Here is a 72,089-nt window from a genome sequence, read left to right as displayed (position 1 = left end):
CTAAGTTGTGTCTGACTCTTTCACAATCGCATAGACTGTAGTCTTCCAAGCTCCTCTATCCATGGGATTTTCCAGGCAAGAATACTGAGGTGTTGCCATTTCCTTCTCCAGGGGATCTTGCCAACTCAGGAATCAAACCTGCGTTTCCTGCTTGGCAGGCAGATTCTTTACCACTGAGCCACTTGGGCCTCCCTAATAAATGCTCATGACCAGGCCAATTTTCAGGAAGTATGAGAGCCAGTCTTGTCCTTGGAGATCAGGTGGCCTGAAGTGGATTTGCTCATGGCCTTCCTTGCCCTTTCATATTTCTGCTTTCCTCCCCTTGTTCAAGGGTCTCTCCACCTGCCCACCCTACAATGTTCAAATCATAGTGTTGGATTGTAAGTTTCCTGAGAGGCAGTTTGATTTCTTTTCTTCCTACAGGCAAGGAAACCTGAGGTCCAGAGACATGAAGAGAGATGTCCAAGATGCATAGCAAGGCAAGGACTAAAACCCACATCCTGGGCCTCTAGTTTAGTGCCAAAGGGAGAGAAGGAGAAAGGGATTCAAAGTCACTTAGATCTTCTTTGTGCTCAGCACGGTTCTCTAGTCACTAAGACACTGGCTATTTCATTTGATTTTATTCTGTGGGGTAGGTATCACCACCTCACTTCACAGATAAGGGAATTAAAACTTTGGGGAGGTAGATTAATTGGTGCTGACAAATTGTGAACTTCATCAGACAATTTCTAAACCAAGCCTTTTGGGCCTTCACACTCATGTCCTTTATATCTAACAATATAAATGTCAAGTATCACCATTGTTCATGAATCAAACCAACATTAGGCCTTTCTCTGAATCCTCTCTTGTCAAATCATAGCTGATCTACACCCCATTCTTTTGCCATTCTCAGAATGGGAGGTGTCATGATTTTTAACCAAACTATGTGGTTTACATCCTGAATGTGAAGTAAAGTGGGCCTTTAGGAAGCATCACTATGAACAAAGCTAGTGGAGGTGATGGAATTCCAGTTGAGCTATTTCAAATCCTAAAAGATGATTCTGTGAAAGTGTTACACTCAATATGCCAGCAAATTTGAAAAACTCAGCAGTGGCCACAGAACTGGAAAAGGTCAGTTTTCATTCCAATCCCAAAGAAAGGCAATGCCAAAGAATGTTCAAACTACTGCACAATTGCACTCATCTCACACACTAGCAAAGTAATGCTCAAAATTCTCCAAGCCATACTTCAACAGTATGTGAACAATGAACTTCCAGATATTCAAGCTGGATTCAGAAAAGACAGAGGAACCAGAGATCAAATTGCCAACATCCACTGGATCATTGAAAAAGCAAGAGAGTTTCAGAAAAACATCTACTTCTGCTTTATTGACTATGCCAAAGCCTTTGACTGGGTGGATCACAATAAACTGCAGAAAATTCTTCAAGAGATGGGAATACCAGACCACGTGACCTGCCTCCTGAGAAATCTGTATGCAGGTCAAGAACCAACAGTTAGAACTGGACATGAAACAACAGACTGGTTCCAAATTGGGAAAGGAGTATGTCAAGGCTATATACTGTCACCCTGCTTATTTAACTTATATGCAGAGTACATCATGCAAAATGCTGGGCTGGATGAAGCACAAGCTGGAATCAAGATTGCTGGGAGAGATATCAATAACCTCAGATATGCAGATGACACTACCCTTATGGCAGAAAGTGAAGAAAAACTAAAGAGCTTCTTGATGAAAGTGAAAGAGGAGAGTGAAAAAGTTGGCTTGAAACTCAACATTCAGAAAACTAAGATCATGGCATCCAGTCCCATCACTTCATGACAAATAGATGGGGAAACAATGGAAACAGTGAGAAACTTTATTTTCTTGGTCTCCAAAATCACTGCAGATGGTGACTGCAGCCAGGAAATTAAAAGACACTTGCTCCTTGGAAGAAAAGCTATGACCAACCTAGACAGCATATTAAAAAGCAGAGACATTACTTTTCTGACAAAGGTCCATCTAGTCAAAACTATGGTTTTTCCAATAGTCATGTACGGATGTGAGAGTTGGACTGTAACGAAAGCTGAGTGCTGAAGAATTGATGATTTTGAACTGTGGTGTTGGAGAAGACTCTTGAGAGTCCCTTGGACAGCAAGGAGATCCAACCAGTCCATCCTAAAGAAAATCAGTCCTGAATATTCATCGGAAGGACTGATGCTGAAGCTGAAACTCCAATACTTTGGCCACCTGATGTGAAGAACTGACTCATCGGAAAAGACCCTGATGCTGGGAAAGATTGAAGGCAAGAGGAGAAGGGGATGACAGAGGATGAGATGGTTGGATGGCATCACCGGCTCAATGGACATGAGTTTGAATAAGCTCCAGGAGTTGGTGATGGACAGGGAAGCCTGGCGTGCTGCAGTCCAAGGGGTCACATAGAGTCAAACATGATTGAGCAACTGAACTGAACTGAACTGAGGAGATGACTGCACAGTCCATGTAGAAGTCTAGCTCTAAATAGATAAATTCTCATTAGTTTCTTAAAGCTTCATTCTCCTTCTTTGTAAAATGAGCATAATTATAGCATCTACCTTATAGGGATATTGTTTTAATAAGTCATAATATATGTAGCATGCTTATAACAGTGTCTGGCACAATTAATTCAATGGATGTCAACTTCAGTCCTGAATACAGTGTAACTCATTACACCGAAGCATTAGGACCCTTTTGTGAAATGTTCAACTAGATACTGAAACTTTAAAACTCCCCAGGGTCTAATTGTTCACCTAAATTTAGAGTAGAAACAAAGAAAAACATTTTGATACCCTTAAAATATCCATCTGGTATTGGAGAATAAGAATTCTAGTAGAAGTTGAAGAGTTAAAACCAATCGGATCTAAAACAGATACAGCTGTTCACATTTCTCCAGGCTTCAGTGATGTCTCTGGGACTAGGTTGTCTGCCCACCCTTATCATCTGGAATCTGGGATGGACAGTGGGGTTCCTGGGCTAACCCACCGGCACTCACTCCACATTTTATGGCCAGGAGTAGCCAGGAAACCCTGGAATGAGATTCACAAGAGCTTTTTCACCCTTGTAGGGCATTGGGTGGTGTTTATGAATTCCTCAGCTGGGTAACTGGGTTTAGGGCTGGGTGGCTGTGCTTTTAGGAGCCAGGTCATTCTAAAGGAATGTGAGAAGTGCATCTTTGGGGACAGAGATTAAAGAGTGGGAAAGTAGATAAGTGATCTGCTCTCTCTCAACTAATGGCTAAAAGTTAACATTTCACTAACTCCAGCAGAGAGGCTGATGACCAGGCTATGCACACAGTTTTACTTAGGAGAAAAGACAGCGACAACTGGGGAAGAGAATTTATCATCACTGCGCTAGAAGTTCCTCTGTTCACACCAGTTGTTTTTATAAACAGTTCCTTGCCTGTCATTCTTACAACAGGCAGTGTGACATTAGAGGATCAGTGCAACATCTTCTTTGTGAGAATAAGCACTAAAAGTCAGGGTAATGACATTTTTCAGTGTCATTCAGCCTCTTGTATGGCAGAACTGTATAAGCCTAGAGGTGATGCAAAAAAGAACCAGGAGTGACCCCCCTGGCCTTAAGGCACTTACCATATAATAAAGTACCTAGTGGGCTTCCCAGGTGGTAGAGTGGTATAGAATCTGCCTGCCAATGCAGGTGACTCAGGTTCTATCGCTGGGTTGGGAAGATGCCTTAAAGAAGGAAATGGCAACCCACTCCAGTATGCTTGCCTGGGAAATCCCATGGACAGAGGAACCAGACTGGGTGGCAAGTAGTTGAATGTGACTTAGTGACTAAACAACAACAACAAAACACCTAGTAAGAACCAGGAGTGGCTTGCTTCAGCAGCACATACTCTAAAAGAACCAGGAGTGTTTCTGAGAGAGCCATCCTCAGAATCACAGACCTGTTACAAGGAAGGTCCTCAGGATCCAAAGCAGATGGGACCCACCCAAGAATCTGCATTTAAAACAATCCATCCCTAGATAACTCTGATAGGCACTTTAAGTAGCATCAGTCTGGAGTAAAAGTTGGCTCTAAACTGAGGTATAAAGCCTTCCTTTCTGTGTGTGTACAGTCACTTGGAGGGAAGTGTCAAGAGATGCTGAAAGAAGTGTGCAGCCTGGAGGCCTCAAGATGAGAAATGTGTGGCAGGTGTGTTTAAAAAGTGGTGGAATCAGCACTGGGAGGCAAGGGGGAGCGTGACGTTTGTGGCAATCAGAGGAATCAATGAATGTAATCCCAATGTTTATGGAATGCCTGGTTGAGTTACTGATTTACCCATCATCAGGGCTTAGTCCTTATGCTTTTTAGCACTCTGGCAGGTCAGGAGGGAAATCCACAGCTTTGCTTCTCCATAAATTTTATCAATGGATGTTTTGGAAATTAACACATACCCAGAAATAGGTTTTATTTACATAGACTTAATTTACACATGTCCGTCTGTGTGGAGGGTTTAGGTAGATTGATATCTATTGGATAGAATAGGTAGTGACTCCTGGTTGGTTTAGGGGTGCCCTTGGTTGCAATGTTGAAGGCTTACCCCTGGAGGAAGAAGCTGAAAAGGTCTAAAATTTGGAAAGGAGAACTTATAGAAGGAGAACCAGCGGGAAGAAAGAGGGACCAGTGTGTTAGGAGGAGGAGACTATTCAGGGAAGTCCAGCAGTTGTTCTAGTCACCTGTAGTGCTCCTGGGGGAATTTCTGGGATGGAGCTCAGGGTGTGTTGTTCAACCTGGGCTCCAGAGCCTGAGCAGGAGCTGTAAGAGGGTGAAACCTAGAAGAAAGGGCCTTGCTGTCTCTGAGCAGGAAGCACAGAGAATGCTCAGCTTAGATCTGAAGTAGAAGCAGCATTACTCACTGGAAAGGAGTGTGGTCTTCTGGGTGGGGGGGACATAGAGAAGACATGGAGGGAAGCTGGCTAATGCTGGAAGCCTGAGTGCAGTTAACTGAATTGTGGAGGGCAGTGTCTTTTAGCTCAGCTAATGATCTTGACCCTAAGACATTTTTTCACTGCACTAAAAAAGTCATACATGTTTTACATGACAAGTGTTGGGATGAAGGAGAAATAAAATCCCAGAATGGGGGAGGAGTCCATTGCAGGGGAAACCTCTGGACAAACTTTTCCTGGATTCTCTAGGCAGTAATGAGTTAGGGGTTGAGGAATTAACACAAGCTCCTGGTAAGGGGCACCTTGGTTCAGGGCCTGCCTTTGGGGTTCTGCCTTTGGGGTTCCTTAACCCTGAGATGAAGCAAAGAGTCTCTTAGAGGCGCGGTTTATCCCTTGAGCTGACCCTGCTTACCCAGTCCAGGGACAGTTGTAAGTTAAGTGCCACCATGGCTAGAAAACAAAAGAAACCAATTTTGCCACTTTGCTGACTGGACACTTTGGCTCAAGCTGGAACAAGCTGATCTTTTTTTTTGGCACAGGCTTTCCTTTTTGGTTGCTGTGATAACTAATTGAAGATTGAGAAGCATGGCTCTGCCTCACACGGTAACTCTTCATCCACCTTCCACTGGGCACTGGGTGACGGCGTTGCCTCATTGGTTCTGGGTTTCTTTTCAGCACCTGGCATGTGGTGAGGGAATGTGGGCTGCATCGTGTGGGGGTCTCAGCTATGCAGGGTGAGTATATAGGCAGAGGACTTAGAGACCCCGTTTGCAGAGAACATCCCATGAGCTTTTTTGAAGCAGACCTGGGACCCCAGAAAGCTGTACCTTAGCTCCATAGCCACAGGATCTCCTGCAGGAAGCCCTCTGGTCCTTGTAACACCTCAATTTCACTGTCCTGTGAGCTGGCACTCCAAAGGAGTCTCCATTTGGCTAGCAGATAAGGGGCTTCATTTATTTTTTGGTAAGTACAACACTCTAGGACATAGTCATCCAAGTAAATGAGTGCTAGCCTTTTCAAAGTAGCTTCAAATCACACGAAAAGTCCTTTTGCCCCTCTGGCATTTTCTCTGGATATACTCACTTGTGACAAATCGCTCCACTTGGAAGGTAAATTGAGTCTCGTAAATCATTGAAAGTCCTTATGAGTCCAGTTTAGTGAATAAAGTAGGTGATCCAGCAAGGCTCCATTATAATAGCTTGGTATTCTGTTCTTTGTGTAAAATGCCTTAAGACAAATTTGCAACAGGAATTTCAATGTGGTAGCAAGCTATGGCAGACCAGTTAGAAATATTCTCTAAGGTTAATACTTCAGTGACAATGTTGTACTCAATGTATAAGGGCCATTGATTTAAAAAATATAGTCTCAACACTATTAATGTCACATATGAAATTCACATATCTACTATCATTTACCCACTAATACTAAATTTAGAGTTCCTATGAGAATTCCTATTTGCCTAAAACCTTTTGCCCTCTTTTAAAAAGATTGGCTTTGAACAAACAAAATTGTGTTACGATTTGTACCAGCATTAATGATTTTGTCAGCACAAGTTTGATGGACTAACAGCCCTTCCTCCCTACACACAGATATAGTTAGAAGATGTAAAGCAAACAATGTATGTTGGTTGGGACACTAACTGTATTAGTGACAATTCTAGGAGAGAGACTTTATTCGAACAAGCCCTAATGTAACTTGAAAACTTTTCTCTGTGCTTCATGGAACTTTTGGTTGCCTAAGCATCTGAGAGCATTCTAAATTTTTTCTTTGGCATTTGAAAGTGTCAAGCAAAGGCTATCTGTCCTTGCTCAAGTTACACACTCTTCCATTTGGGCGGTTTAGCAAAATCCAAAAGATAAGATTTGAACTAGTCTCTCTGTTCATGTCATCACACAGGGAAGCTAAATCGCTGGGCTGTTTGATGAGAGGAGAGCTCACTTGTCACTAAACTGCAAATGGGTTTGGCAGATGCTTAGCTGGAAACTGCCAAGGTCCTCTTATTTCTGAATACTACATCTTGAACACCGATTAATCGTTTCTTCAATTTACAATGCAGATATGTTTTCAAAAATTTGAAGAGTTTGGAAGTTCCAAGTCCCCCTTTATATCTCTCTTTTTGGAGAAACTGATTTATAGTGTTACAAATATGAATATGAGAGATTAACCTGGACCATAATAACAGAGGGCTATTGGCATACAGGAAAATTGCTCAGTAGGAAAAAGAGAGAGCGGGGAGAGAGACAGACAGACTGGCAGACAGACAGACAAAGTATTAGATTTTGCTTTAGTCAACAATATAAAGGGGAAAATTCTACTCAAAAGCACACAAGTAATTTCAATTTTCTTTATGTTTCCTTGAAGTCTCAGATGGAATTTTATTAAAAGGACAGACAAGCATTACCTCTCTGGTGATACAGGGGAGCCTGGTGGCTGCCGTCTATGGGGTCGCACAGAGTCGGACACGACTGAAGCGACTTAGTAGCAGCAGCAGCAGCAGATACTCTGTGCTACTGCTGCTGTTTAGTCATCAGTTGTGTTCGGCTCCGTGTGACCCTATGGACTGCAGCTCGCCAGGCTCCTCTGTCCATGGGATGCTCCAGGCAAGAATACTGGGTTGCCATCTCCTCTTCCAGGGAATCCTCCCAACCCAGGGATTGAACTCAGGTCTCCTGCATTGCAGGCAGATTCTTTACCACTGAGCCACCAGGGAAGCCCCTCTGGTGATACTCAGTAGTTACTTTAAAATAAGAACAAACAGCATGGCTAAATGTGTTACCTAAAAATTGTGTTATAAAGCCTGTAAACAACCTGTCTGGGTAAGGTTACAGCTCTTGGTCTGCTGTGCTTGCGTCTGTCTCTGATAGAGCAACGGCACATGTTTGCCCCACATTAATTCGGGTCCTTCTAACCACAGCAGTAGCAGAGAAGGCTCATGGAGGAGACAGAAAGAAAATATGAGAGAGGATAGGAACCTTGTGTAGCCAGCAACCAGGTAGTGGGGTCCTTCCACCCTGCTTCTGTGTTGTTCCAAGTATGTTGACCTAACTCATCTGGTTCCCTCGTACCTTGCCATGTGTTTAAATGAATTTAATAAACTGTGCAGTAGGAGCATGTTCATTGGTTTGGGAGTCTTGCTGTTTCATGAGTCTGGGTAGTGCACTTGGAGGTGACCATGTGACCGGATCATAAAGATTTTGTTATTTCATCTTGAAAAGAAAAGAGCGATGACTCCTCTCTGTCCGATCAATGATGAAAGAATCTGTGTGGGCCAGAAGACAGAAGCTGACTGTATAGCAAGCAGGGTCTTAAACCCACAGAGCGTCTACAGGGGTTGAAATACATAGTTGTTGAATGAATGAATGTGTGCCAAGAGTTGGGGCTGGCAAAAAAGATAGGCAGCTTGAAGAGAGGAGAAAGGGGGAGAATTATGAGGGTTTTAATGTGAGTTTAAAGGGGGTAAGTTAACTGAGTGATATGGGGCTGTACCTGCTAGTCATCTTTAGGTCAATTGGGCCAAAGACCCCTGGCTCTATAAGCCAAGAAGAGCTGATCAAATATTGTCCTTCATTAGAAGGAACACAGAGAAAGAAAGAGAAAAGATCTGTGTGTCCCAGAAGCTGGATCTTCAAAAACCAAATGCCTCCTTGAAAGTGTTGCAATTTACTTTAATATACTGCAGAGCAGACAGTTTAACCAAGTGTGTGATTTGCTGGTTTTAATCAAACCCTGGAGTAGATTAAACATTTGAAGTCTGTCCCAGATGGGATTCATATTCCAGGGGTAGTAAGTTTGCATTTGAAAGGTCCTAATGGGGAATTCACACCCCAAGTCTATTACCACAAGCCCACTTCCACTAGACCCATCTAATCTGCTGAGAATGATTTGTCAATTATTGTAAGGAATGTCAGAAATAACTTTTTACTGGAGAGATGATTACCATTTGATTTATGTGCATTGGGTAGAAAGATACATTTGTATGCCCAGAATAGAAGATTCTGATGGGCCCAGAAACGTAATACCTTTCAGAGTGGTATTCTTGGCTTAGACCTGCAATCCAGGCCTGTGTCTGTTTAGTTGATGGGGGCGGGGTTCTGTCACTTGATGCAGGTAGAATATAAGCTGAATCTTGCCAATGGAATGTTGCCACATCAACCTCAGGTAAACCAGGAACTTTTGGATGTGGCCTGAGGGGTAGAGAGGCAGAACCTCACCTCATTAAAAGAAGAGATTATGTGACTTTGGGGTGCTTACTTACTCATAAATGTTTGCCTGTATGCTAAAATGTGGCCTGATTTTTGCTGTCATTATCACATAATGCCAAGAACTGTGAAGGGCCTGAGATGTTACCCTACTTGCAAGCTAACAAGTTAGCTTGCTACAGTTTCACACATGCTGGTGGAAGACACGAGACTCTTGAGTCAGAAGCAAAGGGCAGTTCGTCACTCACAGCAATAGCAGTAGCCACAGTATCAGCAGTTTTGCACCAGTTCCTTGAACTTCAATCCGCAGAGGGTGATAAAAGGACCAGATGTTACCTATGTGTGGAGTGGATCAGGGCACAGGAGGTGACACCTGAGTTTAGGGAAACCAGATCTTTTACTATTGAAGTAACCTCTGGGGAGAGACACTCTCTCTGTCTCCCAAGGCTATTCACTCTACCAACATCCTTGGAAAGGTGTGTGTGTGTTAAGTCACTTCAGTTGTGTCCCACTCTTTGCGACCCTATAGACTATAGCCTGCCAGGCTTTTCTGTCCATGGGATTCTCTAGGTAAGAATACTGGAGTGGGTTGCCATGCCCTCTTCCAGGGATCTTCCCAACCCAGGGATCAAGCCTGTGTCTCTTATGTCTCCTCCACTGGCAGGTCGTCCAGAAAAAAGGGCAGTCAACAACTTGCTAACAGGACCTGCAGAATGTGAGAGAGCCGTGGGAAATTGTCTCCCAGCACATCTACACTTGGAATAAGTGTGGGGAGGAGTCCCGTTGCCTTCACCTCAAGTTACTGGAGGCAACCAATGTTTACCAAAAACAGCATGACGACCGTGGCCAGCCAAACTGACCCAACACCTCTGTGCTCCCCGAGCAAAGTCAATGGAAGTCTCCCAGTAGAAGTGGTGTGACTACTTGGCTGAGAACTCTCGGTTTTTCCCCCTACCCAGTGGAGAAACCCCTCTCCAAAGTCCAGGGCAGCAGTGATTGTGAAGCCACTTGACAGTCAGCTTTTCTCCATCCAAGGAAGCTGCCGGGCCATAGCTGCCTGGAGTTTCGTGGGTTCTATGGGCTCTTAAGGCCAGCCACTAGGAGTAGATGTCTACCTCTGTGTATAGAATTTTCTGGGTTCTGTTTGGTAGGCTCAGAGAAAAAATATACATACGATCGTGTTACTGGCACTGAAAGAGTGTCTTATTGAAAGGGACAAATTGTACAAAAGGGGTCTCAGTAACTGTAGCAGACAGAATGAACAGGGGTGTAAAAAGATGGGTGGTGAAAGGAAGTTGTGGAGAAACTAACAAGCGAAACAAAATCCTTTCTTGTCTAATCTTATGAATTCTCCTGTCCTTAGCAAAGGTGCAGACAGAACTATCAGTACTGCAGAAGATAGCAATCATATTGGTAGAGGGGTGTTACATGTTCTTATTGTTTTAAGCTGGCTTTAGACGTCTACCTCCTTAAGGACTGGATCCTTGGAGAACGCAAGCTGGGCACTGGCTGAAGCTATCAGTTTCTGGGTATTCAATTCCTGGCCTTGAAAGAAGGATGTGGGAGAGGAACATTCCATCACAGCCAGACCGAGATTAAGACATAGAGACCTGATAGAGAAACAGGTCAGTGTTAACATGCCAGTCAAGGGGAAAGAAATGGCTTCTCCACCTGCCCCATTAACCACGAGTCCTCAGGCAGCTGAGGGGCAGGAGACAGAGGGAGGCTCCCTAGAACACCATTAAGCAGCTGCAAATTGAACCATTAATCTCCTGATAGTCTTGGAGGAAAATCAGTTCTCCAGCTGATGGGCTCCATGCTGGGCAAGGCTGGAAGCATGGCCTCCCATGGCGGGGAGCTGCAGAGATTGGTTTGGGGGATGGCAAGTCCCCTGGCTGCATCCAAGCATTTTATTATAATCATAAAAGGAAATGACGGTGCCTGCTTTGCAACACTCCCTGGGAATTTGCCAGTGGTTTCAGCCTCAGCGATTTGATGGGTTTTTCTCGGAGGCACCAGCTGAGGAGAAGGGACCCACTTCCGCCATGAGTGTGCCATGGGTGCAATGGGAATGTGGGATGGATGATGATCTGCCTGGGCTGTGCAAGCAGGGGGTCTTCCCTGTGGCCCTGAGACCACTGAGTGCTCTGTGTGAGAGGCTGCTGAATCCTGGGGTATTGTTGGGAGCTTCATGGCTCTGCCTCTTGGGGTGGAGAGAATTTTCTGGGGTCCCAGGTCTGTTTCAGAACGTGCTTGGTATATAGTAACATCTAGCAATGACCACTCACTCTCTGTGTCCTAGAAACTTGTTCCAAGGGCTTTGGATGTATTCAGTCATTCACATCTTCCAAACCTCTCAGTTTTGTATTGGACATTGAGGCAGAGTGCTTAGGTAACTCATTCAAGGTCACCCAGCTGGTAAAGATTAGAAACGGTCTTTTAAAAATATATATATATAAACTTTTTGTTTTGTTTTGGGATATAGCCGATTAACAACGTTATGGTGATTTCAGGTGGACTGCAAAGGGACTCGGCCACATATATATGTATCCGTTCTCCCTCAAACTCCCCTCCCATCTATACTGCTACATATCATTAAGCCGAGTGCCATGTGCTATGCCATAGGTCCTTGCTGATTATCCATGTTAAACATAGCACTGTGTATATATGTCCGTCCCAAACTCCCTAACTCTCTCTTCTCCCAATTCTACCCCCGGGCAACCATGAGTTCAGAACCAGCTTTTTAGCCAGGCTGTGAGTTCTTCACCCAAGGGCTGGTTACCAACTGACAGGCTGCTGGTGACAGGGACCCTCTTCTCTGTGCAGACGGCCCGGCTGTGGGTGGATTTCTGCCAGTGCCTGCCCCTGACCTCTGGCCGGACACCCGGCTGCTCTGTCCCGCTGCTTTACAGGAGAGTTCTGACCGCCACAGCCTCCATCCTGTTCTGTTTTCAGGCTGGACTCCTCCCAGTGCGGAGGGAGGACAAATTGTGAGCTCCTGAGCTCTGCAGTTGGCACTCCCCTGACATGTTAGTTGTGTCTGCAGCTCAGCTAGGAATCCTGCCTGTGGCTCGCGGAGTATCAGGACCACTGTGGAGGAGAGGGAAGAAGGCTCTGGGACTGCTGAAGGGGATGTGAATCCCTCCTCCACTACAGATCATCTCATAACCTGGAGAGGGTCTCTCATCTTTACACTGGAGCCTACCTTGGGAAGAAAAGATGGACTAACCATTGTGAAAGCACTTAACATAGAACTTAGCACACAGTAGGCTGTCAACTAATCTCTGATCTTTTCCCCTGTGAAATATAGCTACTGAGAATAAAGAAGTGCCTATTTGAGTCACAGCCCCTAGGAATTTCTTGTGTTTGCTTAGTCCCCCAGAGGAGAAACTGTGGGTGTGTGTGGATTAGATGTGTGAGTGGGTAAGACCATGCAGTATATATACCAGACCACTTATAATGACGTGGCTCATATGTTTGAAAGCCAAGGATGTGTTCATACAAGGCCTGAGGATGTTTTTACAGCTCCACAAACCATTCATCCACCTTGGCAGGACTCTTTTAGTGCCAGTTTTAGATTTTTGATGCTTTCTCTCTCCTCCTAAAATAGTGATTTACATTGCAAAGCAGTTTCTAGCTTTGGCAGGCTTTGCTGTTGGTACCTGGACGTCTTTTCTTTAACCATTTATTAAGGATGGAGTATCCAGCTTGGAGAGAGCCTGAATTCTATGAATTTTATTTAAAAATTTGGCTCCAATCACTTTTTGAGCATAAAGATGAAATAACCGGTTAAAAAATATGTACATAAATTTATTTGTTAGGATCCCTGCCGAGACTTGGGCTTACCTGATGACTCAGACAGTAAAGAATCTGCCTGCAATGTGGGAAACCCAGGTTCGATCCCTGGGTTGGGAAGATCCCCTGGAGAAGGCAATGGCACCCCACTCCAGTGTTCTTGCCTGGAGAATCCCAGGGACGAGGGAGCCTGGTGGGCTGCCGTCTATGGGGTCGCACAGAGTTGGACACGACTGAAGCGACTTAGCAGCAGCAGCAGCAGCCGGTATTCTTGCCCGGAGAATCCCATGGACAGAGGAGCCTGGAGGGCTATATAGCCCACAGGGTCGCAAAGAATCGGACACTACTGAGCGACTAATACATGCACACGCTGTGGAGACCTGGTGGGGAGCTTTGGGAATATAGGAACCTGGTGAACCCCAGGAAAACTGGCATGAGGAATTTCTGGGGCTCTTGAGGGAGGTCTGCTCCAGGTGGGAGCTTGGGTCTCGGTTGTCTCGGGGAGTTCCAGAAGTGGAGGCTCTTAATGCTGCCTTTGGCTGCCCAGAGCAAGTTAAATTTCACTCATTTCACAACTAATGTCTATCTGAACATGATGAACACACTGGAAGGAGAAAATTATGGCTTGATTTTTTTTTTTTGAAAAGTTATTAGAATTCCATCCGGTTCTGTCATAATGAAAACTGTTCTCCATAATTGGATCGAGGGTATACTTAACATGCTCATTGCTTGCAGAATCAGGAGCTGCCAAGTTCGAGTCATATCAGCGTGATGTTTGTCATTAATAATACCCCATTTTCCAGATGACAAAATAGAAAGGTATTCTGAATAATACCTTGAGCTATCTGCAAATTCAAGGCTGACCCAGGACTTGAAGCTTTTTGTTTTTACCTCTTGATGGCTTGTTTCTGAGTTTATGTATTTATTTCACTGTTTTCTTCTCTCTGCTTGTTCGGACATGGAAGCCAGTGACTTGCCCACCGATAAGCCAGCAGAGCCAGCTTCCTGGGTGAGTGTGTCACACAGGGCCCTGCGTGCAGAAGGGCCCCACACTTGATTTCTGCTCTGGGTGGCTGTCCTGAAATTCTTAATACCTTAAAAGCAAAAAGTGTGCAGAATGTTTTCATTTTGTACCAAGCTTTGCAAATTGTGTCTCTAGTCCTGATGGCCAGATTTAACTCTATTTATTTGCCTGGCTAGGTAATAGGCCCTTTCTTCATTCCCTCCTTTTCCATCAGGTCACTTTTGTACCCCTCAGATGATGTAGATGGACGATGTAGATACCCGGGAGATTTTGCCAACATGGGAAGAGCCAAGGGCTGTGAGTATACCATCTAGACTTGGCCAAGCGGCAGAGTGTTCTCCAACTCAGACTCCAGGAAAACATGGAACCTCGAGGATGGCCCCTGTGCCTGTTAGAGTGAACGTGGGCAGTGTCGCCCACAGCCACAGGGATTTGTATGGCCACTTAGCAAAGTGTAAGCATTGTCCTGAGATGGGATGGTTAGAGCATCATTTTGAAAGTCAAAAGAAATTGGTCTGGATAGTAAGGCTGAGGAGGACTCAGTGTTGTGGGGAGTAAAGGTCTGTCTTTAAGGGACTTCCCTGGCGGTCCAGTGGTTAAGACTCTGTGCTTCCAATGCATGGGGCATGGGTTCAGTCCCTGGTCTGGGAACTAAGAGCCCATCTGCCATGCAAAGCAGCCAAAAAATTAAAAAAAAAAAAATCTGTCTTTAAGTTGCATGTGCAGAAAGGAGACATGGATGCAGGCATTTGCTCCTTATTTGCCCATGTCAGCATTGTTGTTGTTCAGTTGCTAAGTCATGTCCAACTCTGGTACCCCATGGACTGTAGCAGGATATCCTTTATTTAGTGAAGACTGATATTTCTTCATGCCGAAACTAAGTAAAACTGCTCTGTTTCTTAAGCTATAACTGTCTGGGGTGTTTTCTTTAGGGGCAGGGGTTTTGAGTGGAATGTCAAGGCCAGTTTAGATTCCACAGCACTAGGAATCAAATTCCTGGTCGGTGTGTGAAGGTCAAGGACCCTGATCACGCAAGGTGCAAATGAACACGTAAACAGAACTTGATGTACTGGGAGTCTGGACCACAGAGAAATGGAGCAAACAGTACTGTGTGTATGCTCCATTTGTGGAGTCTGTGGGAAGGGGCAAATGGGGTGGAATTCTGCCAGTACCTGCTGGCCAGCTCTGCCTCAAGCCTGGCCTTTTTCTAAACCACAAAGGTAAGGGATGGGCTGGCTCACAGTCCTCAGACTGATTCTTTACCTTGGGTTCTACCCTAGGATTTCTCTGATTAAAAAAAATTTTTTTTCCCTAATTTTAAAGGTAAAAATTGGTCTTGGTGTAAAATCTTGGAAAATGAGAAAGAATGAGAAAGTTATTTAAAATCCCATAATTCAGTGATGGTCAGGGTCCTTTTTTTTTCCCAAAGTTTTTTTTTTTCTTCTTTGTAAAGGTGTAAGTCCTTTGTAGCATTGAAAAGATGATTTTATGTACACATGTCATATGCTCACTAGTCTGTGTATGTTAACAGTCCTTAAGAGGGAATGTCTTTCTCAGGAATTCCTTGTAAAAACTATTTTGAGTTTCCTCCGACTGGATTTCTTTTTTCTTTTCTTTATTGTGATGGAAGAAGCTGTTTATGTGTTAGGTTTGGTCTCACTGAAACTGAGAACTGACTTAGCTAAAAATCCACCATCTTCTTTTTAGGAGGGAAATTATTATTCAGGTGTTCAAATAAAGTTTTAACTGCATAACCAGAACCTCTTAAGCTTGTAACCTTCCTGTGCTTGTCAAACTTAAAGGTGTCTGGATTGTTGAGAGTTTCCTGTGTTTCTCTCGTGAATGGATAAAGATCTCACAGGCTAGTCTTTGAGTGGCCAGAGGATTGGTGTTAGAAGAAGAAGTGATTTTCATATGGCATGGTTTTGTTTTGTTTTTTTTTTTCAGTTAAAAATCATTAAGACCTTGTGTGTTTGTATGACTTGAAAGACAGGGGGCCCTATAGTTAACTTGAGAGTTAAATTATAACTTATTACCATCTATGTGAAGACTTCTTAAAAAAAAAAAAAGTCAGTGCCAAAACTAAGAGACTGAGATTCTTTCTCATACATCTGCTCTTTCTACTTTCATATGAAATCCCCTTCAAACTGTAATGAAAATGATTTGTTGTATGAACTCGGGTGAAAATGACTATTTGCTTTTTTGTTTTGTTTTAGAGCTTTCAAAAGTTCAACTGAATTTATTCAATTTAATTCAAGCAGCATTTCAGCATGAGAGGCACCTACCTGGTGAGCTTGAGGAGAGGAGAGGAAGGGTAAAAAACCAAGAAGAAGGCACTGGTGTGTACCCTAACTGGCTGGCAAAATGGAATCTTTTTCCTAGACATAAATGATACATTCATTATTTATGATTCCTTCTAATCACAAAACTGCTTTTGCCTTTCTGTGACACAGATGATGATAAAAATAAGGCATGTGACTTCACTAGCTGTTTTCTCCAAAACTGGGCCAGAGATTCCTGGTCATCAGGTTGGGTATAATGTGGCATCACCCCAGATACCCTGGGGCAACATCCTGAGGTCTTCTTACTCACTTTGGGGTTCTGGAAGCCACATCCCAAGGACCTTGGTCAAAATGGGCCCCGGAGCATCTAGATTGGTTTTCTCCACCCCCTACTTCCTCTGGAATTTTCCTAGAACTATCAGAGTACTTGCGGGCCCATGTGTATGGTTGACCCCTCTAGGATTATGCTGGTGTCAATAGACAGCACAGTGGACTGGCAGAGGCCAAATCTGCTGCTGCTCCTTGATGAGCCAGGAGGCCCTGCCCATGGCTCTAGGGTTCTGGTGCTTTTGACTCTTTTGATTTCTTTGTCTGATGAATGAATGACCACGAAATTGTCATGGTACAGAAGGTAGATCTCCTTTGGAAGGGCTGTTTTGTGTTGCTTAACATCCCTTTGTGTGATCATTTTTAATTCTAGCAGACGTGAAATATAGACTAGAGAACTTAGATAAAGTGTAAAGTTCACATGGGTTAGGTACTTTCAGGCCTTTCCAGCTAGAGACTGGCCTCCTTAGACCCTAGATTTACAGTAGCTCTCTCAGGCCATTGGTCTTCCTTAACAAAATCAATGTGTTTCCAAATCAGCACAGGAGAACAGATTTTTGTCGAAACAATTCTATTTTTATAGGCAACAGGGGTGCTTTTCCTTTTTTAATTGAAGTATAGTTGATTGACAATGTTGTGTTCATTTCTGGTATACAGCAAAGTGATTCTGTTATACATATTCTTTTTCATTATAGGTTATTATAAGATACTGAATATAGTTCCTGTGCTATACAGTAGGACCTTGTTTATTTTATATATAGTAGTTTGTATCTGCTAATCCCAAACTCATAATTTATCCCCCTACCCCTTTGCCCCTTTGGTAACCATCTGTTTGTTTTCTATGTCTATGAGTCTGTTTCTGTTTTGTAAGTAGGCTCATTTGTATCCTTTTTCAGATTCTACAGGTAAGTGATATCATATGATATTTGTCTTTCTCTGTCTGACTTAATGCACTTGGTATGATAATCTCTAAGTCCATCCATGTTGCTGTAAATGGCATTATTTCATTCTCTTTTTATGGCTGAGTAGTATTCCACTGTATATGTATATCACATCTTTATCCACTCATCTGTTGATGGATGCTTCAGTTGCTTGACTGTTGTAAATTGTGCTTTGAATGTTGGAGTGCATGTATGTTTTCAAATTAGAGTTTTCTCTGGATGTATGCCCAGGAGCAGGATTGCTGGATCATATAGTAACCCTATTTTTAGTTTTTTAAGGAACTTCCATATTTTCCATAGTGGCTACACCAATTTATATTCCCAAGAGGTGCTTTTTTAAAAAAAAAGACTAGGTTGTACATATTTTCTAAAGAAAGCATAAGTCTCCATTTATTTTATTTAAAATTTAGGCAACAATCATCCATAAAAAAATAACTGGTGCTGCTTAGTTGTTCAGTTGTGTCAAACTCTTTGAGACCCTTTGGAATGTAGCCTGCCAGGCTCCTCTATCCATCGGATTTTTCAGGCAAGAATACTGGAGTGGGTTGCATTTCCTCCTCCAGGGGATCTTCCTGACCCAGGGATTGCACCTGTGTCTACTGGGTCTTCTGCAAGTGGATTCTTCACCCCCCTGAGCCATTGAGGAAGCCATGTATCTGCTAATTATGTGTCTTTCTAAGAATAAACCCAAAGAGTTTGGGGTTTTCTCTAGTTTTGGTGAGCAAGGGCTACTCTCTAGTTGCAGTATGGGGGCTTCTCATTGTGGTGGCTGCTCTTGGTGCAGAGAACAGGCTCTAAGGACCTTGGATTGCAGTAATTGTGACTCCCCGGCTCTAGAGAACTGGCTCAATAATTGTAGCATACAGGCTTAGTTGTCCCTTGGCATGTGGGATCTTCCCGGATCGGGGATCAACCTGTGCCTTCTGCCTGCAGGAGGATTCCTTACCAGTGAGCCTCCAGGGAAGCCCCCAAAGAGTTTTTATATATGCCACATTTGCATCTTAAAAAGAGGATATTATTTACAAGCATTTTTTGGTTGTTGTTTTGGTCCTCTGCTCCTTGGGCAGACTATTTTGCTGTGATTTTTTGTGTGCATTTTCTTCTAATGTTCCATTTTCAAATGGTAATCATTAATCCTTCCTCATGACCTCTCCCAGAATATAGTTCTGCTCCAACAATGGTGGGGAGGGGCTCTAGGGGTAACCAATGACCTAGGGTTATGTCCTGGGTTAAAAAAAGATGAAAGGTTAGACCAGTGGTCAGTCTCTAGGTCCTGGGAAAGGTAGATCTTTCCAGACTGGAAACTGAGACGGGAGAGTATTCCTGTGTAGCCCTGGCTGTGCTCAGACAGACAGGCCTTCCAGGTTCCCAGAAACCCCTTTGATTTGCGGCCCATTCCACATGATGTTTAGTAATAAACAGAGTTCAATGACCAGTCTAGACAAACAAATCACGGCTTCTGGCAAACCCTGATTCTGATGACATGTTATGTCTTAGCAATGCGGGGAGGAAGGAGCCGGCTTTGAAACTCGAACGCAGTGCCTTTGTGAGCTAAGAGAAAATACAGAGGCTGAGATGGGGACCCAGACAAACAGACCCCACTCTAGCCAAGTGAGAAGGCATTCCCTGCTTTGTGGCTTGTGAATTTCCTGCTCTGTCTTCCTCCAGGCGTTAGGAAGCTGCCCTGAACTGGAGTGAAATATGAGACATTTCCATATTAATGTTTCTGAAGCCCTCAGGGTGGTTGCAACCACCTGCTTCTCCATGCCGGCCCCCAGCAGCTGTCCTCAACAGTTTTCACTAGAGAGACACCATTTTTCTCTTTAAACAAAATATTTCATCAAAGTTAGATTTTAATTGAGCCAGGAAGCCTTCCAAGCTATTTCATGCTCACTGGCCAGCTTTATCTGTCATTTGCAGGTGAAGCGAAATCTCATAACTTTCTCATTTACTTTGCTCCTTCCTCCTCAAACCTGTCAATGAAAGTACAACATCAAACCTTGCCAAGTTGTGTGCTATCAGCTCACAGGACACACAGTAAAATCCCACTTCTGTTGGGACAAAAACAGGAAAAATGCGAAGAAAGGATTGGCTCACTGAAATCCCTGTAAAATAATCCCTAGTGAAAATAGCAGCACTTTCTTTGGGGAGGTCGTGCGGGGGGAAACATGTGCTTCTTATAAATACAGTCCAGGATGATAAACTGTGTATACAACAAAGAATGCTTAGAAAATGTGGCTGGTAGACTTCTTCTGTGAATGCATTTGGGCTGTTTTCACTTTGAAATAATTCATTTTCAGCATTTATCAAAGGAAGTTCTTTTACAATTATTTAAATACATTTTTCTTTGACGGAATTGAATTGTTGACTCAGTGTTAATGGTTCCTTGCAAATATTTACTGAATCTCTCTGTAAACTGTCCTCTAAATTAGACCAGAAGGTTCAAAACTCTGACTAACTCCCCTTTGGAATCCCGCCTTTTAAGGTAATCTCTCTCCTGCTATCTGTGCCAATTAACTGAGAGCATTTTAATAACAGGGAATAATAATTGCTGTTTGCTTATCATTGAGAGGAATTTCCCCCCGTGCATTTATTTTTAGGGAGACTAGATTGTTATTTAGCACAGGGTGATGCTGATAAAGACTTTAATTACTGTGTGAGAGATTTTGGTGGATGAGAAACAAGAATTTGCAGTGTTTTGTTCACATTTTGTAGAGAATTGAAAAATTTAAATTCCTTCAGTTTCTGAAAATGTGAGGACTGCTGCAGTAGAAGGTGTTTATATAGATAGACATAAGCCTATAAAAATGCTTATGTGTACAAGATGAACCAACAACCAGGAGGTAAAAACCAAAGACCTGAGCTTTACTTCTTCCTCTTTCTAGGGAAAAGGTTTTGTCGTGGACATAAATGAATTCCTCTACAGACCCATCTGGGAGAAAATGTATTCATTTGCATTATCCTATTTTAGCTGAATGTAATTCCCATATATACATTTTTCTTAAGGAACAAAACATGACCAATTCTATGTACTAATTTTAATCGCAGCATGAAAGCTTTATACCTGCTCTTACTTTAACATTTACCTCAGTTCTAAGTTCAAACTTTCAAATTGTTAAATAACTCAGTGCCTGTGTTAATTAGATTTCAGGGATCAAGAACTGGATTAAATAAGGTCAGTTAACATATAGTGTCTGTATAAATGTACTTGTGATACTAGAATGGCAATTAATAGGAAGAAAACACATTAAAATATTTCTCAGTAGAGCAAAGATTCATCAGCTTAAATTTCATGGGGTCTTGTCATCTTTTGTCTGGGAAATGTGGCTCAGGTAGCTGCAGAATTTCAAAGCCAGAAGGAGACTTGGAGTTCTCCAGTCTCATCACATTGACTCATTCATTTTTATATTCGTTCAATGAATGAGGCCCTACTATAGGCTAGTCTTCTGCTGGGTGCAGGGATCACAATGGTAAGCAAAAGCAGATGAGTTCTCACCCTCATGGGGTGGATGCTGGGGAGCTCTGACCTGGTGAGATTTGCGTTTTGAAATGCTCAGCCTCATTTATTTTAAAGTTTTAATGAAATTATAATGTTTCTCTGTGTGCATGCGTGCTCAGTCATGTCCTACTCTTTGCGATGCCATAGACTGTAGCCCATCAGGCTCCCCTGCCCATGGGGTTTCCCAGGCAAAAATAGTGGAGTGTGTTGTTGTTTCCTTCTCCAGGGGATCTTCCCGACCCAAAGATCAAACCAACTTCTGGAATAGAAACTCTTAATACCAGGAAAATTAAAAAATTGACATGTATTCAGTGATGGGACTGTGGCTTAAATTTCCAAGAAACTTTCTAATACCACAGTAGTTTATATAATGTGTTGTAGAAGTTAAAAAAAAAGAACAATTCCACAGATTCCTCCTGCCCTCTCTTTCTGGATTTATTTATTGCTCTGGTGAAGGCTAAAATTTTTGCTGGTTTAACCAACAGTTACGTATAGGGATATGAATTCACAAGCAGTTGAACTCAATCTCAACCTTGACATCCTAGTCTCCTTGGGAACTGAACACTGAATCTTGCAGATTCAAAGGGAACAGTCCAGCTCTCCAGTTAGGGACCACCCAGTCATCTCCTGCCTTGATCCAGTCATTGTAGGTTTCTGCCCCCTCCCTTCTTCCCCAAGGTGGCATCTAAGTTCAAAGGGAAGGGCTGGCAGCACTTGGAGAATGGTGTGGGGGGATCCTTGGGCCCCTGCCCTGAGAGCTGGCCCTCTATGAGGCGTCCTTGAGCCCTCGAGTCCTCCAGGCTATCAGCCCCAATCCCTCCCAGACTCTGCCGCTGTGTCCCCCGTGGCCTCTCCCCACCAGCCCTCCCACCTTGGCTCCGCACTGTGCACCCTCCACGTTCCAACCAGGAGACCCTTCAGGTCTGCGACTTGGCTCTGCCCTTCCACACCTGGCTGTGGCGGTGGGGCTATGCACAGACACCTCCTTTAGCTTTATCTGTTAGAGCAACTGTGGGTGAAGGGGCTCTAGGAAAACTTGCTTCACTGAGATTTCAAGCACAGACTCTTCCCTCTGGGATGACCTCCGGGAATTTAACTGGGGCAGGGCCTTGGAGCAGAGCCTGGACATGGAGGGATCTGAATGCTCTTCACCTCTTCTCTGATTTCTCACCACTCTACTCTTATCCAGAAGTATTTTTAATCTCTTTTCTTCCTAGTGGAGAGAAAATGTTTTTACCTCCTCAAACCATTGTTTATGGATAAGATTTACATCTGGATTACCATGATGGTGTGATCTCTCACCTAGAGCCAGACATCTTGGAATGCAAACTCAAGTGGACCTTAGGAAGCATCACCATGAACAAAGCTAGTGGGGGTGATGGAATTCCAGTTGAGCTATTTCAAATCCTCAAAGGTGATGCTGTGAAAGTGCTGCACTCAATATGACAGCAAATTTGGAAAACTCAGCAGTGGCCACAGGACTGGAAGAGGTCAGTCTTCATTCCAATCCCAAAGAAAGGCAATGCCACAGAATGCTCAAACTGCCGCACAATTGCACTCATCTCACATGCTACTAAAGTAATGCTCAAAATTCTCCAAGCCAGGCTTCAGCAATACGTGAACTGTGAACTTCCAGATGTTCAAGCTGGTTTTAGAAAAGGCAGAGGAACCAGAGATCAAATTGCCAATATCCGCTGGATCATCGAAAAAGCAAGAGAGTTCCAGAAAAACATCTATTTCTGCTTTATTGACTATGCCAAAGCCTTTGACTCTGTGGATCACAATAAACTGTGGAAAATTCTGAAAGACATGGGAATACCAGACCATCTGACCTGTCTCTTGAGAAACCTGTATGCAGGTCAGGAAGCAACAGTTAGAACTGGACATGGAACAACAGACTGGTTCCAAATAGGAAAAGGAGTGCCTCAAGGCTGTATATTGTCACCCTGCTTATTTAACTTACATGCAGAGTACATCATGAGAAACGCTGGGCTGGAAGAAACACAAGCTGGAATCAAGATTGCCGGGAGAAATATAAATAACCTCAGATATGTGGATGACACCACCCTTATGGCAGAAAGTGAAGAAGAACTAAAGAGCCTCTTGATGAAGGTGAAAGAGGAGAGTGAAAAAGTCAGCTTGAAACTCAACATTCAGAAAACTAAAATCATGGCATCCAGTCCCATCACTTCATGGCAAATAAATGTGGAAACAATGGAAACAGTGAGAGACTTTATTTTCTTAGTCTCCAAAATCACTGCAGATGGTGACTGCAGCCATGAAATTAAAAGATGCTTGCTCCTTGGAAGAAAAGCTATGACAAAACTAGACAGCATATTAAAAAGCAGAGACATTACTTTGCTGACAAAGGTCCGTCTAGTCAAAGCTATGTTTTTCCAGTAGTCATGTATGGATATGAGAATTGGAATATAAAGAAAGCTGAGCGCCGCAGAATTGATGCTTTTGAACTGTGGTGTTGGAGAAGACTCTTGAGAGTCCCTTGGACTGCAAGGAGATCCAACCAGTCAGTCCTACAGGATATCGGTCCTGAATATTCATTGGAAGGACTGATGCTGAAGCTGAAACTTCAATACTTTGGCCGACTGAAGCGAAGAACGGACTCATTGGAAAAGACCCTGATGCTGGGAAAGATTGAAGGTGGAAGGAGAAGGGGACGACAGAGGATGAGATGGTTGATTGGCATCATCAACTCGATGGACATGGGTTTGGGTGGACTCTGGGAGTTGGTGATGGACAGGAAGGCCTGGCGTGCTATGGTTCATGGGGTTGCAAAGAGTTACCCATGACTGAGTGACTGAACTGAACTGAGACCGTAGACTTCAGTCAGGAATTTAGTTTTCACAGAGGAACAATTGGTGTGGGGGGGCAGGTGGGAAGTTTGTATGGAAAGTAAAAGGGGGTAGTGAGGACTTCCTTGGTTGGCCAGCGGTTAAGTATCCGCTTGCCAATGCAGGGGACATGGGTTCGATCCCTGGTCTAGGAAGATGTTACATGCTGTAGGGCAACTAAGCCTATGCGCCACACCTACTGGACCCGTGCTCTACCAGCTGATCCACAAGGGAAACCCAAGAATACTGGAGTAGGTAGCCTATTCCTTCTGCGGCGGATCTTTCTGACCCAGGAATTGAACTGGGATCTCCTGCATTGCAGGCAGATTCTTTACCAACTGAGCTATCAGGGAAGCCCTCTAGGGAGGCTGTGAGCTGCAATTACTGAGCCCACATGCCTGGAGCCCATGCTCTGCAACAAGAGAAGCCATTGAAACTAAAGAAAGCACTATTGCAGCAATAAAGAGTCAGTGCAGCCAAAAATAAATAAATAAAAATAAAATTAAAAAAGAGAAAGGGGTAGTGATTAGAAAAACTTACTAAGAACAAAACCCCCTCACAAGTGTTTCAAAAATGCTATCCCTGACATACTTACAATCTCAGCTTTCTGATAGAAGCTCAGATTTTCTTTATTCAGGGCACACATCCTGTTTGAAGCTCTGTGATGTGCCACTTTGTTTACAACTTTCCCAGCAAGGTCTTTATTGAGGTCAGTTCTATATCAGACCGACATTTATGACCTAATTTGCCCTGAAAACTATTTTTGTTTCTGCTTTCTATGCCTCCACAGTGGTGTTTAAATTTGCCAAGTGTGAAATCTCACCCACAAAGCCTTTTCTTGAAAGTGATTCTAAACATGAAGGAGTGGATGATTTCAGCCACTCAAATAAAGTCATCACACAGAAGGTAGTATGATGTGAGACCTGAACTGCAGATTAGGAAGAGGAGAATGCAACAGCGGGATGTGCTTATAAGAATGAGATTGTGTTGATTCAAACAAAATCACTGTTATCTGATTATCTGCTGCTGCTGCTGTTTAGTTGCTAAGTTGCTTCCGACTATTTGTGATCCATGGACTGTAGCCCACCAGACTCCTCTGTCCATGGGATTCTCTAGGAAAGAAAACTGGAGTGGGTTACCATTTCCTTCTCTAGGGGATCTTCCTGACCCAGGTAATCGAACCTGGTCTCCTGCTTGGCAGGCGGATTCTTTACCATTGAGCCACCAGGGAAGCCTGATTCTGATTATCTAGGGCAGGGGGCTCAAATAACCTGTTCTCTCCCACTGTATTGAAAGCCCCTAGAGGCTCCTCTTGGCTCCCTAATAACTTTATTGTAAAGAAAAGCCGAACAGCAACATTGATCTGGAATATGTGTGGCACATAAGAGGGTGTTCAGAAGTCTGTATTGACTGTCTGGCTTCTCCCGAGCCAGTCAGCAGAGCCTGTGTGATCAGCAGAGTTACTGGATCCTGAAGCCACCTCACTTATCTGGGAAGGATTGGGACACATGTAGACTCTTCAGTGTAAGGAAGGAGGTCAGGCATTGGGTCTTGTTCTGTGACCCCAGGTGTTTGTTGAACCCTGGTGCCTCGACAATTTCTTGGTTGACTATTGGAAAGTCTTACTCACTTCATCATGTGGGACAAAGTTTCTCTGCCATCTCAAAGGACACTATGGGGCCCTTTACCAGTTCCATCAAGCTTGGATGGAGAATGACAGAGTACAAATCCAGCTAAGTGTGGCCCGGCCACCCTTGCTGCCTCTGTTGTGGAGAAACAGTGTAGAGGCATGAAGAGCAATCTCAAGTTCAAATGCTACCCCTGCTGTTTCCTAGCTGTTTGATCCTGGAGAATTAACTTAATCTTTTTGAATTTTAGTAGCTGTGTCTGAAATTGTAAGGATGTTGTGAACATAAGGAAAGATGAACAGATCAAATAGCCTCAAATCAAGTCTATAGCTTGTGTTTTAAATAATAAACACTCCTTTTTAAAACACTTTTCAAAGCTATAGATTATATGATCATGTTGAATATGTTTTTTTTTTTTCAAACTACAAGCACTGCCACCCCCTCTGACATTTGTGAGTTGCCCCCTCCCATTGAGAGTCACTGAATTAGACTTTTTAAATTGACCTTTGTCCTCATCTGGAGTGGTAGCATATACTGCAGAACATAGTAACATAATCAATCTGAATTCATTACCATTCATTACCCTTAAAAGCATTCAGGAGACAGCTACATGCTTGGGGTACTGTTTTGATCGACCCACAGCCTTTGATTTCTGGCACCTCTCAAGCTGGGGTGATTCTGCAATAGTCAGGCATGAAGGCTTAAAAACTAAAAGAAACTGGCCATTTTGGGTGGCAGTTAAGGCATTTTCAAGGCTCAGAAACAAAGGGAAGGAATACTTGGGATTATATGAAATACAGTGAATAATACAGAGGAAGGAGAAGTGGGTGTGGAGAAGGGTAGAAGTTAGTCTGGAAAATCTCTAAAGTGGAGACTGGATTCTAGGAACTACTTCAGAGAAGAGGACACAGAGAGGGTGGGTCCACCTCAGTCAGTTCAGTTCAGTCGCTCATTCATGTCCAACTCTTTGCGACCCCATGAATCGCAGCACGCCAGGTGTCCCTGTCCATCAACAACTCCCAGAGTTTACCCAAACCCATGTCCATCGAGTTGGTGATGCCATCCAACCATCTCATCCTCGCTTGTGCCCTTCTCCTCCTGCCCCCAATCATTCCCAGCATTAGGGTCTTTTCCAATGAGTCAATCCTTCGCATGAGGTGGCCAAAGTATTGGAGTTTCAGCTTCAACATCAGTCCTTCCAATGAACACCCAGGACTGATCTCTTTAGGATGGACTGGTTGGATCTTCTTGCAGTCCAAGGGACTCTCAAGAGTCTTCTCCAACACCACAGTTCAAAAGCATCAATTCTTCGCGCTCAGCTTTCTTCACTGTCCAACTCTCACATCCATACATGACCACTGGAAAAACCATAGCTTTGACTAGATGGACCTTTGTTGGCAAAGTAATGTCTCTGCTTTTAAATACGCTATTTAGGTTGGTCAAAACTTTCCTTCCAAGGAGTAAGTGTCTTTTAATTTCATGGCTGCAATCACCATCAGCAGTGATTTTGGAGCCCCCTAAAATAAAGTCTGACACTGTTTCCACTGTTTCCCCATCTATTTCCCATGAAGTGATGGGACCAGATGCCATGATCTTAGTTTTCTGAATGTTGAGTTTTAAGCCAACATTTTCACTCTCCTCTTTCACTTTCATCAAGTGGCTCTTTAATTCTTCTTCACTTTCTGCCATAAGGGTAGTGTCATCTGCATATCTGAGGTTGTTGATATTTCTCCCGGCAATCTTGATTCCAGCTTGTGCTTCCTCCAGCCCAGCGTTTCTCATGATGTACTCTGCATATAAGTTAAATAAGCAAGGTGACAATATACAGCCTTGAGGCACTCCTTTTCCTATTTGGAACCAGTCTGTTGTTCCATGTCCGGTTCTAACTGTTGCTTCCTGACCTGCATACAGGTTTCTCAAGAGACAGGTCAGATGGTCTGGTATTCCCATGTCTTTCAGAATTTTCCATAGTTTATTGTGATCCACAGAGTCAAAGGCTTTGGCATAGTCAATAAAGCAGAAATAGATGTTTTTTCTGGAACTCTCTTGCTTTTTCGATGATCCAGCGGATGTTGGCAATTTGACCACTGGTTCCTCTGCCTTTTCCAAAACCAGCTTGAACATCTGGAAGTTCACAGTTCACGTATTGCTGAAGCCTGGCTTGGAGAATTTTAAGCATTACTTAACTAGCGTGTGAGATGAGTGCAATTGTGTGGTAGTTTGAGCATTCTGTGGCATTGCCTTTCTTTGGGATTGGAATGAAAACTGACCTTTTCCAGTCCTGTGGCCACTGCTGAATTTTCCATATTTGCTGGCATATCGAGTGCAGCACTTTCACAGCATCACCTTTGAGGATTTGAAATAGCTCAACTGGAATTTCATCACCTCCACTAGCTTTGTTCATAATGATGCTTCCTAAGGCCCACTTGACTTCACATTCCAGGATGTCTGGCTCTAGGTGAATGATCACATCATCTTGATTATCTGGGTCATGAAGATCTTTTTTGTACAGTTCTTCTGTGTATTCTTGCCACCTCTTCTTAATATCTTCTGCTTCTGTTAGGTCCCTACCATTTCTGTCCTTTATTGGGCCAATTTTTGCACGAAATATTCCCTTGGTATCTCTAATTTTCTTGAATAGATCTCTAGTCTTTCCCATTCTGTTGTTTTCCTCTATTTGTTTGCATTGATCACTGAGAAAGGCTTCTTATCTCTCCTTGCTATTCTTTGGAACTCTGCATTCAGATGGGAATATCTTTCCTTTTCTCCTTTACTTTTTGCTTCTCTTCTTTTCACAGGTATTTGTAAGGCCTCCTCAGACAGCCATTTTGCTTTTTTGCATTTCTTTTCCATGGGGATGATCTTAATCCCTGTCTCCTGTACAATGTCATGAACCTCTGTCCATAGTTCATCAGGCACTCTGTCTATCAGATTTAGTCCCTTAAATCTATTTGTCACTTCCACTGTATAATCATAAGGGATTTGATTTAGATCATACCTGAATGGTCTAGTGGTTTTCTCTACTTTCTTCCATTTAAGTCTGAATTTGGCAACAAGGAGCTCATGATCTGAGCCACAGTCTGCTCCTGGTCTTGTTTTTGCTGACTGTGTAGAGCTTCTCCATCTTTGGCTGCAAAGAATATAATCAATCTGATTTCGGTGTTGACCATCTGGTGATGTCCATGTGTAGAGTCTTCTCTTGTGTTGTCAGAAGAGGGTGTTTGCTATGACCAGTGCATTCTCTTGGCAAAACTCTATTAGACTTTGCCCTGCTTCATTCTGTACTCCAAGGCCAAATTTGCCTGTTACGCCAGGTGTTTCCTGACTCCCTACTTTTGCATTCCAGTCCCCTATAATGAAAAGGATATTTTTTTTTGGTTTTAGTTCTAAAAGGTCTTGTAGGTCTTCATAGAACCGTTCAACTTCAGCTTCTTCAGCATTACTGGTCGGGGGATAGACTTGGATTACCGTGATATTGAATGGTTTGCCTTGGAAACGAACAGAGCTCATTCTGTCGTTTTTGAGATTGCATGCAAGTACTACATTTCAGACTCTTTTGTTGACCATGATGGGTACTCCATTTCTTCTAAGGGATTTCTGCCCACAGTAACAGACATAATGGTCCTCTGAGTTAAATTCACCCATTCCAGTCCATCTTAGTTCGCTGATTCCTAGAATATCGACGTTCACTCTTGCCATCTCCTGTTTGACCACTTCCAATTTGCCTTGATTCATGGACCTAACATTCCAGATTTCTATGCAATATTTCTCTTTACAGCATCGGACCTTGCTTCTATCACCAGTCCCATTCACAACTGGGTGTTGTTTTTGCTTTGGTTCCATCCCCTCATTCTTTCTGGAGTTATTTCTCCACTGATCTCCAGCAACATATTGGGCACCTGCTGACCTGGGGAGTTCATCTTTCAGTGTCCTATCTTTTTGCCTTTTCATACTGTTCATGGGTTCTCAAGGCAAGAATACTGAAGTGGTTTGCCATTCCCTTCTCCAGTGGACCACATTCTGTCAGACCTCTCCACCATGACCCATCCGTCTTGAGTGGCCCCACAGCATGGCTTAGTTTCATTGAGTTAGACAAGGCTGTGGTCGGTGTGATCAGGTTGGCTAGTTTTCTGTGATTATGGTTTCAGTGTGTCTGCCCTCTGATGCCCTCTCGCAACACCTACCATCTTACTTGGGTTTCTCTTACCTTGGAAGTGGGGTATCTCTTCACGGCTGCTCCAGCAAAGCGCAGCTGCTGCTCCTTACCTTGGACAAGGGATATCTACTCACGACAGCCCCTCCTGACCTTAAACGCAGAGTAGCCCTCCTGTGTCTGCACAGCCATGTCCACCTAGTTAGGGCTAAATCTGGATAACAGTGGAATGAATCAGACAGATCCTGTGATTTCAAAGATTAAGGGAGGGATGGAGATCTAGATCTTCTGAATGAAAAAGGCTGCAGCTAATGTATCCTGACCCATGGCTACGAAGAGAATAAAACAATTTCTGCTCTCCAGGAGCACTCCCGTTCCATGTCTGATATGTCAGGGTGAGTGCTGTACAGTGTGTTGTAAATAGTCCGGAGGAAGGGACTAGCTGGGTTGGGGATGGCAAGCACGTGGGGGAAACTTTACTGAGGCCTCCCTGATAGCTCAGTCGGTTAAGAATCAGCCTGTGATGCTGGAGACCTGGGTTCAATTCCTGGGTTGGGAAGATCCCTTGGAGAAGGAAATGGCAACCCGCTCCAGTATTGTTGCTTGGAAAATCCCAAGGACAGAGGAGGCTGGCCGGCTACAGTCCATAGGGTCGCAAAAGTCAGACACGACTTAGCACTATCTTTCCTTCTTTCTTTCTTTTCTTACTGAGGAAGTGGCATTCTACAGATGGGGACACCGAGGTCCAGAGAGGAGAAATTAATTGTCTAAGAACACACAACACAGAATAGAGAGCTGAGAATGCAACCCAAGCCCTCTGCCCTGAAGTTATGACTCCTTCAGGCCAGTTTTGCTGATACCTGTTTGTGTACCTGAGGAAAAGGAGGAATCACGTTGGTAAGTGAGCCGGGGAGCAGGAAGGGAGCTGGTCTGGAGTTTCCTGATGGAAAAACCTGGAGACTGTCACTTGGCTGATTATGCAAAAGACCTGTATCCTAGGGATCCCTAAGTTGACCTGTATCCTAGGGATCCCTAAATTGAGACGGGAGCTCATGCAGTGGAGAGTTGAGCGATGTAGTGCTGACGACCTCATTTGACTTCTGAAGACAGTTCTATCCATAAACTTTTGCTCCCTCCAGTTTGAGCTCTGAGTTGCCACCCAAGTATCTTCCCCCACACAGTGAAGCACATGTAGCTGCTTCGACAGTGGCTGTGACAGGTCTTTTCCATGGGCTTACTGAAAAGACATTGTGGGGAGTTAGCAGGACTCCTGCAAGACTGTAGGTGCGGAGATGGGAAAGCATGGTTGGCCAGATGCTGAAAGGGGAGAATTCAATGAAAAACTGGTTGGATGGACTGAAGGATGAATCTCATATCACTGTAAGGCACTCAGTTATACAATTGTGGGTGAGGTGGTATTGTCCAGTGTGACAGGGATGTGAGGAAGCCAGTGTTTGGGGGAACTAAAGAAGGCCTATAATTTCCTGATTAAACTTCCTTTTTTCAACCATGTTTAACATGAGTGGTTCTATCTGGAACCATTGAGTGATGAAAATCTTGGAATGCTCAAGGCAGTGGGGACAAGAGCAGTCACTTGGATGTGGTTTTTGAAGACTTTCTGGCTACCGTAGTCTGAAAGCAGTCTTCTGGCAGAATCCACTTTAGGGAAGTTTGAAAAGAGTATGCCACTGGAGCAGTGGAAAATACCCACCCAGTGGTTTTAGGGTTTGATGTTCAAATTGTATGATAGTGAAAGATTCAGAGAGCGAATTAGCCAGAGTTAGACTGCCCATAAATGCTCTTCCTGTAATTAGATGATGAGAAGAGAATTCTAAAAGCTTCCAACTCAATTTCTTTTATTTAGGATAGTCTCATTTCATTAACCATGACCCCAAGGGAGCAGCCTGAAACAGTGTTGACAGTACGGGAGAACAAAAGGAACAGGAAAGCCGGAGACTGGTGGTAGTTAGCCTAATAAACGTACTGTGCTGCACTTAGACACTCAGTCATGTCCAACTCTTTGCCATCCCATGGACTGTAGCCCACCAGGCTCCTCTGTCCATGGGGATTCTCCAGGCAAGAATACTGGAGTGGGATGCCATGCGCTCCTCTAGGGGATCTTCCCAACCTAAGGATCGAACCCAGGTCTCCCGAACTGCTGAGATTTTTTTTACTGTCTGAGCCACCAAGGAAGCCCAAGAATACTGGAGTGGGTAGCCAATCCCTTCTCCAGGGGAACTCCCCAACCCAGGAATCGAACCGGGGTCTCCTGCATTGGAGGCAGATTCTTTACCAGCTAAGCTACCTGGGAATCCCAATGCACGTACTTTGGGATGCTAATCAAAGAAATTCACAAGTCATTGGGTCACCACACATTTCCTCGATACAGTGACATAATCTGACGTCTTAGTTTCAGAATAGGAAGTCCAGTGAAATACTGGATGCACATATGTTTAGAAAAGCTGGAATAAGGCTGAGTGTTGGAAAGATGAACGTATGTGACCTTTTCATTTTTTAAGCTGGAGGATGGTTGCTTTACAATGCTGTGTTAAGTTCCTGCTATACAACAAAGTGAATCAGCTATATGTATGAATACATCCCCTCCCTCTTGAGCCTCCCCCTCCCCCAACCCCACCCCTCTAGGTCATCATAGAGCACTGGGCTGAGCTCCCCGTGTTAGCCAGTGGCTTCCCACCAGCTACTTTGCACATGGTAGTGTCTATATGTCAGTGCTGCCCTCTCAATTCCTCCCACCCTCTCCTTTCCCCGCTGTGTCCACAAGTCCACTTTTTACTTCTCTAGTGTGACTCTTCGAGCCACAGGTTTGGAAGGAAATAGTTGTAGCAGGTGGCCTCACTGGATGTCCTGGAGGAAAGTTTGCTCTGCTCTTCTCTCTGAAAGACCCATGATGCTTTATTTGTTTAGTATAACAGATGCTCTTGATTAATTTCAGCAGTTTTATTATCTCATTTCCTGGGTGACCTAACAGCAGGGTGTGAGTAAGCAGATCAGGATGCCATTTCTAAGAGCATTATTCATGTTGTTGAGGAGGTGAGCTTTAGGGAGAGGAACGCCTGAAACCACTTTCTTGAGACCTTAATCCCGATCAGTTGGAGAAAAAAGTCATCAAGTCTCAGTCAGGGACTCCTCTTGTTTAGTCTGAGAGAAACTTAATTTCCAATTTGGCCAGTGAACTAACGACATGAGAAGGGGAAGAGTCAGTAATTCCATCGCCAGTGAGTTTCTTCTTTGGATCTGAGTAGGAAATTCCATTATATTGACTAATTTTGGTACAATAGACTCCCAAATAATTATTAACTTGGCACTATCCTCCTCTTCTGTTATGTTGAGGTATATTGAAGAGAAGATGTCAACCTTTTTTTTCTTTAAACTACAGAAATGGCAATTTCAGAGAGTTCAACCTAGTATTTCAGCAAAACCCAGTCATCCTGTGAAGTCCCTGTGTGTTTTATTCTCTGTGAGGCTGTACATTGCATGTTAATTTCACCATCTGTTGCTGAAATAAACCAGTGGAGAAGCTGTGTGTTCCCTCCTGGTTTCACTCAGGCAGCACTCCCAGCCCTTCCAGTGACTGCCCGAGCCCAGGTCAGCCTCCTCTGATGCTCAGATGCCCATGTGGTAGCCAGCCTCGTTCAGAGAGTGTGGGTGTGTAATAGGTCTACTGTTACTGACATGGAGAACTGTCAAGTCATTAGCCCATGTTTTTGAAGTGACCACTGTTTTTATCTTTTTTTTGGTGGGGGGAGGAGAAATTTTCTTTTACAAAGTGTTTGCTCATATTTTGTCTCAGAACCATCAAAAATTACATTTAAAAAAAGGACGTGGGGACTTCTCTGGCAGTCCAGTGGTTAATACTCCGCATTTCCACTACCAGGGATGGGGGTTCAATCCCTGGTTGGAAACCTACAATAACACATGCTGAACAGTGTGGCAAAACAAAACAAAACAGAACCCGCCCCCGCTCCCGCAGATAATGTGGCTGAAACTTTTGCTTTCTAATACTTTCTGGTATGGCTCACACATGTCTTAGATACCCTATCATAGTGACTCACTGTTTACTACTCACCCTGTAGCCTGTTGACTTTGTTTCTGCATGTTAGACTCTGGGATAAACTTTAAGTAGAGGGTCCCCCCCCCATATAAAAAAGTCCTACATATGTATTAAACTTTGTATCTAATAAAGGCAGTATTACAAACCAACATAGACAAATGTCTAACCATGCTGCTGCTGCTGCTGCTAAGTCACTTCAGTCGTGTCTGTCTCTGTGCGACCCCATAGACAGCAGCCCACCAAGCTCTGCCATCCCTGGGATTCTCCAGGCAAGAATACTGGAGTGGGTTGCCATTTCCTTCTCCAATGCATGAAAGGGAAAAGTGAAAGTGAAGTCACTCAGTCATGTCCGACTCTTAGCGATTCCATGGACTGTAGCCTACCAGGCTCCTCCGTCCATGGGATTTTCCAGGCAAGAGCACTGGAGTGGGGTGCCATTGCCTTCTCCTGTCTAAACATATTGACACACAAAAAAAGATGTATACCTTTCATTAGTATAAAGATAACTCCAAGTGGATTACAGAGCTGAATATGAAAACTAAAAACTTACAGACTTTTAGGGGGAAATGAAAATTTTAAGACAGTGGAATAGGAGAAGATTTCTTAAATAAAAAAGTATAGGGAACATATTATAGAGAAAAAGATTTATACATTTAACTACATTGAAATTAGTAAATACCTGTGTGACAAAGCACTATGCTGCTGCTGCTGCTAAGTTGCTTCAGTCGTGTCCGACTCTGTGCGACCCCATAGACGGCAGCCCACCAGGCTCCGCTGTCCCTGGGATTCTCCAGGCAAGAATACTGGAGTGGGTTGCCATTTCCTTCTCCAAAAACTATAGACAGAGCTAAAAAAAAACCCTCAAATTGGTTTTATTTTTTCAATTTCTAAAATTCAGCAACAGTATCCAGAATATATAAGAGTGACTTCACACCAATAATTTAAAAAATGGTCAAGATATGAAGAGGCAGTTCAGGGAAGAGGAAAGGCAAATGGTTGACAACTGAAAAGATACTCAATCTCAGGAGTGACTAGGGAGACGCAAAGTAAAACAGCAGTGAAATACGTTTCACATCTGCCAGATAGGCAAACAACAAAAGGCCAGGCTTTAAGAAAACAGAACCTCCTATCACTGAGGGCAGACTGTGTCTTATTACTTTGTAAAGCAAAGTGGTAATTCCCAATACAATTGGAGATGTAATTCCCAGTGCAATTATAACTTAATTATTTCACTTCTGAGTATTTTCCAAGACCGTCTCACAAATGCTCGAGGAGCACTGTTTGTAATAGTAAAAACAGGGGAATGACTCAACTTCATTAACTACAGCAGGGGTTTGGCCAATTCTAATCCCCTGGGTCAAGTCCAGCTCACTGTTTCTGCACAGCTTGCAAACAGTTTTTACATTCTTTTTAATATTTAAAAATACCAAAGACAAGTAGTATGTTATATCATTGTAAAACTTACATGAAATTCAAGTATTAGTGCCCATAGTAAAAGTGTTTTTTTTTTTTTTAATTGAGGTACAGTTGATTTACAACATAGTAAAGTTTTATTGGAATACAGCTATGCTCATTCATTTAAGCGTGGTACTTTGGGGGGCCCGCAGGTGATTCTGATACACACTAAGTTTGATGAACAGTGGATAGAGGAATGGATGGATTTTGGTGGGTTCATACAGTGGAGTAGTATACACTAGTTAAAATCAGTGAATTAGATCTATACATATTAATATGGCAAGCTGCTGCTGCTAAGTCGCTTCAGTCGTGTCCGACTCTGTGCGACCCCATAGACGGCAGCTCACCAGGCTATGCCGTCCCTGGGATTCTCCAGGCAAGAACACTGGAGTGGGTTGCCATTTCCTTCCCCAATGCATGAAAGTGAAAAGTGAAAGTGAAGTCGCTCAGTCGAGTCCAACTCTTAGCGATCCCATGGACTGTAGCCTACTAGGCTCCTCCGTCCATGGGATTTTCCAGGCAAGAGTACTAGAATACGTTGCCAGTTCCTTCTCCTAATATGACAAGACTGTCCTTAAAATGAAAAATATTGCAAAAGCATTTGTATAGTTTGATATCATTCTGTACAATTAAAAAATAGTTTATGTGGTTTATAGATACACATACAAGCAGTGTAAGTTCTAAAACATGCATGTGAATATAATACTAATTAAAGAATAGTGGTTACTTCTAAAAAAGGGAAGGAGGAGGGAGAAGGTACTGAATTTTAACTGTATATTTATTCTTTAAAAATAGAGACCTGAATTAAATATGATGAAATGCTAATCTCTGTTAAATATAAGTAGTGAGTATGTTGAGTGTGACAGTTTTTATATGCTTTAAAAACTCACAATTAAAAGGAAACTTAAAGCCCTACTCTCTCCTTATAATTTTTTAGGAATATAAATATTAAATAATTACATAGTTAAATATTAAAAGTGATCTGTAGGTCCCACCACCTGAATACATTTACTTAATATTTTGGTAATTTTTTTTCCTTCTAGTCCTTTTTTTGCCTATGCCTAGTAATAAAATAGTTTTAGTTGCATGATATTTATAACTTTGCATTCTTTTTCTTTTTATTTAACATTGGTTCTTAGGAATTTTCCATACAGTTACTCTAATTTTTATAATAACCACATTTACTCCATATATGCATAACACTTTTTTCTGGTTTTCAACACACTATATGTTTGCTATACAAATTTGGAGAGTAAATAAACTATGAAGAAAATAAAGACCATCTGTCACCATAGCACTTTGATGCTGTAATTTTTATGTATTTCTCTCCAGTCTTGATTATCATTTTGCATCTTTAATTTTTTTACTTAATGATGTATCATGAGAATTTCTCCACCCTATTCATGTTCTAAAACCTGGTTTTAAATATATTATTCTATCATATATGGATTAAGAAACACAAATGTTCATGTAACCTATCTTCCTCACTTACCCTCTGATATTTTTGTTGCTGCTGCTACTGCTACTAAGTCGCTTCAGTCGTGTCCAACTCTGTGCGACCCCATAGATGGCAGTCCACCAGGCTCCCCCGTCCCTGGGATTCTCCAGGCAAGAACACTGAAGTGGGTTGCCATTTCCTTCTCCAATGCATGAAAGTGAAAAGTGAAAGTGAAGCCAGTCACTCGTGTCTGACTCTTAGCAACCCATGGACTGCAGCCTACCAGGCGCCTCCATCCATGGGATTTTCCAGGCAAGAGTACTGGAGTTGAGTGCCATTAGCGTGAGCTAAAAAACTCTGAATTATCTGGTGCTGATCTCTGTGTGGCCAGGGAGGGAGGACCAGTTGCTGAGGGATATTGAAGGGAAGATCTCTGAGGAGTAGAGAGGGCTCCATAGGAGCTGAAAAAAGCTGTTTATCTTCCTCCATCCCTACTTTCTTCTGGACTGCAGGCATGTGACTGGCTGACTTCCTGGGCAAAATTTTTTTGGGAAGTGCTGTATGGTTCTCACCTTCATATTAAGGAGACAAATGATAACTGTTGGGTGACAAATATAAAGTTAAACCACAAAGCCTTACATACAAAAGGTATTTTAGAGGCTATTTTACTCTAACTTGTTTTATGTAATGGAGTAGCCCAAGATCTGTATGTGGGTCAAGGAGCTACAGTTAGAACCAGACATGGAAAAACTGACTGGTTCAAAATTGGTAAAAGAGTATGCAAATTCTGTATATTGTCACCCTGCTTATTTCACTTATATGCAGAGTGCAACATGCAAAATGCTGGGCTGGATGACTCACAAGCTGGAATCAAGATTGCTGGGAGAAATATCAATAACCTCAAATATGCAGATATTACTTTAACGGCAGAAGGTGGAGAGAAACTAAAGAGCCTCTGGGTGAGGGTGAAAGAGGAGAGTGAAAAAGCTGGCTTGAACTCAACATTCAAAAAACTAAGATCCTGGCATCTGGTCCCATCACTTCATGGCAGATAGAAGGGGAAAATGTGGAAGCAGTGACAGATTTTATTATCTTGGGCTCCAAAATCACTGTGGACGGTGACTGCAGCCATGAAACTAAAAGAAGCTTGCTCCTTGAAAGGAAAGCTATGACAAAACTAGATAGTATATTTAAAAGCAGAGACATCACTTTGCTGACAAAGGTCCATATGGTCAAAGCTATGATTTTTCCAGTAGTCACGTATGGATGTGAGAGTTGAACCATAAAGAAGGCTTTTCTGAAGAATTGATGTTTTTGAACTGTGGTACTTGAGAAGTCTCGAGAGTCACTAGGAGAGCAAGGCAATCAAATCAGTTAATCCTAAAGGAAATCAACCCTGAATATTCATTGATGCTGAAGCTCTAATACTTTGGTCACCTGATATGAAGAGCCGACTCATTGGAAAAGACCTGGGAAAGACTGAAGGCAAAAGGAGAATGGGACAGCAGAGGATGAAATGGTTAGGTAGCATCACTGGCTCAATGGACATGAATTTGAGCAGGAGACAGTTTGGACAGAGGACCCTGGCATGCTGCAGTCCATGGGGAGTGGAGAACAGAGGAGCCTGGCGTACTGCAGTCCATGGGGTCATAAAGAGTCGGACATGACTTAGTGACTGAACAACAAGCTAAAATCACGTCTAACTTTTCTTTATCTTATACAGTAAACCCTCTCCTAAAAATTTTGAAATTGGGATGAACCTAGGATGGGTCTCACAATTCCTGGTGTCTGATTATCACTTTTAACCATCATTCCCATTTTAGTGCCTGAAATCAGGATATGACTTAAAATGAATGACCCCCTAAGTTCAATAAGATCTAGTCTTTTAAAGCTATAGTTTTAAATCCAGGCTGTACATTAGGATCATCTGGAGCACTTAAAAAGCATATATAAGATGGCTGGTTCTCACTCCAGAGATTCTATTAAGTTGGTTGGGGTAGGGGGTTATGCATCTGTATTAAAAACTCCTAAGAGTTGGAACCACTGTCATAGCCTTCAGTGGAAATAAAACTCATGTGTTACCATAGAAATCAAAAACCAAGTAAGAGTGACTCTTAATAAAGTTACTGGAAGACCTAGCATTCAACTCGTAGAGTTCAGTGAGGTGCCCTAGGGCAAGGAAAAGAGCACTTGGCTTGGAGTCAACAGGTCTGTCCTCGGTCTAACTTCCGGAGTTATGGCCCTTAGGCAGGTGATTTAGCCTCTGCCAGCCTTGGTTTCTTTATTTGTAAAAGAGCAGCATATCCACTTCACTGGGTCATTGTGAACATTAAACAAGATATGTAATAAAATGTCTGTTGCATTTTAGAAGACATTGTAGGTACCTTTGAATGGAGATTTTCTTGCAAACACTGCTAATTTATATTGAAAGATTTATTGAGCCTGGGAGAAAAAAATGGAGCTAAGTGTGGTTTATTGAAATCTTCTGAATCTGCCTGCAATGTGAGAGACCCAGGTTCGATCCCTGGGTGGGAAGATCCCCTGGAGAAGGGAATGGCAACCCACTCCAGTATTCTGGCCTGGAGAATCCCAGGGACAGAGGAACCTCTTGTGCTTCAGTCCAGGGGTCTGAAAGAGTCAGACAGGACTGAGTGACTACCACTTTCATTTTTACTTTGAATGAATTCCTAGTGTTAGGGTCTCCAACTCATTGCATATGGTAAAAATACATGGCAACAAAAGTGTAAGGGTTAGAGTTAGCTTATTTTCTTAGATTTCGTAAAATCATTAAAAGAATCAAGGGGAAAGGACTTAAACCAACAAACTTAAATATACATTTTCAAAACATTTCTAAACTCACTTAGCTAAACTTGTAGAAAAAGGAACAAGTTTTTTTCACTATAGCTAGGAGAAGGCAACGGCACCCCACTCCAATACTCTTGCCTGGAGAATCCCATGGACGGAGGAGCCTGGTAGGCTACAGTCCATGGGGTCGCTAAGAGTCGGACACGACTGAGCAACTTCACTTTTACTTTTCCCTTTCATGCACTGGAGAAGGAAATGGCAACCCACTCCAGTATTCTTGCCTGGAGAATCCCAGGGACGGTGGAGCCTGGTGGGCTGCCGTCTATGGGGTCGCACAGAGTCGGAGACGACTGAAGCGACTTAGCAGCAGCAGTAATCTCAAATGATAATGTGAACTGTAGATAAATTTATATCATAGTACCAATATGGACTTTATTTCCTGTTCAGGGTTTGGTGAACTGTGTGCTTTCTATTGCTTTAAAATCAACTTCTACATGTATCATAACGGTTTCCTGTTTGCTGAATTGATACATAACAGTGTATCATAGTGGCTTTTTCCGCTATAAGTAAAAAATATTTTCCAGCTGCATTGCATTTCTGAAAATGGAATCAACCGTAACCAGTGGCATCAAATATTTAGTAGTCTGGATGATGGTGGAGAGAAGGGAGGAGTCTGCACTGCTCTCGGATCGCCTTTGCCACAAGGTGGATATTATAATGTGATATTTCTGTGCTCTTGACTAGTTGAGCTTGTGGGGAAAGCCCGAGCTGCCCGTGCTCAGTGTCAGACCACAGCCTGGAATTATCATGCCCATCAAGACCTTGATCTTGGTTGGGTGTGGAAGCTTTTTTCCATATATAGCCAAACTTGATTATCTGCTTGTGTGGATAACCCAATTTGTGGATTATTCACAGGAATTTTGAGGTCAAGCCTGGATCCTTTTCTCTCTAACTGTCTTGCCCCCACCATGAGTCTGTAAACTATCTCCCCCGTTCAGTTGGTACGTGCTGAGGAATTCAGCTGTGGTGCCACCATGCCCGCATTTATTAAATGCCCATCTTGTACCAAACTTTTTATTAGCTCAAATCTTTATATAAAACTTGATGACATAAATGGTATCATCTTATTTCCCAGAAGAGGAAACAAAGATTAAGAGTTCAGGAATCTTGTCTAAGGTCAGACACAAGATTCAAATGTATAGCGACTTCTAGGTTAGCTGCCTCTTTTGGTAACTTGAGCCATAGAGATTTCTTTGTGAGTGTGAGGACTCTGAAATCAATTTTATCAGTTTAGCATGGCGGGTTTTAATCTCCTTTTATATAAGACTGACTAAAGGTTTTAACATGTGAAGAAGGCAAATAAATAGAATTCAAACTGTGTAATGTATACTCTATAACTGTTGCTCAGGTTTTAAAAATAAAATCAGTTGAACAGAGAGGGTGAAAATGTCTTTATTGCTAAATAATTATTCTTTTAGGGCATATTGTAAATGTTAGGCATTTTCCCCCTGAATATATTTTGCTTGATGGAGAACAATTTACATGCTCTCTCCAGATGATTCCTTTGTTACTATTTCTGTTTAAAGCCTTGTTACCTTTGCTCCTTGTTCTACTGTATCTCATTGTTTCCATGGCAACAAGACAGAATGAGGAGGTGGGTAGCAACTGGCTCTTGAGAGAATGGAAATGCAATGGAAAGTTCCACCTGAAATAACAACATGCAAATCACTTTAGCGTTTGATAAACAACAAAGAAAGTGATATTTTTTTGGAGGAAGACAGCTTATTTGGTTTTTTGAATGTGCTCATTTTTCTGACAGCTTCTCTTTCTTGTTATCTTTCTTGCCTTCCTTTTTTTTTTTGAGACCAAAATAAAATAATTAAAGGACAAAAAAATTCAACCTGACATTGCAAGTGACTCAGTGGCAGATGTAGTGGTTTGTGCTTCCAGAGATAGCTCCTGAGCAGAACACTTAAAAAGATTTTTAATTGGGAAGTGAATTTGACTCTTGATTGAGCTACCTTTCGTTGTCGGGATGTAACTGTTCAGTTCAGTCACTCAGTTGTGTCCGACTCTTTGCGACCCCATGGACTGAAGCACGCAAGGCTTCCCTGTCCATCGCCAACTCCCAGAGCCTACACAAAATCATGTCCATCGCGTCAGTGATGCCATCCAACCATCTCATCCTCTGTCATTCCCTTCTCCTCCTGCCTTCAGTCTATCCCAGCATCCCGGTCTTTTCAAATGTAGCTGAAGAATGAGATGTGGCTGAAGAGTGAGATATTCCTCTGTGAGTGAGACTTCCCCCACTGTTTTGCTCTCAAGAACTTTTTATTATTTTTCCTTACATCTTTTCAAAAGATTTTTAACATATTCATATAATTTGGAAGCTTCTATACTCACCTACATGGTCTTAACTAAGAGAAATGTAAATTTCCTTTTTGAAATATAAGAAATCTCTTTTTGGAAAATAGCTTTCAAAATAGAGTTCCCCTGAAAGGAAATTGATGCTATTTTGAGATGGTCAGCTGAATAGAGTGAACAATATAAGATATTTTCCGTAAAAAAACCAAAACAAAAATGTGTTAGTCACTCAGTCATGTCCGACTCTTTGCGACCCCATGGACTCTAGCTTGCCAGGGTCCTCTGTCCATGGGATTTTCCAGGCAAGAATGCTGGAGTGGGCTGCCATTTCCTACTCCAGGGGCTCTTCCCGGCCCAGGGATAGAACCTAGGTCTCCTGAACTGCAGGCAGACTCTTCACTGTCTGAGCCATATCTTATGGAAGTAAATAAAAATACAGAAATGGTGTTCTTGTAAAGTTGGGGAAATGCTTGTATCAAACTGAAGCCAAATAATGTCATTCTTCACTGCTCTTCATTGCCATTATTTACAGGCATTGCTCTGAGATAGTTTTTACCTAGGTTCAAATTTTCAAGCAATCTGCGATCAGAGAGTATATTTTCAAAACCTCTGAATGGTAATAATTAAGCATCGTAACACCTCCTTTTATGCAACATATAGTGCAACTATCACATGTCAGCTGAATTCTCTCAAGTCACACCCTATCTTTGCTATCTTCACACACACACACCTTCTCCTGGGATCATGCCTGCATATGGGAGTCCCATTCATAAAGCCCAGAGTCTTTGCTTCAAAGCTGCTATATTTAATGAGATCAATGGCCAGGTCTCAAGATGAAGTGCTCTGGCCAACTGCTTCAGAATAACCTGGAGTGCCTGTTAAAAATGCAGAGACCCAAATCCAGACCCACTGATCCATTTCTGGAGGTGAGATGTGTAATCTGAATTTCAACTGGCTCCTTTTCAGCTAGAGAAGGTTGGGGATGGGGGCTGTCCCTGGTGCTAAAAAGCCTCCATGTCCCTGTAGGCATCAGCCACCCTAACACCTGTTCTCTTTCCTTGATCACTCCAGCACCTCCCAGGCCCCTGAGCCTGACTCCCACCAGGTCTTAAGCCCTTCAGGGTCCTCCTTGTAATTTTTCCTTAAAGTCTTTTGAGAAATGATCTCATTTGTAAAGTATGCATTTAGGAGTGGGTGTATATGCTGAGTAGGTAGGGGTGAGGTGAGGGAGTTGGAGAGTTTCATCCCTTTGTCCTAAGAGCTCTGCCCTCATAGGATGAACTTGATTGCATTAGTTTTTCCTGGGGTGGGGGATGGGAGTAGGGGTGGGAGATATTCAGTGCAGGGCCTGTAGAAAAACATCTCCATCGATATGATTTGGGAGCCGTATGGTTCTCTCTCCAATAGTTTGGTTCAGGACCATAAGAATTTTAGCTTATTCTTCCTGAAAGTGAAAGTCGCTCAGTTGTGTCCAACTCTTCACGACCCCATGGACTATACAGTCCATGGAATTTTCCAGGCCATAATACTGGAGTGGTTAGCCTTTCCCTTCTCCACGGAGTCTTCCTGACCCAGGGATCAAACCCAGGTCTCCTGCATTGTAGCAGGATTCTTTACCAACTGAGCTAATAAACTAAATTGTGGATGAAATGACCTAGAATCACTGTTTGTTTGTTTTTTTCAATTGAGGTAAACTTGATATACAATACTATGTAAGTTAAAGGTGTATAATATAGTGATTCACAATTTTTGAAGGTTATATTCCATTTATAGTTATTATAAAATATTTTCTATATTCCCTGTATTGTACAATATATCCTTGTAGCTTATTTTATACCTAATAGCTTATACCTTTTAGAACCCTACCTCTGTATTGCCCCTCCTTCCTCATTTGGGTTTTTAAAAATATATATTCATTGACAATTCACAAGTGGATAATTTTGAGCTTGCCTGAAAGAGGATTTGATTCTAATTTAATTAATGGATGTATCTGAGGTAATAAGAGAGGAGTAGAGGGAAGAACAATCCATCTGGAACTGGTAGGGAGTGCTGTTTGTCCTACCTGAGGTCCTCACTCCAGCCCTCGGACGTTCCTTTGTTCCATTTTCAGGGGCTTTTCCCTTCCTCGTCTTTTAGCCTCCACCATTCTGGACTCCTGTTTCCTACTCTAACTACCTAACAGACCCATGGGTAATCGGAGAGCCTGGGGCCTGGGGAAATGGGGAAGGACGTGTGGATAATGTGAGAAGTAAAAATGAGGGGTGAGAAGTTAGTAATAGTCATCTTGTCATTTGTAAATGATTTATAGCTTTCATACTCCTGAGCTCTTTTGATCCTTCTGAGAACGTTCAAGATGTAGGTAGAGGTGGGTCTTATCCCCAGTTTACACAGGAAGATACTAAGTCACAGAGAGGTAGTGACTTGCTCAAGGCTAGCTGGGACCAGAACACAGGTATTTTGTCTCTTGTTTGGCTCTTCTATTTCTCCTGGTTCCACGCTATTGACTACTAGACAGAGAGTAACCCCAGGCTGTCTCTGCCTACTTCATAATTCTGCCCAGGGTCAGCCGAGTAGGGAATAAGTAATCAGAATAGGAGGCATATCTGGGAGATTGAACTTTCCCCCAAGGTTGACTTATAGTAAATGGATGTTCATGACCAATGGTGTTTCATTAGGCTGAGCTGCATAATGGGTCTTTAATGTGGGTAAGACAAGACCACCCAACTCACTTTTAACTGATGAAGCTGAAACTAGATCTGTAGAGGTGAAAGGCTTATGCATTAGCCCTGGGGTAATAGATTTCCAGATGGCTGGAATCGGACCTCTGTCTCTGCCTTTGGCCAGTGATATTGACCAATAAACCTCTTTATGTCAATAGATCAAGGATATAGTATAAGTGAATGTTACATGTAGATAAGAGCCTTTATTCAGGGTCTTTTGTAACTACTTAATGTACAGTCTTAAGACTCTTAGAGGGGAAATGTTCTGAGAAACCTGTTTGAAAGTCTTCTACGTGATGCATTTTGTAAGGGGTAACATATGCTAAAATCAAGCAAGGTATGCTAGTAAGAAGGAAAGAGGTAAGGGCGCTTGTGAATGGTCTGAACAGTGCTTGTTGCAAATAACCTCGCCTTTCCCAGCGTCTTCTCCACAGATGTAATTTTAAAGGCGTGTTATGAGTGACACACAAAAAGGTAGAAGACTCTCCTTGACGCAGCTGTCATTTTCCTCCTAGAGAAACACAATTATTGTCCAGCCTGCTTTATATAAATGTAAATGTGTGTCTCTGAGAAGGTTATTCTCCCCTGTGAATTAATGGAGTCCGTCTGAAAAGGGGCGATGAATGGGCTACATGTAAATTATGACATCCTGGGATGTTTCTTTGACATTCAGCTGAAAGAGACGGGTCTGGTGGAGGTCGGTAATTGTGCCTCTTTCCCTGTGGGCTGTAAGTGAATTTGCCTGGGAGGGAAGGGAATGCAGAGGTGCAGGGGAGAGGGCCCTCAGGGCTGCAGGTGAGCAGGTGACCTCTTTTAGAGATGGCTTTTTAAAGTTGCTTTGAACGGTCTGAGGAAAAAATGATTTAAAAATTATTGGTGGAGTTTAGACACTGAATTTAATGTCCCCTTCACATTCTGAATATGGCACAGCATTGTGAGAAATACACCCCAAGGTGAATAGGGTTGAAAGTGAAGGTAGGGCTCTGAGGAAGAAGCCAGCTGGGCTGAATGGTGATGCAAAGAGCCCTCAAGGCAGAAAAATGCAAAGTACATCCTGGATATTTGTGTGTTTGCTAGTGAGCTTGCAGAGATGTAACAGATTATACCAGTTAAGTCTGCAGCAAAAATCAGAATTTAGGAGGAAATGTGAGAAATTAAACACACTTTTAGATTTTCCAGGAAGATAGAGAGGGGCAGAATTGCCTGTCTCTCTCCTCCCAATATTTGCCATGCTGATCTAAAGTATAACCTCATTGATTACAATGAGGGTGAAAGAAAGTCTTCAACCCTTTTATTGAAGAGAGTAGCTCCTGATTTCATAGTTTTTCCTTGTGTACAGGTTGCAGCCAGAATCACACACGATGAGTTTTCTGGCTATACAAAGAAATGGCGTCAAAATACTCCAAATAACTTTGCCTACTTTCTTTTTGATTTTGTTCTCAGTATAATTTAGGCAAAGGCAAGGTATGCAGTTAGGGATGTTCTTTTCTCTTAGTTTCTATTTCTAATTATCAAAGGACAGGACATCATTTATTCCTACTTCCTGTGTGCTTTGCGCCGTTCTGAGTGCTTGACTAGGTTTATCTCCCATGAACCTATGAGATAGTGCCTTGGATCAGCTCTTGAGGCAGAAACTAGGTGTGAGTAGGAAGTTTATGGGGAGTGCTCTTGAGATCAACATCTGTGGGCGGAAGTGGTGGACTGGAGGAGAGGGAGGAGCTGCGCTGCCATGAAGCTGCAGCAGAGGACTCTGCAGACCCCACTGGGCACCAGGAAGGCCTTTCAGCTCTGTTCCACCTTGAGGCAAGGGGACTAGGCTTTTACACCCCTCACCCCCCTATTCACCCCTTTCCCACCTCCCCATGGTCAGTGGATGTCAGATGCCCCCAGGAAGGGGTGTGACCCTGGCAAGGCCATCTCTCAACAGCTGAGATCCATTTTGATGCTGTCAATATTCCTAGCAGTTGGGGATGGACTGCGTGAGTACTGAAGTGGGACCATCTGGGTACCCCACCATAGCAGTCAGTACAGATATTAGTCCCCTTTTTATAGAAGAAAGCAGAGGCTTCAAGAATTTAATGATTTGCCCAAGGTCACACAGCAGTGTGGAGGGCGAGGATGAACCCTGCACAGTCTGGTCCAGGACCCACACTCCGAATTACCATTTGGCTTCTCCTCAATATCAGTTATGTAAACTAGTAAGTGAATAAGATGCTTTTGAAGAGAAGTACTTGAAGCTCTGAAGAAAATAAAAGGGAGCATATTGATACGAAGTTAATACACTGATGGCACATCTACTCCCTGAGAAGCCCAGGGGGCTCAGTGGTAAAGAATCTGCCTGCCAGTGCCAGAGATGCAGGAGACACGGGTTCGATCCTTTAGTTGGGTAGATCCCCTGGAGAAGGAAATGGTAACACATTCCAGTATTCTTGCCCAGAATATCTCATGGACAGAGGAGCCATGGGGTGGCAAAGAGTAAGACATGACCTAGCGACTGAGCATGCAGGCACTACTTCCTCATATCATCAGCTGTTTCACCATATGTAGGGTGGTGACTGCTAGCCAACCATTCTTCTTTCTGGCACACAGCCAGTTGGCATTATCTGGTTTCCCTTTTGGTGATGTGGGCCACCTCCCAGCCTGACCAATAGATTCTCTAGATTGCATGCTTCTTCCCCAGACCTGGGGGCTGCAGTGGCCAGGGCAGCCTTGGAAGCTGCTGTTGAAGACAGCGGAGCTGCCGTGGGCCTGGGTCTCTCAGGGTTCCAGTGGGTCAGAGATCAGCTGCCCTGGAGCCCTCATCCTGGGTTGTTAGTGACGTAAGTGGGAAATAAACATATTCTTTGTTGTTGTTCAGTCGCCAAGCCGTGTCCGACTCTTTGCAACCCCGCGGCGTGCAGTACGCCAGGCTTCCCTGCCCTGCCTCACCATCTCCCAGGGTTTGTCCAAGAAGCTTATTCTTTAAGCTCTGAAGTTTTAGGGGGTGGATATTTGTTATTGGAGCTTATTTTACTTTCATGTGTACAGTGTAGAAATTTATTTAAAATGCTTTAGGATAAACAGTATAGTCTATGGGTAGTTATTATTGGGGTGGAATGATGGTTAGTTTTGTGTGCCAATTTGGCTGTGACACAGTGCACAGATATTTGGTCAACTGTTAGTCTGGATGTTTCTGTGAAGGTAATTTTTTTTGTTTTTGAATGAGATTGACATTTAACTTGGTGGAGCCTGAGTAAAGCAGATTCCCCTCTGTGATGTGGGTGGACCTCATCTGGTTAGTCGAAAGCCTTAATATAAGAACAGAGACCGAACTCCCCCGAGTAAGAAGGAATTCAGCCAGCAGTCTGCCTTCCAGCTTCCACTGCAACTTCTGCTCTTCCTGGTTCCCTAGCAGACTGCCTTTGGACTTGAACTCCACTCTTTCCTGGGTCTCCAGCCTACCCCATCAGTATTTGGACTCGCCAAGCCTCTATAATCACGTGAGCCAATTCCTTAAAATAAACCTCTCTATACACATAACTGTTAGTTCCGTTTGTCTAAACAACTCTGACGATGTAAGTAGTTGTTAGCATTTGAAGCACTCAGATGAAGAATCTCTGCTTCAGAGATGGCTGCGGTGTCTTCATATATCATTATAGAAATCTACTGCAAGAAGTTTGTTAATTAACATAAAGAAGGTTTGAAATACATTTAAAAACATTGGTGTAATGGATTGTATTCAAGATGCCTGGCTGGCTCAAAAGATTCTTAAGTCCCCATCAGCTCTGCAAGAATGAGATACAAGAATCTGTCAAGACCAACAGCCTTAGGCCTAGAGCTCTATTGGGCTGGACCACGTGCTTCACAGAGTACTGTACATCCTGTCCAGTCAAGGGTCTAGCTGACTCTGCTGCTAGTTTCTTTGCAGGAGACTCCAGTTCGATTCCTCGGATGAGAAGATCCCCTGGAGAAGGGCTAGGCTACCCACTCCAGTGTTCTTGGGCTTCCCTTGTGGCTCAGAAGGTAAAGAATCCACTTGCAATGCTGAAAACCTGGGTTCGATCACTGGGTTGGGAAGATCCCCTGGAGGAGGGCATGGCAACCCACTCCAATATTCTTGCCTGGAGAGTCCCCATGGACAGAGGAGCCTGGCGGGCTACAGTCCACGGGATTGCAAAGAGTCAGACACGACTGAGCGACTAAGCACAGCTGTGAGTGAATTTGGAAAAAACTGCACAAACTCTCGTGCTAGTCTTTTGTGTGCATTGGTGTGTAGCAAGAGAAAGTAGAGGTGGATAAGGCTGTTGGTTTTTATATTAAATATTCTAGTTTCTTCTTAGCTTTTCTTACTGGTTTTGATGCATACCTTTAAAACCACACTCAACCATTCCAGTGAGATGGCCCCTTTCTTTGTCACAGTGAGCTTGATTACAGCATATCTTCTGTCACATCAGCTGTTTTGGTTGCTACCAATGCTCAGATACGCTTTCACAGTTTCCCTGGAAAACTGAGGGTGTATGGCATCTAAATATTAATAAGTGGTATGTCATTGTATTTAGAAAGCTGTTCTCTCTCCCCCCTGCAAAAATGGTAATACTAAAATATTATGCTCTTGGATTGACATTGCTGTAGTGTGATGGGCTCATTTGTATTCATGGAGAGCTTCAAAACAAGTATCCTAGTCTGCAGATTTTTCTAATTAAATAGCTGGAAAAACCATCTACCACTGTCTCATTTGAACCTTCTGTAGCTGCTTATTTCCTCTTCTTTTTAATGCATAAATAAAACCCTCAGATTTTATTTATAATTTCCCTTTGACTTTTCTTTACTCATAAATACTACCTTGACATTTTTTGCATGAGTTCATTTATAAGAAGTTTATTATGTTACCTGTCTGATGCAGGGTTAAAAGGCAAATTGCTGTAATTCCCCATTATTAAGGAATTATTATTAATAAATACTGTGATGCCTTGCTACAAAACATTAAAGCATATAATTTTCTCCTCTGTGTTAATCTTCATCACATACCAAATGTGAAGCTTCACTGTTATTTGGTGGTGGTATTTAGGAACATTCTCTCAAAAGCACAACAGTGCTGGGAAATTGTTGCCTCTGGAGTTAATAGAAGCTACTTATTATCTGTTCAGCCCTAGAGAATCTAAAATTTTAAATCTGTAATATGAGAACTTTCAGGAGGTAGGGAACAGAATTCATGTGGTTGTAAGGATCAAGGGAGCTGGAAGAGAGGGAGATTTTTCTAAAAATACATCAATTGATCATTAATTGACTGATTAAAAATTTTTAAACACCAAAATATAACCCAAGCAAGCATGTGTGCGCCTGTATGTACATACTCAGATATTCATATCTCCGTGCTATTCTCAACTTTATTTAATCATTCCTTTGTTTTCGATTTTTAAATTGTTCTCAGTTGTTCCAATTATAAATAATGTTACAGTAACTTTTTAAATACATAAATCCTCCCAAATCTGTGATTATTTCACTAGATAAGATTCTTGGAAGTAAAAATTACTGGGTCAATGAGTGTGGACTTAAATGTTTAATGCATATATTTCATAAATTCTACTTTCTTAAAAGATAACCCAATTTACCTTCCTAACTAGGAGTTTGTGAGAACAGCCATCTCTCCACACTCTTATCAGTACCTAATAGTAGCATCTCATTGTTGTTTTCATTGCATATCTATGGTTATTAGTAATTAGTAAGGCTAAACATATTTTCTAATGATTTATTAACCAGTTCCAATTTTCTGAGAATTGTCTAATTGCATATGCCTATGCGGGCCAATGCAGGAGACATAAGAGGCCCTGGTTCGATCTCTGGGTCAGGAAGATCCCTCGAGGAGAGCATAGCAACCCACTCCAGTGTTCCTGGAGAATCCCATGGACAGAGGAGCCTGGCAGGCTACAGTCCATAGGGTCACAAAGAGTCAGACACGACTGAAGTGATTTAGCACACACACATCTTTATAGTAGATGTTAACTATTTGTCTTAATTTATAGCAATAGCTTATATGTGAAAAATATTCAATCTTTATTATATTATTTGCAAATACATTTCCTATCATTTGATTTCACCATTTTCTGGTGAACAGATGTTTACATTGTTTTATGTGGACAAATATAAATATCTATTTATTAAATATGGGTGGTGGATATGTGGGCATTTGATATATATATATTTCTATCTTAAGATGATTCTTAGATAAAACAAATTTAAGGTCATACTTGCTCATTAAAGATTTCTTTCTTTTTATTTCAACTTAGAAAACCCTTGCATTTTTCCTAGCTCTGTTTCATGAAGAATTCGTTTCTTTCCCTTTGGTTTGTTTCATATAGTGCTTTCATTGTTAACTTGTCTATTTTCCTACTAGATGGTGAACTAGAGCCTTGTACGTCTGAGTGTTCAATGTCTGGTTGGTCTCATTAAACACTTACTGAATAAAGGGAAGGACAGCCTCTGGAGGAGGAAGGGCTGTGAGAAAGATATGTGGTCCAAGTGGTGACATGGCTTTCTCATCCTGAGGCTGTGGGATGAAAGATCTTCAAAATAGGAAGCTCTTGGCAGAAATGACTTCACACAGGTTTCATGCTGTGGGCATGCTGAATCGGTTAGAATATTTGAGATCCTATCATGAATTCATGTCAGCCTTCCTCCACATATACCCCTCTTCCAGGATTTAAAAAAAAAATTTTGTTTATTTATTTATTTACTTCGCTGTGCTGGGTGTTCATGGTGGCATGTGGGATCTTTAGTTACAGAATCTTTAGTTGCTGTGTGGGATCCAGTTCCCTGTCCAGGGATGGAACCCAGGCCCTCTGCATTGGGAATGTGGAATCTTGGCCACTGAACCATGAGGAAAGTCCCTCCTAGGATGTTTAAACGCCATATGCACCTTCATCGATGATGTTAGAGAGATTAAGAGTAAGTAAGAGACACACCACACTGGATGCTCCCATTACCAACAGCACTTAACGCCAGAGCTGACCTATACCGTGTGACATAATATCTTGTGTTAATAAAAGCTTTGGAGTTAGTCTTGTCTTCTAAAAAGAAGCCAGCCTCTTAAAAGACCTGTCCATGTTATTTGTGCCTTATTTCCTAGTGTCCAGAAAATTGCTGAACATCTATTAGATGCTCAGTGAGTTCCAAGGGGTTCTAATTTCCTTTTCCTTTGCAGATTGCTATTCTTAGCACTTTTATGTACAACAGGAGGACTTTATTTTTTTAGTCTTCCAGGATTTTCATTTTTAACAAAACGTGTTTTTTTTTTTATATTCCAGGCTAAGAATAAATATTCTAAATGTAATGTTAAATCCCAATTGAATACACAGGCTATTTTTTTCAAAGCCTCAATTTGGGTTCTTATTTCAGCTCGCGGTTCCCTTGTTATTTTATGTCATAGCCAGATAGGAGTTGTCCAGAAGGTTCTTCTCTCATCTAACTGCAGCCCTATTTCTCCCTTAAATCTGTGGAGTAGCTTGTTAGATGAGGCATCTTGCTCTCTTTATCTGCTCCAGACTGGAGGCAGAGAGTAGAGCATCCAGGAAAGACTAGAAAAAAAAAACAAAAAAACACTAGATGACCCAGCATGAGTGAAGCAATTTGGTGAAGAAGAGTCAAATTGAAATGACACTCTGGATTCTGAGAGTGTTGAGTTCTCATCATTAAGAGGTCAAAGCTACAAGGGTCAGAAGTTCTAGGCAGCACAAAGGAGTTGTTTGCAAGCAATTTCTACTGGGAAATCAACCACAGTCTATGTTGGATGCTTACATGATGAAAAAAGAAAGGTGGGAAGTAGCATGTTAGAAGGTGAGGTCCCTATGGAGACCTCCCGATGTTACCTCTTCATACCCATACAGCTATGTACTTCTAACCACTGTTGTTTTTTGACTCTTCTAGTTTCGGCCTTAGGTATCTCTTCTCATGGTTTTGCTAGAATTTTTTCCCCAATTTTTAAAAATTGTGTTAAAATAACCAGAATATAAAATTTACCATGTTAGCTGTTTTAAAGTGTGCTGTTTCATGGTATTAAGTACATTCATAGTGTTAGTTGCTCAGTCATATCCAACTCTTTGCGACCCCATGGATTGTAGCCCACCAGGCTCCTCTGTCCATGCCATTTCCCTGGCAAGAATACTGGAGTGGGTTGCCATTTCCTTCTCCAGGGAATCTTCCCAACCCAGAGATCGAACCCAGGTCTCCTACATTGCAGGCAGATTCTTCACCATCTGAGCCAAGTACATTCACTGTTTTGCTGAATTTTCAACACTAGAATTTTCAAGATTTCCTGCCTCAGGCCCATGAGGCTGCCAGGGCAAATGGATGGGCACCTGGCATTGTATGAATTAGTCTGGAAATTTAAAAATTTGTGTTGTGAAAATTCAGACTGACTTCATTTGGCTTGTGGTGGTGGTGGTGATTTAAATGTGAGGCTAGAAGGAAAACCTGGCTTTGTTGTCAAGTGTGACGCTCAGAGAACTTTACTGGTGTGAGAATGCAGATATAAAAGTCTTTGGAACTTCTGGAGTAGAGCATTCATCCCACACTTAAACTGGTTTCCTACGCTGAGGCTCATTCCTGTGCTGGGTTCACATTTCAGCTCTTCTGAGGTATCTCCTAAAGGCAGAGCATGCAACCACCTTGTCCTGTATGTCTTTGATGGTTGTACTAGGGCCCAGCTACGGGATTCCAGGAAGGTCTCTCTTCTGTTCTGTGCCGTGGTTCATCCTGCAGACAAGGGCAGCATTTTGCACATCACAGAGGAGTAGAAGGAGTAATCTGATCTGTATAACTAGCACTACTGAATCATGCTGTCTTCACTGGGATTGTCAGATGGGCTAGCCCTGATTTGTTCTTCTTTTATAAAAAATTTTGGTGGCACTGTATCTTTGTTGTGGCGCATGGGTTCTCTAGTTGTGGGGCAAGGGCTTAGTTGCCCTATAGCACGAGGGGTCTTAGTTCCCCAACCAGGGGTTGGACCCACGTCCCTTGCATTGAAAGGTGAATTCTTAACCACTGGACCACTAGGGAAGTTCCAACCCTGTTTTGTTCTTAAAAAGCATCTTGCCTAGGAATCATCAATACTTTCTGGATAGTGTGTGTGTGTGTGTGTGTGTGTGTGTGTGTGAGGGTATTATGAATGTATGTTATTGCTTTGATTAGCCATTTCCCCCTATTTACTCAACAACTAAAACAAACCCATGTAGTGTCAATAAACTAAATGACACTTGCATTTTCGCTGCTCACTTGGCAGACATTCTGCTTTGCTCCACGTCAGTGAAAGAAAAGTGAAAGTGTTAGTCACTCAGTTGTGTCAGACTCTTTGAGACCCCATGGATTGTAGCCCACCAGACTCCTCTGTCCATGGGATTCTCCAGGCAAGAATACTGGAGTGGGTTGCCATACCCTCCTCCAAGGGATCTTCCTGACCCAGAGATCGAACCTGGATCTCTCACATTACCATCTGAGCCACCTTTGCAAATTGTAGGTTTCAACAAATCATTAAGAGGGTATAGATTTCTAGTTTATTCTTCCTTTCCTTTTATGTTTTCTATCCCCCTTTTCCTTCTTTCCTCCTTTCTTCCTCTGGTGTAGAGCACACAATCTAGTCAACACGCTTTCTGATTGTACCAATCGCACGCGTAACTGTTTCCTTGCAGATATTTTTATTGAGAAGATCTGGGGAGAGATACTCTGAGGTTGCTGTGTTTATTACATTTGATGTACTATAACTAGAAAATCAGGTTTTTGCATTTTAAAAAATATTGCAGTTTGTACTTCATAATATCCTGCACTTAAAAAACATGATTACTGCTAATTATCATTTAGAAAATTATTTTTTGCTTGATTAGGGATTTTAACTACGTGTACTCAAATCTAGTGGGTCTTCATTATGTGCATTACTTTCCATTCCACACTGGCTTAAATATTAATATATGGAAATTTAGCTTCGTTTGCCATACCTTTTGATGTCAGGAGCATAATCAGTGTAATTGGCTTAGATTGTTTTTTCTCCTGTTTGTATTTCATATTATCTAATGTCATTAGTGAGCTGACTACTGAGTGGGTAATCTGCATTTCACAACAGCTTCTTGAGCACATTATTGCCATTGATTTTGATTATTTTAATTTCCCTTCACCCCAGGCAGGCCCTCAAGCTGTGCCATATTATTCAAAGAACTGCTTTCTTCCATTCCGTGAGCAGCTCCTTTTTTTAAAAAAAAAAATTTATTTTATTGAAGTATCATTGATTTACAATGTTTTATTAATTTCTGCTGTACAGCAAAGTGATTCAGATATATATGTGTGTGTGTGTATATACACATTCTTTTTCATATTCTTTTCCATTCTGTTTCCTGTTTCTGAACACCCATCAGCAGTCTAATAAATGATGATGTTTTTACTTGGTTGGGGGCGGTGTGGCAGGGAGGTAACTTGATTTTCATAGCCTGTGGGTGAGGGTGGGTAGCTCAAGACTTGTGTGCATTTATTCTGAGTGGTGGTTAACACGAGAGCCTCTGGTGCCCAGAGGGAAGCTGGATGCCTGGTCTGGTCTGCTCGCATAGTCTAAGCAGGGCACTCGACAAGCCCAGAACCTTGAGTCTGGAGCCAGGCTCCTCATCCATAGAACTCTGGGGGAGGCGGTGGCTAGTACCTGGCAGCTCTACCTCTCTGCTCTCCCCGAGGCTTACAAGTTTGTCTTTTGCTCTGGGAAAATGATGGCTGGATGGACATGGGGATCCGAATCCAACTTCCTTTCGGTTTTTGCATGTATTCCAAAACTAACTGTAAAAAGAACCCCACATTAGAGTCTAAGTTTGGCTATGGTCAGCCACAGATTCTGCTAACCCTCTGGCTGCGATACTCGTGTGCTGTTAAAATGGTGGTAGTTGTTAAGTCATTTGTTACTGCACAGAATCTTGAATGTTAAGGCTGTAAGGAAATGACCAGTGCCAGTATTCTGCTTTTTTCTTTTTATAGACAAGAATTGTTGTTAAGTTTTATAGACAAGAATAGTTGTTAAGTCATTTGTTACTGCACAGAATCTTGAATGTTAAGGCTGTAAGGAAATGACCAGTGCCAGTATTCTGCTTTTTTCTTTTTATAGACAAGCTTCTGTTAAGCTTAGAGGGTGGATGACTGGCTTGAGATGACACAGATGCGTGGTAGAGCAGAAGGAGAATCCCTCTTTCCTGGGCAGAGCTCTTTTTTATTTTTTTCCTTTTGCCATCTTTTATGTGAGCAAGAGGATAATTTGCTGATTTTTAAAAAATTCATTTATTTTAGTTTGCACAGGATTTATTTATTTTCTTTTTTAAAAAAATTTGTTTATTTTTAATTGGAGGATAATTGCTTCACGATATGGTATTGGCCTTTGCCATACGTCAGCATGAATCTACTTCTTTTTTTAATTGAAGGGCAGTTGATTTACAATATTGTGTTCATTTCAGGTGTACAGCATAGGGATTCGGGTTTTTTGCAGGTTACGTTCTATTGTAGGTTATTACAAGACATTGGCTATGTGTGCTTTGTGTCTCAGTGGTCCCTTGTTACCAGAGGACCCAGTGTAGCAGCATATTGTGCACACTTGCTAACCATACCACCCATATGGGTGACTGGCAGCTATATATGCGTACATGTAGTTCAACGTGTTGGGGGCAAACGAGAAGATGAAAGGAATGGAATTAAAAGAATTGTGTATGTGTCTACACACATATACATGTTAAGGGTTCTAGCAGAGTGATTCTGCCCGAAAGTGACCTAAGACAGTTTGGATTAAAGAGTTTTTTTCCTCCTTTTTCCTGTTAGGGCAGATTTTTCACTCCTATCGTGCTGGAGAAATAGTCATCTGATGCTAAGTGTTCTGGACTCCTTGGAAGGCACTGCCTCTGGTTAGCACTTTTCTTCACTGTTTGGTTTGACCCAAGGGTCTGGAAGTGGAGGCAGCTTCCTTGGGGAGTGTGGAGGGAGAGGACTGGGCAGGAATTTTCTGTTTTAAGTTTGTGTAATAATTAGTTTAGGACCCACCAAAGTGTAATTCCTCATGAATTTAATTATTGTAGGAATTCTTAATTATCAAAAGGATTCTTAAATGTTTTAATCAGGAAGACTCCAGGGTGCGTATTTTAGGCTATACGACATTAGTGTCCATAAGCGGCAGTTCCTCTAGCAGTTGGTTTAAGTTAATTGGGTATCATCAAAGGAGGTAAATAAAACTGATCCAGGCAGTATTTTACTGCACATGTCTAGGAACGAGCATCTTAATCCTAAATAATCGTTTCCTGCTGTTTCCTCTTTGGGCCAGGCCTCTCCTTGTTTTAATGTGTTGGTTTCTGGTACAGGGATGTGAGTTAATGTCCTCCCTTCTGAGTTGTGTGTGAGAACCCGAGCTCCTGACATACCCAGAATGTGCCTGCCTGACACCATTTTTTTTTTGTCAATTCAGTGAAAAGCACCAGGTGAGTGGGTGGGTGGGCATGAAGTAAACCTTGGGCTGGCTGGAACATTTGGAGACCGACTGCATTTTATCTGAGTTGTCAGGGAGCTTTCAAAGCGAGTGCACCTGGATACTGAGACTCATTTACTTAGTGAAAAGGACAGAAGGGTGGACTAAGTCAGTGACTTCTAGACTCTGGGATTTCACTGACCATTAAAATATGTAAAATGGTTTTGAAGACTGATATAGAATTATCAATATTTCTTTTTGCCAAGTAAGGGCATTAAAAAAAAATCAAGGAATCACCTACTATGACTACCACGTTATGTGTGTATGTCGGGGGGGGGAGTTTAACAACAAAGGACAGCCATTACATTCAAATAAAAAACTCTATGACAAATTTAACTATGGTGTCCTAATTGTTTTTCATTTCACCAAAGACTGGTAAAAACTGGCATTTAACAACTGAGCCAGGTGACTTTTTAAGAGTCTCTTCTAAATATCATGGGCTTTTCTGGTGGCTCAGACAGTAAAGAATCAGCCTGTCATGCAGGAGACCTGGGTTCAATCTCTGAGTCGGGAAGATCCCCTGGAGAAGGGAATGGCTACCCACTCCAGCATTCTTGCCTGGAGAATTCCATGCACAGAGGAGCCTGGGGTCACAAAGAGTTGGACACGACTGAGCTAGTAACACTTTATAGATATGACATTGGCTTGAATTTGACTTATCCTTCACTATGACCTAAAGAGCCTTTATTCTTATTCATTTTTTTTCCTTCTAGGTAACTCTTTCCTTTCATACATTTTCTCTTTTTCCTTATTCTATCTCTTCTGCTTGCTCCCATTTCCTCCTTCTCCTCTTCTGACTGTTTTCCAGGTACTCTCTCAAAGGCAGAAAGGCTGCGTGTCACCACCCTGGGTGCCCCTGTCCAAGGGGCTACTTTTTCTACCGAATGGGGTGGTGTTCTCAAATCTGGCTAGAACACTGCCTTATGCAGTCCTCATGGTGGAGATTCTGTAAAACATCTTTGTTTTGCTGACATCACCTTTTTGTAGACACCTTTTGGCTATAATTCTTAAATTAGCTGGGCATCTACCAAGTAGTTTTGTGTTCTAAATATTTTTCTAATTAGTCAATCTCTGCTGTACAAGACGAAATCAAAAAAGTTTTCTTCATCAAGATAAATTACGTTGCTGACTTCTCTTCCATCTACTGGGTCTATTACTCTGTCATAGAAATAGATTAATGGCCTGAAAATTTCACCAGAGCTTGTTTTCTCATGAATTTTGCTGATTTGACTGCTTTTGTTTGGGCCAGAATTTACAGTAACTTAGATTTGTTTGCTTTTTCAGTCTTGGCTTTCTAGTTTCAATAAAACATTTCCAACGTATGCAAGAGTGCAAGGCTATTAAGTATATTTTTATAAATAATAAAAATAAGTCTGGCTTTGATACCCATAAAATCAGATGGGTTGGCTTTTTGATAAAGATTGCATTTGAGGGTTCCTCATTCAAATGACTTACTGGGAACTATTTTATTGGTTAACATGAAACAAAACACCTTCTTTAATGAATTATAGTCATATTCAAATCACCATGAAACATAACGTACATAAAGTGCAGCGGATGGATAGTGTCACCTCAATTTATTTGCTCAGGTGAATTCAAAGACTAGGTAATATATTTTGTCTAATGAAAGAGAATACTGTATAAATTCTTTAAAACTTCAGATGGTTATTTCTTTTTGTTCTCTCTGTAAAAAATGCAGTAAAGTCTCACTCACTGGGTACCATAATTCTTTCAAGCATTTTGGCAGATGTTTTGTCAGAGATGGCTTTGAAATCTATGGGGTGTTTAGGATCGTCTGTGGTGAAAAAGAGTTAAACATCCATCCAGGAGGTTCTAAGTTCTTCAGATGAAACATTGTGGTCCATATAGTCTAAGAGTTAAAAGACTAACAAATTCACACTAATGCTGAGATGTGGGCTTAGCAATTTGAACCTGAGCAGAAGAGTTCCAGGATAGCAAGAAGTCTCGTAAACCTATATAAGTTCTGTGTTTAAAGGGTTGGCTTTGCACAAGGGTAACCTACCAGCTTTGGCATCTCCTGAATGGGTCTGCCCTATTTCAGCAGTGGTATCTTGGACAGAACATTGTACTTGGACAGAGAATCCCCAGGTCTCTATCCAAGAATACTAGATAGAGGATCCTGAGAGCACCTTGCTAGCCACTGGCTTGAGAGGGTCTCTGTCTGAATCATTGTCTCCTCTTGTGGGGATGGCAAGACATCACCCAGAGGGTGATTGTGAAGATTAGAAGATGTTATGCGGAGGGAAATGTTTTATGAATTGTGGAGCTCTGTGCAGATGCAGATACCGAGATGTGTTAATCCTGTGGGAAACAAGTCTGGTTAAGAGTAGGGGTCGACCACATCCAGCCCACCTGCTACATTTTCACCCAGCGAGGCATGGCACGTCTGCAGCACCCTCCTCGTCTGCCCTGCTATGTTGATTTGATAGCAGTTATGGGGCAACAGAGGCTTCCCCAGTGGCTCAGCAGTAAAGAATCTGCCTGCAATGCAGGAGCACAGGGGCCGCAGGCTTGATACCTGGGTCGGGAAGATCCTTTGATGGAGGGCATGGCAACCCACTCCAGCATTCTCGTCTGGAGAATTCCATGGACAGAGGAGTCTGGCAAGCTATAGTCCACAGGGTCACAAAGAGTTAGGCACAACTGAAGTGACTTTAGCACAGCATAGTACAAGGGGCAACAGTCTCATCACATAATTATATTTGGTCTTATAATGTCACCAAGCCGAAGAATTGATGCTTTCAAGCTGAGGTGCTGGAAAAGACTCCTCAGAGTCCCTTGGACAGCAAGGAGATCAAACCAATCAATCATAAAGGAAATCAACCCTGAATAGTCATGAGAAGGACTGATGCTGCTGCTGAAGCTCCAACATTTTGGTCACCTGATGTGAACAGATGACTCATTGGAAAAGACCCTGATGTTGGGAAAGATTGAGGGCAGAAGAAGAGGGTGTCAGAGGTTGAGATGTCTGGATGGCATCATTGATGCAATGGACATGAACTTGGGAAAACTCTGGGAGATGATGAGGGACAGGGAGGCCTGGCATGCTGCAGTCCACTGGGCTTCGAAGAGCTGGACATGACTGGGCAACTGAACAACGACAATGTCACCAAAGGGACCCCCTGTCGGGATGGGTACAAAGCTAGGGTTCTGGAGGCTTGATGGTAACTGTTTTGACCTCAAAGTGTAGACTCATGTACCCTTCAAGAACTAGAGGTGAGGAAATAAGAATTAAAAGCAACTAAGACTTCTGCTTGTATATGTCACCGGGTTGGAGGTAGAGGGGAGAATACTCTGCCTTAGTGGCATCGAGTGTGGAGCCCAGACAGAATGGGAGGCAAGTGGAGACGCATGCTTTGTTCTTGGCACTGCAGAACCAACCAGCCTGGCTCCTTGGCAGTAAAGAACTCTAGCATCTGTTGAAAGCAAAGTATACTTAAATGGAGTTAGTTTCAATTTCTCATTTTCTTGTCATAAGGGATGAGCAAACCCAGTAGTGCTCTATGTTTTTAGGAAGTCTGACTTATTTTTCAAGCATTTTGAGTTTGGCTATATTCTACCTATGATTTACCAGCTTTCTTTCTTTAATTATTAGCATTAAACCCATGTGTAGGAATTTGAATGGAAACTTAATAGCTATTTAAATATTTGTTTACACTTAATTCATCAAAAGGAGTGTTGAGTAAGGGCTGTTGTATCTTGTAAGGAGTCTTTGAAGATAGTTTATGAACGATTTCCCTTCATAAGATGTTACATCAATTTCACCCCTTCTTTCCCCCTAGAGAAACTTGGATTTGGGAATAGTTAGGATGGGATCCCAATTCCGAAGCCATGATGCTTACAGCAGGGTTTGAGCAATATGCAGTGAGTTCCCAGTCTTCTTAATTGCCGCTGACTTTGAGGCAGTTGTTTTGGTAAAATTCCCAAGTGGATTTTCAAGAAAGCACATGCTCTCTTAGAAAACATTATTCTCCATCTCTAGGTCTTAGTACCATTGCCAGAGCATGGAAAAACAATTTCCGCAGCCGATTATTTTTGTTTTTTTCCCCCAAATACGACACACAGATTGGTTCCGGGCAGCAGAAGATGAGTAAAAAGAGAAATGATAATTTCCAAATAATTCTTACATACTCATTGCCCAGGAATCTATCTGTGTCTCTCATAGGCTTTTTGTGGTACTAACTACATCAGTAATATTGATTTAAAGGAACAGGCATTATCTATTAATGACAAGATAATGGTGTTATTTTGCTCTGATCACAAGGTACTATTCTATTCATAACAGGCTGTTCTCAGATGACAGTGGGAGGGGGACCTCCAACATTACAAATGTTGGAGCTGAGGGTGGGGGTGGAGAGAGACTTAATGATTGACCAGTCAAGACCTCCTGTTCTCAAAGGGTTTGAAATAGTAAATGAAATAAATATAGACTTAGGCACTTGGTAAGCATAGAAAACTTTTGGATGAATGCCTTAATTAAAGATCAAGCTCTCCTTATGATTAAGAAGCGTAAGCATTACGTTGAAGTGAATATCTAGAAAAGAAGTACAGCTGTGTTTTCTTAGACCTTCCTCTTCTGTCCTTTGTCTACACACCAGAGCTGTTTCCTTGAACTGAGAATGAGTCTTGTACTCCATTGTCAGTCAATACAGTTTCGTAATAGTAAATATTGTACTTTAATGAATACATGTATTTGATTGGAGGGCAGAGAGTACAAAATCACTAGATACTTGGTCATAATTTATGAAATTGTTTACCTTAGAATTTGCACTAATTACAGTTTTTAAGTTAAAAATTTTAATTTTGAGTTAATTACAGATTTACCTAGAGTTGTGAGAGTTGGATCATAAAGAAGGCTGAGCACCAAAGAATTGGTGCTTTTGACCTGTGGTGTTGGAGAAGACTCTTGGAGTCCTTTGGACTGCTAGGAGATCATACCAGTCAATCCTAAAGGAGATTAGTCCTGAATAGTCACTGGAAGGACTGATGCTGAAGTTGAAGCTCCAATATTTTGCCCACCTGATGCAAAGAACTGACTCATTAGAAAAGACTCCAATGCTGAGAAAGATTGAAAGCAGGAGGAGCAGGGGATGACAGAGGATGAGATGGTTGGATGGCATCACTGACTCGATGGACATGAGTTTGAGCAAGCTCCAGGAGATGGCGAAGGACAGGGAGGCCTGGTGTGCTGCAGTCCATGGGGTCGCAAGAGTAGCTTATGACTGAGTGACTGAGCAACAACAAGAGTTACAATAATATAGAGATAGCTCCTGACGGCAGCATCTCGTAAAACTGTAGTTCAGGACGACAATTTGGAACTAGTATATTGGCACTGATACAGCCAAGATACAGAACTATTCTTTTTGAGGTCTCATCGACATTTAACACTATATACGTTTCAGGTGTACAGCATGACGATATTTGTATACATTATGAAAGGATCACAACATGTCTAGTTAACATTCATCACCATACATAGTTATAAAGCTTCTTTCTTGTGATGAGGACTTTTAATGTTTACTCTCTTAGCAACTTTCAAATATGCAACATGGTATTATTAACCATAGTCACCATGCTGTGCGTTGTTATATCCCTAAGACTTATGTATTTTAAAACTGGAAATTTGTACCTTTTGACACCCTTCACCCATTTCACCCACTGTCCATCCTCCATCTCTGGCAACCACTTGTCTGCTCTCTATAGCTATGATTGTTTTGTTTATTTTTGTTTTTTCATTCCATGTATAAGTGAGATCATATAGTTTTTGTCTTTCTTTATCTGACTTATCTCACATAGCTTAATGCCCTGAAGCTCCAACAGTGTTGTGACAAATGGTAAGATTTCATTTTTTGAAGTGGTTTAATAATATTCTATTGTATGTATGTATCACATTTTTGGGCTTCCCTGATGGCTCAGAGGTAAAGAATCTGCCTCTCAATGCAGGAGATGCAGGTTTGATCCCTGGGTTAGGAAGATCCCCTAGACAAGGAAATGACAACCCACTCCAGTATTCTTGCCTGAGAATCCCATGGACAGAGGATCCTGGTGGGCTATATACAGTTCATGGGATTGCAAAAGAGTTGGACATGATTTAGCAACTAAACAACACCAACAGCAGAAACCCCATATGACTTCCTCCAGACGCAGCTTAGTAACTAAATGACAACAACAGCAACCACATTTTCACCCATTTGTCCATTGATGGACACAAGTTCTTTCGTATCTTGGCTATTGTAAATAGTGGTGCTGTGGACATGGGGGTGCATATATCTTTTTAAGTTAGTGTTTTCCTTTTCTTTGGATAAATACACAGAAGTGGAATTGCTAGATTGTATAGTAGTTCTATTTTTAATTTTTTGAGGAACCTCTATATTGTTTTCCATAAGTGGCTGTATCAATTTAAATTCCCACCAACAATGCACAAGTGTTCTCTTTCCTCCACATTCTCACCAACACTTATTATTACTCGGCTTTTTGATAATAATACATCCATCCTAACAGGTGTGAGGTGATATTTCATTGTGGCCTTGGATTTGTATTTCTCTAGTGATTAGTGATGTTGTGCATCTTTTCATATACCTGTTGGCGATTTGTATATCTTCTTTGAAGAAATATCTGTTCAGATACTCTGCTCATTTTTTAATTGGATTCTTTTTTGCTATCATGTTGTATGAGTTCTCTGTATATTTTAGATATTGACTCCTTATCAAATATATGATTTACAAATAGCGTCCTTCATTTGGTAGATTGCCTTTTCATTTTGTTGCTGGTTTCCTTTGTTGTGCAGAAGCTTTTTAGTCTGATGTAGTCCCACTTGTTTATTTTTGCTTTTGTTGCCTTTGCTTTTGGAGTCACATCCAAAAAATGGTCACTAAGGCAGATGTCATGGGCTTACTGCCTGTATTTTCTTCTAGGAGTTTTATGGCTTCAGGTCTTACATTCAAATCGTTAATTCATGTGGAGTTAATTTTTGTGAATGGTGTAAGAAAGTGGTCTAGTTTCATGATACTGTGCTCCCCGCTTATCCACAATTTTGCTTTCTGGGGTTTCAGTTACCTATGGTCAGTCTCAGTCTGAAAATCTTAGATGGGAAATTCCAGAAATAATCAATTCATCAGTTTTAAATTGTGTGCTGTTCTGAGTCATATGGGCTTCCCTGGAGGTTCAGACAGTAAAGAATCTGCCTGCAATGCAGGAGACCCGGGTTTGTTCCCTGAGTCCGGAAAATCTCTTGGAGAAGGAGATTTTCCAGTATTGTTGCCTGGAGAATCCCATGGGCAGAGGAGCCTGGTGGGCTACAATCCATGGAGTTGCAAAGAGTCCCAGGCGACTGAGGGACTAACACTTTCACTTTCTGAGTCACATGGTGAAATCTCACACCCTGGTCAGTCCTGCTTGGGATGGGAATCATCCCTTTGTCCAGCATATTCCGCCCCTTAGTCACTTAGAGACCATCTCAATTATCAGATCAACTGTCTGGTATCACAGATGCTTGTGTTCAAGTCACCCTTCTTTTACTTACAGTGGCTCCAAAGCACAAGAGTAGTGATTCTGGCAATTTGGATATGCCAAAGAATAGCCTTAAAGTGTTTCCTGGAAGTGAAAAGATGAAAGTTCTCAATAAGGATAGAAAAACAATCATATACTGAGGTTGCTAAGATCTTCGGTCCAAGCAAATCTTCTATCTGGGAAATTGTGGAGAAAAAAAGAAAATTGTGCTTGTTTTGCTGTCCCATCTCAAACTGCAAACTTATGACCTCAGTACATGGTAAGCACTTACAGATGGGAAAGGCATTAAATTTGTACAATAAAGTATTTTAAGAGAGAGAGACCTCATTCAAATAACTTTCATCACAGTATATTGTTATAATTGTTGTTTTATTATTCATTATTGTCGTTAGTCTCTTACTGTGCCTAACTTATAAATTAAACTGTAGGTATATGAAAAAACATAGTTAGGTACTGTGCATGGTTTCAGGCATCTCCTGAGGGGGCTTGTAACCTATTCCGCTCAGGTAAAGGAGACAATTGTATACAACGCTTCTATCACCACCTGGATATCCCTAAGTTGTCCTTTCATAGCCACACTCACTTCTCTCCCACCCTCACCCCTTCCTTAACCTTTGGCAACCATGAATCTGTCCTTCATTTACATTTTTTTCATTTCAAGAACTTTATATAAATGGAATCAAATAGTGTGTAACCTTTAGGATTGGCGTTTGCCATTCAGTATAATTCTTTGGAGATTCATCCAGGTTGCTGCATGTATCAATAGCACATTCCTTTTTATGTGCATGCTAAGTTGCTTCAGACTTGTCTGACTCTGTGAGACCCTATGGCCTGTTCTCCAGGCAAGAATACTGGAGTGGGTTGCCACGCCCTCCTCTGGGGGATCTTCCCAACCCAGGGATCGAACCTGTGTCTCTCTTACATCTCCTGCATTGGCAGGTGGGTTCTTTACCACTAGCGCCACCTAATAATATTCCACATCATGGATATAACACAGTTGGAAAGACATCTGGGATTCTAAAATTTCCATTGGTTTTTCTTAATATTTTCTGTTTCTTTAATGAGTATTTGACTTCCCTGGTGGCTCAGATGGTAAAGCGTCTGCCTACAATGCGGGAGATCAGGGGTCAATCCCTGGGTCGGGAAGATCTCCTGGAGAAGGAAATGGCAACCCACTCCAGTACCCTTGCCTGGAAAATCCCACGGATGCAGGAGCCTGTAGGCTACAGACTATGGGGTCGCAAAGAGTCGGACATGACTGAGTGACTTTGCTTTCACTTTCTATTTCTTTGCTGAGACTCTACTTTTTTCATTACTTTCAAGTATGTTCATAATTGCTTATTGAAGCATTTGATGAGGGCTGCATTAACATCTTTGTCAGACAGTTCAAACATTTCTGTCATCCCAGTGTTGTTGGCATCTGTTGATTGTCTTTTCCAGCTGGTGGTCTTCCTGGTTCTTGGTATGATGAGTGATTTTTGATGGAAGCCTGGACATTTTAGGTTCTATGTTGTGAGACTCCAAATCTTATTCAGACCTTCTGCTTTAGCTGATTCCTCTGTTGCCACTCCAGCATGTGAAGGAGAGAACACAGCTCATTCTTAGCCAGTGGAAGTCCAGCTTTCACCATTGTGCCTCTGTTGACGCCCAAGGTCTCTCCTTGTAACTGCAGGTGGGCAGTGGGGCTGTGACGCCCCCCCCCCCATGCCTCTCTGGCTGGGAGGGGATGCAGGGATGTCCTGTCACTGCTCCCCACGTGGTCTTCACTGACAGCATGAGTGGCCTTGCACTGCTGGTAACAATGGCCGTGATGCCCATCCTGACTCTGCACTAGGTCTCCTGTGCCATCGCTCTCATGGGGGAGGCAGGGAGGCCTCATTACTGCTGGCTGAGGGTGGAGGTTCAGGCTCTCTGTGAGGTCTCTGTGTCTAGGAGTAAGGGTAGGATTTGTAATCCTTCAGCAGGGAGGAAAGTCCTGCTTCCTTGCTTGGGGAAGTTCTCAGGGATGAGATCACTTGCTTGTAAGTTCCATTACAACCTCCGGAGGGTGAATGTCTAGGCTTCCCTCAGCCTTTGTTGGCATGGATGGCGTTTGGTTGGATTAGGGCAGTTATTGCCTAAGTTATCTGTCTTACTAGGCTACCCCATCCCTGGGTTTTTGGTTAAGGAGAGCAGACCTTTGTTGTTGGCATTTTGGCTCTCATTTGCTGGTGTTTCTGGGTTGCTAGCTTCTTCAGCTCCCAGTCTGAGATACATGAGACCAAAGACAACCCAGGAAACTTACCCCTTGTTTTGTTCCTGGGATCCTGAGCTCCCTAACATTTTTGCTTTCTCTCTACCTTTCAGAGTCTGTTTTGTGTATCAAGTTTAGGCTTTTCTAGTGGTAGTTAGTGAAAGGAATAGGGAAAAATAAATCTACTCACCTTCCCATGTTTACATTTTAAACAGGAGAGGGAAAGGTGACGTTGGTGTCAGAGAGCTAAAGTATTTTATGATTCCTGTTGATTGGGAGAGGCAAGTTTTGTTTTGCTTTCAACTGTTGTGCTTGAGTCAGACATTTCATATAGCTGTTATTGCTTTCTAACCCCTCTCCACAGCTCCAGTGCTCGCCATGCTTCACTTTTCATGAAGGCCCGTCCTTTGCATCTTGGCACGTTCCCACTGGCCCTTCCAGAGGAAAGTTCTCAGGGATGAGGTCACAGCCTTTGGGAAGGCTCCTATTTTCTGATGGCTCCAATTGCTTCTGCCAGCATGTCTTCACTCTTCACAGGCATTGTGGTTTATCGATAATTTTATTCTATCACTCAACTCAGAAAAGGGTTTTGTGTGACAATACATTCTGCATGAATCACGTTTTGGGCCCATTAAAAAATTACTATAATCACTAAAGCTCTCTTTGGAAAGCCAGTTTTTAGCTCTGCTATTATTAATAGTTTTGCTTGAAAACCTGTATTTATCTCTTCATACACACATGTAAACATGAACGGAGGCTCCAACCTAAAAATTGGCTGCTAGCATTCACATTTTATTGAACCAATAAATTGTGAGTTGAACATTTTAGTCAAATTGAATGCCAAGTGTTTCATTTCGGGCCCTGGTGTCCATATTGACAGGACTTTAAATCTACGACTTGTGCATCTGGAGCTTGTTAGATGCTTGGAGTTTGAAGGAGCCAGATGTCAATGGCAGCAACTCCCCAGCCTCCCTCAGGCAGGAACTGTCACCACAGGGCCAGGCCCCCACAGGTCTGGGTTGTGTAAGAAGGGCCTTGGCCAAGGACAGGTTGGCTGGGCTTAGAGTTACATGGTTTCTCCTAATTCATCTGCGAAGTACAAGAACTATGTACACAGAGACAGGTCTAGGCAGCCCTGCGATAGGAGGACCAGCATCTCTGCAGAGAGCACTGTCCAATGGAGCTTCCTGTGATGGTGGATGGTCTGTCTCTGTGCTGTCCAACGCGTAGCTGCTCACCACGTGTGGCTGTGGAGTGGGTGAAATGTGGCTGGTGCAATGGAGAAACTGAATTTTTATTTAATATTTTTAAAAATGTCATTTATTTATTTTATTTTTGGCTGCGCTAGGCTTTCTCTAGTTGTGAGTAAGAGCTATGCTAGTTGCAGGGCACAGGCGTTTCTTGGGGTGGAGCACAGGCTACAGGCACGTGGGCTTTAGTAGTTGTGGCTCTTGGGCTCCATTGCTCCCTAGCGTATGGAATCTTCCTGGAGCAGGAATTGAATCTGTCCCCTTCATTGGCAGGTGAACTCTTAACCACTGGACCACGAGGGAAGTGCTTGAAGCAAAATGGCTGTCTCAGGAGGCCTTACAAGTAGCTGTGAAAAGACAGGAAGCAAAAAGTAAAGGAGAAAAGGAAAAATACACCCATTTGAATGCAGAGTTCCAAAGAATAGCAAGGAGAGATAAGAAAATCTTCCTCAGTGATCAGTGCAAACAAATAGAGGAAAACAATAGAATGGGAAAGACTAGAGATCTCTTCAAGAAAATTAGAGATACCAAGGGAACATTTCATGCAAAGATGGGCCCAATAAAGGACAGAAATGGTAGGGACCTAACAGAAGCAGAAGATATCAAGAAGAGGTGGCAAGAATACACAGAAGAGCTGTACAAAAAAGATCTTCATGACCCAGATAATCACGATGGTGTAATCACTCACCTAGAGCCAGACATCCTGGAATGTGAAGTCAAGTGGACCTTAGGAAGCATCACTATGAACAAAGCTAGTGGAGGTGATGGAATTCCAGTTGAGCTATTTAAAATACTGAAAGATGACACTGTGAAAGTGCTGCACTCAATATGCCAGCAAATTTGGAAAACTCAGCAATGGCCACAGGACTGGAAAAGGTCAGTTTTCCTTCCAATCCCAAAGAAAGGCAATGCCAAAGAATGCTCAAACTACCACACAATTGCACTCATTTCACACGCTAGTAAAGTAATGTTTAAAATTCTCCAAGCCAGGCTTCAGCAATATGTGAACCGTGAACTTCCAGATGTTTAAGCTGGTTTTGGAAAAGGCAGAGGAACCAGAGATCAAATTGCCAACATCTGTTGGATCATTGAAAAAGCAAGAGAGTTCCAGAAAAACATCTATTTCTGCTTTATTGACTATGCCAAAGCCTTTGACTCTGTGGATCACAATAAACTGTGGAAAATTCTGAAAGAGATGGGCATACCAGACCACCTGATCTGCCTCTTGAGAAACCTGTATGCAGGTCACGAAGCAACAGTTAGAACTGGACATGGAACAATAGACTGGTTCCAAATAGGAAAAGGAGTACGTCAAGGCTGTATGTTGTCACCCTGCTTATTTAACTTATATGCAGAGTACATCATGAGAAATGCTGGGCTGGAGGAAGCACAAGCTGGAATCAAGATTGCCAGGAGAAATATCAATAACCTCAGATATGCAGATGACACCACCCTTATGGCAGAAAGTGAAGAAGAACTAAAGAGCCTCTTGATGAAAGTGAAAGAGGAGAGTGAAAAAGTTGGCTTAAACCTCAACATTCAGAAAATGAAGATCATGGCATCTGGTCCCATTACTTCATGGCAGATGGATGGGCAAACAGTGGAAACAGTGGCTGACTTTATTTTTCTGGGATCCAAAATCACTGCTGATGGTGATTGCAGCCATGAAATTAGAAGACGCTGACTCCTTGGAAGGAAAGTTATGACCTACCTCGACAGCATATTAAAAAGCAGAGACATTACTTTGCAAACAAAGGTCCGTCTAGTCAAGGCTATGGTTTTTCCAGTGGTCATGTATGAATGTAGCAGTTGGACTATAAAGAAAGCTGAGCCCCAAAGAATTGATGCTTTTGAAGTGTGGTGTTGGAAAAGACTCTTGAGAGTCCCTTGGACTGCAAGAAGATCCAACCAGTCCATCCTAAAGGAGATCAGTCCTGGGTGTTCATTGGAAGGACTGCTGTTGAGGCTGAAACTCCAATACTTTGGCCACCTGATCCGAAGAGTTGACTCATTTGAAAAAATCCTGATGCTGGAAAGATTGAGGGCAGGAGGAGAAGGGGACAACAGAGGATGAGATATTTGGATGGCATCATCGTCTCGATGGACATGGGTTTGGGTGGACTCCGGGAGTTGGTGATGGACAGGAAGGCCTGGCATGCTGCAATTCATGGGGTCGCAAAGAGTCAGACACGACTGAGCAACTGAACTGAACTGAACTGAATTAAATATTTCATTTTAATAGACACGTGCCTAGTGGTTACTGTTTTGAGCAGCTCACTTTGAGCGCCGAGCCAGATGTGAAGAAATACCAGGAACAGGCTCCATTTGGTGTCCATAATTACCAGAGTGATGATTTTTTTTTTATTTCATTCATTCACTCATCCATCCATCTACCCACCCACCCACTCCTCCACATACTCCCCCCTGAATTGTATATTAAGCAATCCCATGGCAAGACACCGTGATTACCGTGGAGGATGTACAGACACAAGCCCTCTGTCTGGCTCACAATGTCCTATTCACCCACTAGGCCCTGTAGACTCAGCATAAAACATCTTGAGAAGACACGGACTGTGGATTCCACTTCAGCCGCCTCCTTGGGGATGCTGCTTCACCCCTCTGAGTCTCAATTGCTTCCTCTATAAACTAAGATTAAAACTTACCTGTGATGGTTAATTTTATGTGTCATCTTGGCTGCACCATGATACCCAAACATTTGGTCAAACGTTATTCTACATATTTCTGTGAGGGTGTTTTCTGGAGGAGATTTACGTTTAATTTGGTGGACTTTGAGTACAGCACATCATGCTACATAATGTGGGTGGGTCCCATTCAGTCAGCTGAAGGCTTAAATAGAATGAAAGGCTGCTCTTCCCTGAACAAGAGGAAGTTCTTCCAGCAGACTGCACTGAGACCAGAACTGAGACTCTTCCCTGGGACTTCAGGCTATGGGTCTCCTCCATCACATCTTAGACTGACCATGCCTCCACCATTGTCCTGCCAGATTGTATGAAGTGGGGAGGAAATTACCCACAAGGAGACTGGGTGCTGTTGGGGAGTGGCAATGGATTCCAAGAAACCCATCAATAAATGTCCTCTACAGCTGTGCTCCTCTACGTACAGTCTGCAGACTGCAACAGGTCTGCAAAGCTGCTTCTCAGTCTGTGATGCACTAAGTTCAGAACATGAGAATGGATATTTGGAAATTTACATTTTGACAAAAGAAACTTTATGTCCATCAAATCTAATAATAAAAGAGTTTGGACTTGTATTTTGTTGTTGTTGTTGTTCAGTGGCTAAATTGGGTCCGACTCTTTGTGACCCCCATGGACTGCAACCCGCCAGGCTCTTCTGTCCTCCACTATCTCTCCGAGTTTGCTCAAATTCACGTCTGTCGAGTCTGTGATGCTATCTAACCATCTCATCCTCTGCCACCCCCTTCTCCTTTTGTCTTCAATCTTTCCCAGAATTGGGGTCTTTTTCAATGAGTCAGCTCTTTCATCAGGTGGCCAAAGTACTGGAGCTTCAGGTCTTTTTGCTTTATTTTTCTAGATACTAATTTTTATTGTATTATACAATAGTTTCGGTCTGTGAAGGATTTTTTTTACCAGTTTAAGAATTAAGGTACGATCTACCACAGTAAAACCACCCTTTTTAGTGTGAGTTTTGGCAAATGTATACAGTTTTGTAGCCACAGTGAAGATATGGAATAGTTCCATCATGCCCTAAAATGTCCTGCAGCCCCTTTGTAATCAAGCTCTTCCACCACCTCCAGCCCTTAGCAACCATTCATCTGTTTTCTGTCCCTATCATTTGCTTTTACAAAAATACCATATAAATGAAGTCATCCATTATGTAGCTTTTATATAAGTCATTTTTAAAAATATATTTTAAATTGAGATGTAGTTGATATATAACAGTATATTGATTTCAGGTGCACAGCATGAAGATTTGATTTTATTAAATTTTTACTGGAGTATAATTGCTTTATAATATTGTGTTATTTCCTGCTGTACAACAAAGTAAATCGGCTATATGCATATCCCCTCTCTCTTAGACCTCCCGATCCCCCTTCTCCCACCCCCTGCCCCCCCACAACCAGGTCACCCCAGAGC

The 72,089-nt window shown here is 42.4% G+C and overlaps 1 long non-coding RNA gene across 1 annotated transcript; it reads left to right on the top strand.

Annotated features, from left to right (window-relative positions):
• Positions 1-13,842: 13,842 nt before the first annotated feature.
• On the top strand, positions 13,843-67,557 carry LOC145516439 (uncharacterized). Its single transcript, XR_014061394.1, has 5 exons — positions 13,843-13,905; positions 14,135-14,374; positions 16,137-16,259; positions 64,507-64,750; positions 67,089-67,557. It is a non-coding gene; the product is annotated as an uncharacterized LOC145516439 (long non-coding RNA).
• Positions 67,558-72,089: the final 4,532 nt, after the last annotated feature.

Source organism: Giraffa tippelskirchi, chromosome 8 (assembly GCF_054371585.1).
Source record: "Giraffa tippelskirchi isolate mGirTip1 chromosome 8, T2T-mGirTip1v1.2.pri, whole genome shotgun sequence".
Lineage (NCBI taxonomy): Eukaryota > Metazoa > Chordata > Mammalia > Artiodactyla > Giraffidae > Giraffa > Giraffa tippelskirchi.
The sequence above is the reverse complement of the archived record's forward strand: the minus strand, read 5'-3'. Positions and strand labels throughout refer to the sequence as shown.